This window comes from Zonotrichia leucophrys, chromosome 3 (assembly GCF_028769735.1).
Source record: "Zonotrichia leucophrys gambelii isolate GWCS_2022_RI chromosome 3, RI_Zleu_2.0, whole genome shotgun sequence".
NCBI lineage: Eukaryota > Metazoa > Chordata > Aves > Passeriformes > Passerellidae > Zonotrichia > Zonotrichia leucophrys.
The window spans coordinates 110,946,071-111,018,159 of NC_088172.1; the positions used below are offsets into that span (position 1 = coordinate 110,946,071).

Genomic DNA, 72,089 nt, shown 5'->3' on the forward strand with positions numbered 1-72,089 from the left:
TCTCTTGGGGAAGAACCTTTTCCTGATATCCAACCTAAACTTCCTCCTGACACAGCTCCAACCATTCCCTCAGGTCTTGTCCCTTGTTATTAGAGAGAAGAGAAATAGCAACTCTGTTTATCAATTTCCTGATACAAACATTCAGAACAAGTTGGACATCAAAATTTCACCTCAGAAGGAAATGCAAAGTTATTTTCCCCAATATTGCCAGAAATGTGATTAAAGGACAGTGCTGATTACTTATCACAATATTACTGGGAAATGCCTGGATCAGCGCTAGAAACACCCTCTGAAACAAAAGCTTTGTCCCTGATCCTAGAGGTATTTCTGCCGTATTGCTGGAGCTAAACAATGCGGACTCTGAAACACCCAGATGTGGCCATTGCTGCTGTTGGATCCTGTCACTGGGGCTGTGTCCCAGCCGAATGGGCTGCCCAGGGAGGTGTTGGGGTCCCAGTTCCTGGAGGTGTCCAAGGAATGACTGGATGTGGCATTCAGTGCTCTGGGCTGGTGACAAGGTGGGGATCAGTCACAGCTTGGACTTTTTGGTCTTGGAGGTCTTTTCCAATTCAACCATTCTAAGATTGAGGGTTGTTGTGTCAATAGACCCAGCTGGGTGTTGAACAGCAAGTGGCAGAACTGGCCTGTCTGCCTCTAGTTTATAAAACCCTTATTTTCATTTTAGGAAAGACAAATCCTACATTTCTTTAGGAAAAGAAAACAGTTCTCTTTGAGTTAGGTCTTGCTTGGTTGGAGAGTGTTTTAATCTCACAGTGGACTGTGCTTATCAGTATCCTTCCACCAGTATCCTCTTGTGATTGAATAGATGGGGACTACAGGATGTGTAGGGAAGGGGTAACAAACAGAAATCATGGTGTCCCTGTCCTTGCTCACCAAAAATTGCAGAGTTTTTGAGGCTGGAAAAGCTCTATAAAGACCACCAAGTCCAAGCTTTAACCCAGCACTGTCACTAACCCATGGGCCCACACATCTTTGTGTCTCCTGAACATTTTGAGGGATGGTTGTAGCAGATAGGGCCTGGCGTTCAGAAGATCTCGTGATGTTACGAGAAGACAGGGCCCCTGCCCCCTTAGATAAGAAAATTAACATAAGAATGTAGCCCCCTAAAAACCAGATTCCAGTAACTTTCCACTTGCCCAAGTAACTTTCCATCCCCTACTAACCATAGATGGTAAAGACAGACCCCCACCTGACGTAGAAGCCCCCTAGACTATAAAACCCCATGAGAAGAGAGAATAAAAGCCTTTGATCCTCCACCATATTGGTGTCCGCGTGTTTCTTAGGCCCGAGTGACCCTAGAGAATAAGTCACCGTGCTGTCTCCTGAAACCAAGCCGCCTGCCTTGTATCAGAAGGCAACAGATGGTTACTCCATTATTCCCACAGGCAGCCTAAGCAGGAAGCAAAACTCACCACTGAGGAGTTTGAACCAAGTCTTGGTTTAGAGCCAGTCCTGGTAAGGTCTGTTCTGAGATCCTGATCCTGGAACCAGACCTTTAAGGCTCAGTCCCTACACCCTCAACTGATACCAGGAGTTTGGTCTTTAGCTTCATGAATTCAACTTTTATTTGCATAGTGAAGGCTCCTCTTGCCAAAGGAATAACCACAGAATGGTTGGGGTTGGAAGGGAAACACCAGCTATTTCCAAAACTCAACCTCCAAAGTTTCTCAACTCATGTATTTTATTGCATGTAGAAGGCACTCAGTTTCATGATTTAAACCCATGGAAAATCATCTATCAGCTGTAGAGACCTTCTAACAGAATAAATGCTTTAAAAATAAGGAATATTGGGAAAAAATACCCTGATTTTTCAGCAATTTCAGTAGATTTTCTTTCTTTGCACCTGTTCCTGATGGCTGTAAAATGAACTAGGTAATACATCTAGAACAGCAGGGAGATTTTCTGTAGATGAATCTGATCCCTGAGACTAATTCTTATCCTCCAGAAGGCTGGGCTTCTTTATTACCTGGGTTAAGTGCATTGTAATCCTTTGCTTTGGAGGTTGCACTTGGAAATGCAACTTGGGTTGCTGTGCTTTGAGATTTGACTTGTTTCAAAATCATATGGACCCAAGTAAAGAAAAATAAGTACATTCTTTTAAAAAAACCCCAAACTAATAAAAACCCCTATCTACCCTGTTAAAAAATTACACCAATTCCCCCCCGCCCCCCACCAAAACCCAGAACAACAAAAAAGTCACATGTGTAAATGAATATTTGAATTTTTAGAAGGAAATCCAGTGATCACAAAAGGGAAGAGTTAATAAGAGTTAAAGAAATTTGAGGTGGAATATTCCATCAGATCCCAGAAAACATCTCTGATGACAGAACAGTTCAGGTGGCAGTAAAGGATGGATCACATTAAATTGGCATTTAGGTGGATCCCAATTGCCACAGGAGCCTGACCCAGTGCAGGCAACCTTTGTAGAAGCTGCCTTGCCTTTGCTAAATCACAGGATAAATTAGGCTGGAAGAGATTTCGGAGGTTCTACACTCCCAGTCTCAGTAGATCAGAGGAGTTTTGAGTATCCTCAGACTTGGCTCTACCTCTGATGCCCCAGCCTCTGATCATCATCACAAATTATTTCTTTCTGCTATCAAAATGACATTTTTCCTGCTGCCACTTGTGTCTGCCATGTCTTAATGCTTTCGTCTTCTGAGAAGAGTCTCTATCCCAAACCTACACCATGCCCAAGGCAGTTATAGACAAGGATGGGGATGTTTCCAAGTCCTCCAGGTTCAACAATTCCAGTGCTCTTATCATTTCTACGCACATCATGCACTCCTAGAATCATGGATGGGACCTTAAAGATCACTTAATCCTACCCCTCTGCCATGGGCAGGGAACCTTCCACAAGACTAGGCTGCTCAGAGCTCCATCCAACCTGCCCATGAATGTTTCCAGAGATGGAGCCTTTACCCATCCATCTACCCTGCGAATTCCTAACAAAATCCCAGAAGAGAAGGAAAATAAATTAATTATATATTCCAAACCCTCCTAGGAAATAGTTGAAAATGTTCTAAGCTGTAGGTGCTGTCAAATTGAGAAGATGTTTTTGGCGCAGAAGGTAGAGTTTGCATCTCCAGCTTCCTTTCTGATCCAGCAGTGAGGTTCAAGGAATGGTGTCAATCCCTGAAATCTCCAGCACTGTTCCTACCTGGAGGTGATTTTCCACGGGTTTAAGTCCAGCTCTGACAAGGACCTGGGTGAGGAAAAGTGAGGAATGCTTTAGGCTCATCCATCCATGGAATAGAATGACATGCTAGCTATCAGAAATCTCCTTCCCAAATAATGAAAAACTTAAAGCCCTTTTGATAACCATTTCCAAGTAATTTAGGTAACAAATTATTTGAGAAGAAAACATACATTCTATCCATTTTGGTCTCCTTTTTTTTCAGATAATTGTTAAATATTCATAGGTAAATGGGTAAACTGCTTTCCAATTCAATGCTTTTATCTTTTTATGAATCAAATTTCTCAAAGTTTGTCATTTTCCTTACATTACTTTGTCTTGGTCAGACCATAAATACTCCTTGTTAATTAAGATCACTTTGATATATAAAAAATATTTTTCTTCATCAAAAGGAGCATGGAGCAAATTGAAATGAGCTTTTTTTAGAAAAAAACATGGTTAAATCTTCAAACTGATTCATCTTCCTAGCTAGAAACTCTCACCTGCTCTGGGAAAAATTCCACATGAAATCATTTTGTTTATGATTTCTCTGGAAGACAAACCTGGAGTTTTCAACAGCTGCATTCCCAGTGTTTTGGTGATCTGTAAATTTTTCTTCTGTCTGAAAGAAATGACTTTGCAGAAGTAGAAGCTGCAATAGCTTGTATGGATAGGGAAATTTCCAGCAAAATTCTGCACCCTGATAAATCAAAAGAAGTCATAAAAAATTAACACTGGGACTGTTCAGGTGAGAGGAAAGACACAGATTTTAGTATTAAGTGAGATTAATGAGCTGTCACTGTGGGATGGAGTGGATTCTTGATAATTTAAAGTATTTAAGTCAAGTCTGGAATCTCCTCATAAAGGTCTTGAACAGTGGTGCTCAATTCATGGAGTCACATTCCCTGACAGCTCTCCTGCCTTGGCTCAAGCACCTTCTGGGTGACTCCTGGATTCTTCTACTTCTTCTACATCCCCAGCAGAGAGAAGGAAGGAAAAAACTTTCCAAGATAAGAGCAGTGCAAGGGACAGAAGGTGAAGGCTGATGTGAGCAGATGTTAATGCTCCAAGTGAAGGGGCCCTCCAGGAGAGCTGGAGAGGGACTTTGGACAAGGAACAGGAGGGACAGGACACAGGGAATGGCTTCCCACTGTCCGAGGGCAGGGTTAGATGGAATATTAGACAGGAATTTTTGACTGTGAGGGTGGTGAGGCCGTGGCACAGGGTACCCAGAGAAGCTGTGGCTGCCCCTGGATCCCTGGAAGTGTCCAAAGCCAGGTTGGAGCAACCTGGGATAGTGGAAGATGTCTCTGTCCATGGCAGGGGGTGAAATGAGAGGATCTTTAACGCCCCTTCCAACCCAACCCATTCCATTAGGTTTTGGCTAAGAGGTCACACAGCTCTGTGTAAATTCCAACAACAGAGGTTTGAAGTTTTGAGAAGTCCAGGACTTCCCTGACTGTTATACTTTAGTCTTCTCAAGATTTCATTTCAAACTGTGATGGGAAATTGAAAAACAGGGACCAGCTCCATGGCACAGCCCTGAGTGTGTAGAAAGGCCTCCATGAGGGGTTCAGTCCTTCCCATGGGTGGACTCCTACAAATTTTCCTGTAGAACTGTGACCTCTTATACCCAATGCAAGACTACAAAAAGATGACCTTGGTCCTCCGGGTGAAGGATCCCACAGGAATGGTCTCTGGACCCTCAAAGATGTGTCCACAGCTGGAAAATGCAGTACAAAGAGGACTGTAACAGCTCCTACACTGACATTACATTTAGAAGATTCCTGTTAAGGATCTGAGATGTAAACCTTGCTGGATTTATTCCTGCAGGATCCCCAAATCCCTGTCCTTGCAATAGAAGCCCTTTATGACCCAGATCTCCCTGCATGTGATTTGTTTCTACAAAAGAATGTGCTCAGTGCTGGGAGTGAGAGAGGTGCGCGGGCTGTGTAAGCAGTGGAATCACAGAATCACAGTCACTAAGGGTGGAAAAGACCTCCAAGATCATCAGGTCCAATCTTCAAGAATTCCAGTCCATGCAGGAGTGAGATTTCTCACTGATTTTGCACCTAAGTCCATCTGATTTTTTGTTGTTTTTTCCATATGTGTACTTTTTTTTGCAAGTAGGAACTGAGAGACAAAACAGGAAGGTTCTCACAGGAGAATTATGACAAAACAAGTAATTTCCAATTACTTGTCATTCATGTTCTTGTCTGTCTGTATTTCATGCTCAAATCTCAGTGATCCAGCTGCTGAGCATCATTCTGAGAATGTGACTTTGCCATCTGCCATAAACTTGAAATTTTGGGGTTAGGGAACCTCTAGATTTTCCTGTTAATATTTTCCTGAAAAAGTTTTTATGGATCTCATCCATCCCTGTCCTGAGTAAGGGATTATCATCCAGGTGAGAAGTGACAGATCCATACAAACCCTTCAGAGCCATCATCCTTACTCCAGTCCCGCTGATTTCCCTAGAGTCCAAAAGAGAAATAAGATTCCAAAGCATTTTAATGAGTGGGTTGGATCAGGAAAGTCTTCCAGGTCCCTGCAGGCCTTTATTTAAGAGATGAATTGCATTTCCAGTTGTACTGGTGTGATTTCACAACAGAGTCAGATTTATGCTGGAGTTACATGGCCACAAGGAAAAGAGGGATTGGACAAATTGTGGCTAAAGCCCCAGTGGATTTGAGAGCCTTCTCCAGCAGCTTAGGTAGCTTTTCTTTCTATCCTTAGCAACACAGCCCTGCTTAACCCTCCAAGCTGTGGTCAGTCATTTTGAGGCCAGTTTGATTGACAGCAGGTAACCTGTTAACATTTTTCCCTGCCTTTTCCAGTGTGTTTGATCCTGCAGGTGGCTGGTTGGATGTGTTGCTTTCCTAAATTATTATTATTATTTGGTTGGTTTTATTTTTAATCCCTTGGATATTCCGTAAGGAAAAGTCATCTTGAGCCAGAGGGATGAAGTATTTCAATGTAAGTACAAAAAAAATGGATTGAGACTTCTCTCTTTTCTCTAAAAAGGTGTATTTGTGTATTTGGGTGAGATGAACATTTTTATTTGTAGATAAACAGTAGCATTCTTTTCCAACTCTGTCCCTTCAAATGAATAGTATTAAACTCCTCTGTATGGGAACTCGGGTTTTTTGTTTGTTTGTTTGATTGGTTGGTTTTTTGGGGTTTTTTTGGGTTTTTTGTGGATATATGGCTTTGTAAGAGCAGATCTGACAGACCCTCTAGGCTGGCGTGGGTAATCAGCTCTATTACCCAAAATTCAGGGAATAATATTCCTTTAAATTAGTCATCCCATAACAATCCTATGAAATTATTCCCCACACAAAGTAGTACTGGGAAAGCGTGTTATGGTTTGTCCTCTATTTAATTTTTTTTTTGTACTTCTTACAATATGATTTAAAAACTTGAAAAATGTACAATAAATCCTTGGGAAGCAGTTTAGATTTCTGGGAATGCAGTCAGCATATTGTGGATCACCATTTGTCCAGTGACTACAATTTGGATAATGGCTTTGTTTGGAAACGATGCTGTCACTGTTTGAAAGCTCCAATGTAGGGCTTGTGGAGAAAATTTGAACACACCTTTCTGGAAGCTGTTGGAAAATAGAGAAATGAGATATTTTTTTCCCTGGAAATGATGAGTTGGAGTAATGGATTGACCTTTAACTGGGAAATAAATAAGTGAATAATTGCTTGGTGAAATGTGTACATGGAAAGAATAAACCATACTGAAATCTTTGGGGTGTGCCTGGATGTAAAAAAAGCAGGGATTTTTCACAATAATGGTTTTTCAAATGACGCCTAATGTCTTTTCTCACCTTGCTGAGCTCAAACTTCCATTTATTGCAGCATTTGCCATAGTACAACATGCACAAATATTTTACTTGAGGGCACTGTGGTAAGCATATAATGGTTTTGTTCTAAAATGCAGAGAAATTCAGCATTTACAGCTTTTTGAGTGCTTCAACAGTGAATTCCCATTAATGGCAGTGGGCACCGAATTGATTCTCCAAAGGATAAATTGTGATTACCACAGTTATTCAAACTAGAACTTCATTCAGCTGCTGCAAGAGAGGTACCCAGGAGCAAAGTGAATGAACCATTCAACTATAAATACATTTACTGTTTTCTAATTAATTTGTGAGCACTAAAAATATTTCCTTTCCTATTTTTTGAAAGTTACCATAGAAAACTGGTACCAACAAGGAGCAGAATTTGGAAAATAAATTTAATGTAGATGTTTGTGGCCAGAACCCCCTTCTGCAAGTTGCAATTCTACTGATTCCTTATTAACAGTTCAAATTACTTCCTATCTGTGAGCAGATAAATGACCTGAAGATGACATATCTAAGTGCCATTTTAAGACTCTCCATTGAAGTCTGAGTAATTAACTCTGAGTAAACTGGGGAATCACTGCTTGTTTCATGAAATAAATGTATTGTGCTCTTTGCAGTCAATATTTTACCAGTTGTAAAAATGGTGTTATTTCTTTTATTTTTTTTTTTCATGTCAAAATCAAGTTGTCTTCTTTTTTGGGCATAATAATTTCCATCCATGTGAGAAATGAACTTTTTAGCAACTGGCTTCCAAGGCAATGGATTTAATAAGGGCAAGTAATAAGGAGTCAGGACAGTGACATTAAAACCACTTGTGTTCAAAATGTGGCATGCAACCACCAGACTGAAACACCAAAATCAGTTTATGTTTTAAAGTGAAGGACAACAAAAATTGGGCAGACTATCCCAACCAATCTCTAATTTTTCCATCCTTTAGCAGAACCAAGTTTTCTAGTTCTATTTGGTGTGTTGTGCTATTTGTTATTTGTTTGCATAGACTGCCAGAAATTTTTCATCCAGAACTCAGCACATTATGGCATGTGGCACCAGACTGCTCCTCAGTGAGCTCAGGACTGATTGTGTGCTACAAAAATATAATCACAGCATGAAGAAATTCAGCTTTGTTTTGGTTTTTGTTATGCTCCAGTCCACAGGGTTAAAGGGTTACATGAGAATCTCAGTGCTGCTCTTGTAAAAATAAATTTGAAGTAATCACTGGCTCTGATAATTTCAGAGAAAACCTCAAAAATATAAGCAAGGAAGACACAAAACTCCAAAGGACAACAGTGCACTTTTTGTGGGTTTTGCTTGGGGTCTGACTCATGCTTTTTGTGCCTCAGGGGTGACTGACAGTGACTGGATTCCCACTGGAATCTGCAGGACCAGGAGGGTTTTACTGTGAGGAGCAGGGTTATGGATGCTCTCCCTGCTGTGCTTCCCTGTACCTGCCTGATCCATGAATTCCTAAGAGCCCTTGGTACAATCTGCTCATGAAGGAGCTGTTGTGAGGAACACAGACTTTGCTTCTAGAGCAGTCAGGCCTTGATCCTTCCTAACTCAAAAAACCCCCACTCTGTTTTTTCCTTCTCTTTGTAGTTACCTTTAAGCAAGCGGGATGACTCAGGTGCCTGCTGACTACCTGTCAACCACCAGCTCCTACAACTATGAGCCACCCCTCCCCTCCGTGGCTCGGGCCAGCACCCTCACCAAGGTCCCTCCGGCCAAAAAAATAACCTTCTTCAAGAGTGGAGACCCTCAGTTCGCCGGAGTCAAGATGGCCATCAACCAGCGGAGCTTCAAGAGCTTCAACGCGCTCATGGACGACCTCTCCCATCGGGTCCCGCTGCCCTTCGGGGTCAGGACCATCACCACCCCACGAGGAATACACTGCATCAGTGAGCTGGACCAGCTGGAGGATGGAGGGTGCTACCTGTGCTCTGACAAGAAGTACGTGAAGCCCATCAGCATCACCTCCGGGGGACACAGGCCGGCCCCGCCGCGGAACAGTCGCCCCTCCAGCACCATGAGGAGAGCGGCTCAGGAGGGCAAGATGGAAGATTATTCCGCACCTTTCACTCACCATGGTCCCAGAATACCCAAGAAAATCACTCTGGTTAAGAATGGGGAAAGTGGATTTCGGCGTTCCATCATCCTGAACCGTAGAAATGCCCGGAGTTTCAAAACGCTCCTGGATGAGATCACGGAGATCCTGCAGTTCCCGGTGAAGAAGCTCTACACTACTGATGGGAAGAAGGTAAATATCTCTGGAGCTGGTTGATTGCTCAAACAGGAGTCATCACGTTCCTCGTGATGTAAATCCTTTAGCTCATGGGTCCAAAAGTTTATCCACCTTACCTTAATCCTTTGGGCTTTGTCACATTAATCACTTGCCTATTAATTACACAATAGTTTGATGTAGAAGAATCTTGTTGAGCCACTCAAGAACTTCATGACAAATATTGGTTGGGGTCAACAGGAGGTTTAATGTTTTGCAGTCAAACATAAACCCCCTTCTAGTAACAGAGTTTCTCACCTTTTTTTGGGAGGCTTGTCCCAGCCCAGGTTCAGCTTTTCCATATCTGACTGCTGGGAATTCAACAGAATAAGGTGGCCCTTAGGTAGCACCTTGTGGTTGCACAGCTCCCCGCTGAACAGGGTCCTGCTCATGATGTTGGATCCTCAACAGAGACAAGAAAAGATAACCAATGATGATAAGATAAAAGAAGATAAGATGATGTGGCGGTTTCAGTTCAAAACCAGGCAGAACATAACCATGACAGACGATAAGATACCAACTAATGCATTAAAAAATAATGTTTGAGTGGGATCAAGGGACACTTTTCTATTGATGAATTAGTGAATCTGCTGTGGGGGAAGTTCTTAAGATAAATTCAAGGCATGGCAGTCCCTTCATTCTTCTGTTCCCAAAGGAATTTCTGGACAAATCTGAGATTCTCTTGACTTCTTCTCCATCTCTTTCTAGCTAATTAACCTTTACCTCCATTTTTTTGAGAGGACTCTCATGAGTTATCCTGACTTGTCCCTGTCCCTGCAGTGAATGGAGATTCAAAGCTCCTTTGCCACTTTTCCCACCTTTACAGGGCTGAGTGCCAGCTCCTCAGTGGTAAAAACACAACCACTTGTGGTGTCACTTTCTGAGCCAGGTTACTGAAATGGCCTGGGTTCAAATGGCCGATTATCCAAGAGGGGAAAAATGCAGGAATATTTTGCAATAAACGAATTTTTACCTGGCACATGGAGAGGAATGTGCAGTAGGAAGGAGAGAGGGAGGGGATAATTTAAGCCATGCTTCCTGGTGGAAGCCCTGTGTATTATCACAGAGCCTTCTGCTATTCTCACCAGTCTGGAAAGAGCTTCCAACCAGACCAAATCCTGCTGCCCGGATATTTTATAATCTATGGAAAACTAACTTATTTTGCCACTGATTTCTCCAGTTTTCAAGACTTGGACTCCTTCTCAGTCCAAGATGAACATCATAATCTTGTGAATGGCTAACAACTTCCTCTTCTTGACTTTTTGAAAAATTTCACTGATTTCTCTAAAGAAATGTTCTGCTTTCTACTTCTTAGTACAGTCTTAATGTTCCCCTTGTAATTTCTAAATGAATTCCCCACAATTTTCCTTCTAGTTATTATAAACACCAATATTTTAAGTGAGATATGTGTTAAATATGCAGTGTCTTGACACAATATCCTCAGCTCGATGATCTTGGAGGTGTTTTCTATCCTTCCTCTGTTTTGCATCAGCAGAAATATGGATGTGGGTCAAACACCATCACTTTGTCTCTCCAAGGACCCTTCAGATTCTATTTTTTTAGTATGAAAATTTTCATTATTGTTTTGTCAATAAGGAATTGATTTTTATACCTTAATAATTCTATTTTCACACCTTTAATTCCTGTGCAGAATATCACAGTGATAGGTGACGAGGGGTCCAACTTCAGCAACATCATCATCTTCCACATAATTAGGAGATGTGTGATTATTAATACCTTTCCTGGGAATCTTTTACAGTGAGTTTTTTGGCCATTATTAATTTTAGTAATTTACCACCAGCTTTCAAAGTGTTCACTACTGTTCACTTAACAACCATTTCTATTGGTGCTTCCTGTTACTCTAGGCTTGGGTGCAAAGCATTTAAACCACAAAAAATTCACTCTGTCTTGGATTTTCCAATCTTTTTGCTTTCACATGGATTCTCTGTTCTTCTTCTAATTTTTTTTGACCATAGCTCAGCTTCAAGACCTTCTGTTTCTGATATACAGTTGGTTGTGTCTGAGTTTTCAACAGATACAACTGTCTCATTGAAGAATCAAAACTGGGAGTTCAACTGACAGTTTTGAGTTTTCCTGAAATAACCTCCTTCCACTGGTGCTGGAATTTAAATTTTTTTTATACTTAAATTTGCATTTTCTATTAAAGACAATTGAAAGAAGCTTCCATTCTTCCATGATCATTCAAAGGTATCTGGATGTTTCATATTTCTTGGATGTTTCCTTTTTTCTTGCATTATTCTCTTTGAAGAATAAATCAAATTCTCTATAAATAATTTTGTAAACTTCTTTTATCCCAATTATCTATGTAATTTTTTCGCATGACTTAGCACAGAGATCTTTCTGAGAAAGAGGGCTGGGACTGAGTGGAACAGTAACATTTAATGTTTATTCCCATATTTTGACAGATTAGCAGAATAATTCCTAAGCAATGCGTCTGGACAACTGATGGATTGACTTCATATTTGACTGGCTCAGAATAACAAAATTCACACCATTTAATAGCAGGTTCATAATGTCTCTTTTTCAGCCAGTTTTTCCTTGAATTCTTGAAAACCCAACACAAAAAAAAAAAAAAGGAAAAAATTTCCTGTCCTATATGTTAATCAGTCTTTCATCAGTGGAAGAGATGTTCATAGACCTCAGAGTGTTTGCTCTTCAATCTCCTTTTGTTTCTTCTACTCTGTAATTCCAGATCTGAACTTAAATCCTAAAATGAGTTAAATCACCTCTATCCCAGTGGCTCTCTTTTCATCTGCTCCATTTTAATAGTTTCACCATTTTATAGAGTAAATTCAGGATGCTTCAAGATTACAAATCTTTATGTGGGTACAAGCTTGGACACACATGGAACAGGCTTGTTTTGTGTTCCTTTCACAGATTATTGATTTGAGAAAGTAGAGAAAAGGGATTTGTTCCTTTTGTAGTCCACAAATTTTTCCAGTACACCTCTAAGTTTAATTCAATCATAACTCAAAGTTAAATCATAGAATCTGAGAATTTTAAAGCCCTGATTCCCACAGAAGTACATCCAGTTTGGTTCTATTGGTATTTGCATATTTGTGTTTTCATTCTAACTCCTGAAGGCTTGAGTGAGGGTAAACCAGTATTTTGAATTCCTAAATTTCAAAAAGTTGGGACTAGGAAATCCCAGTCCCACTGAAGAAAGTAGATGTGAAGTGTTTGAACACTCATTTATAATGGGCAAATAGCCCATTTTCCCAAATTAACCAAGATTTTTCTTGCCTAGAAATTTGATGACTATGGGACTGGAGAAAAAATTAGTTCTATTTTAGGTAAGCAAAATCAGTTAAATTTTCAGCATGAAAAGAAGTGTAAATCATAAAGTTTTTTTCAGGTCAAGCCACTCTTTGGTGTTTTCCAGGTGATTAACTGGAAATAATTGGATTAACTGCCCAAATAGAGAAATTTGTTATTTAGGTTAACATTGACACGCAATCAACTGTCCAGTGAAACTCTGTGCACATTTTCCCACTAAAATACAGACAATCCTGGATTTAATTCATTAATTAATCTAAATCTGATTGTCTTACAAGGCATTTGGGATGGGGGGACCCTTTTGGACCCTCTTTATTAATTATAGAACAAAGGAAGAATGACTGAGACTAGTAATTTAAGCTAGACCCAAGTTTTCATACCCTAGTTGCAAGTATTACAGATATTTAGATATTGGCAAACACAAGTATGGGACTTTACATCCATTAGCTGATGAGATGGTTGGAAATCACATATTTCCTAGTTTATACTGAGAACATCAGTTCTACACTAAAAAAAGAACCAGGTGTGCAGATATCTCACTAAAAAGAATAATTGTAGGTTATCTTCTCCATCAAATGACCTTTTGACTCCATTCTGGGAAGTTTTTTTACCACATAGTGTCTTTTCTTCCTCATGGTCTAAACCACAGGAATGCACCTCTCTTCAGATCCCCACCACCCGCCTCTGGAGAGGGAAGGATGTCTCTGGGGGCAAAGAGACAGAGATCACAGAAAGGGCAGAAATCCTCCCAGGCTGTAAGAAATGACGTGTAGGATAATGAGGCAGCGACAGAGGATTTCCCTTACAAATGGCAATTATCCAGGGCCCACCAGCTGAACAGTCATTAAGACGTTGTTAAGTCACAGGAACCCAGCACCATGACTGTGTCCAGGCACAGATGTCCTGATTCCTGAATCACTAGGCCTTCCTTTTACTGGCTGTCCTGAATTAAAACAAAAACCAAACCAAACTCTTCCTTAAAAGCCAACATTCCTCCTCACATGGCGTTTGAAACCACACTGTGAGATGGCAAATACTCTACATAGTTTATGGCTGCTGGTGGCAGTTACCAAGAGCAGCTCAAATGGGATTTATCAGCCCTCAGAAGACTTTTCCAGGGGATGTGGCCAGTTTTATGTTTGTTGGAGTGAGGCCAAGGCTGAGATGTTTTTATGTTTGGGCGCACTCAAGGCTGACCGTAAGTTGTTACATTAAATGAGTGATTCTGATCCGGTTTTGTTGTGTGGAAAGGTCGAGTGGAAGACCAGAAAGACTCGATTTTGCCTCAGATTCTGCGAGTGAGAACGTTGCAGAAGGAGCACTGTGTGCCACTGAGTTTCCTTGAGGGATCAGAGAATTGCTGTATGGGTTAATCAGGGGAGCAATCACTGGGGAGGAGTTAAGGCATGTTTTTTCAGGCACCACAAAATGGGGACTGTAAAAAATTAGTTATTAGAAACTCCTTGGGGTAAGAACCCCCAGTTTTCTATTGTGTTTTTGTTAAATTTGGCATGGGCTGCACTTCAGCAAGACTAACCATTCTGGGACCATCTTTGTCAAATCAAGCCATCTTTGACCACATCCCAGTCTTGGAGAAAGACAAAATGGTCCAAATGAAGTGACTCCTTCCCTGGTGTATCTTCCCAGTCTCTAGCAACCTGTGGGATAAGATCTTCAGTCCAAAGCAGCACAATGAGCCCTCACTGAGGTATTTCAGTAGCCAGGAGAGTACCAGAGCACAGAATCTGGCACCAAATGGCACCATCTGTGGATAATCACACTTTGTAGCACACAAAATAGGGTCTAATTCCCACAAGGATGGCCACATTCAAGCCACTTCTTAGAAAAGCTCCCTGGCGTGTGTTAACTCCCAGATCTGCCCAGGAATTGTTTGGGAGAATGCCAGTTGATCCAGGCTTTAAATGCTCTAAAAACCACTCTAAAAAGAGTGGTAGAGGCAACTCTGTTCCAGTGCCCTGGATCCAGAACTGATTTCATTTAGCAGTAAAGACAGAACTTTTATTTTTAGATTTTACTAGCCAAGCTGGTGTCCTAACTATTATTGCTGAGTAGTTCTTGATAATGACTGTATTTACAGCGACCTAGGGGTGCAAGGCCAGGAAACAGGCTTGTCTGACATATTTCCTGACTCAGATTTACACATCCATAGAGCCATTCCTGGGACATCTGTAGGCTGCCCGCAGGCATCCTCTCGGCCACTCATGTGGCTTTCTACCAAGATCATCTGTCTTAATGACAGGTGTCATCAAGAAGCTGATGGAAGTGCAGGAGGAAAACGGGATACATGGAGGCAGATAAGCTGGTTTAAAATGTGGTGTGTGTATATAAACAGTGGGAGAAGAGAGGTGATAATTTGCCCCCATGGGATCATTAATTTTCTGGTTGCCCGTTGACATATTCACTGTGACATTCAGTTTCTGTGCTCAGGTATGAAGGATTGCAATGAATTCCAGCCCCTGATCTGGAGCAAACTGTTGTTATCGAGTGAGCTGTGCCACTTTTCCACCCACCACGTGTGTGACTCACGGTCTAAAAACAAACCACAGGTTTCAGGTTCGATATTCTCTGATTCCATGCCAAAACCACAATGACTCCAACGAGATTTACACAAGCGATCTGTAAACCTCAGCAAAACTTTCCATGAACCTCATCCACAAGAAGATTCATATCCAGGTGTGTTCTGTGAACCTTTGAGATGCCCTGAGATCATCTGGCCAGGTGCCTTACAAGGCAGAGTTAAAGGGACCCCGTGTTTAGCGACTTTCTTATCTAACATCCAGCAAATCTGATACTTTCTTATCTACCATACACCAAATGCAGATGATTCCTTTAGCCTGAGGAGGTTTTGTTCTTTCAGTAATAATGGAGTGAAGTGTAATTGCTTTCTAATCCTTTTGAATTTAATCCAGGGCAAATACATTTCAAATAATGTTATTGACTCATGGAATCATGGAATATCCTGAGCTGGGAGCGACTCCCAAGGATCATGCAGTCCAACTCCTGACCCTGCACAGGATCCCAAAAACCTCACTGTGTTCCTGAGAGTGTTGTCCAAACCCTCCTGGAGCCCTGGCAGCCTTGGTGGTATGGCCACTAATATTCCTAATTTTTCCTAATAGCAATCTAGGAAATCCTACCACTCATTTATCTTGTCCTTATGGACTTCAATTATCCAGCCAAAAGTTTCTGCCATGCTATGGGTGCCTCCTACAACTATTTTTGGCATTTCTGGGTTTTCCCCAGTACAAATGATTTTCTTTTGAAATGCAAGTAGTTTCAAAAAAAAAAGGGAATTGAATTTTTTGTAGGTATAATTTTATCAAATTTAGATTTTTTTCCATCTTAAACAAATTTTAGAAAGTACTTAGAGGAAAATTACTTCTATAGTTACCAATATATCGAAGCTTAGAACTGTGGAGAGATTACAGAGAGTTAATGAAGAAACAAAACACCCCAGACTTAAAAAAATGCAGATTTGTCAATGCAACAAATGGCACAGAAGTGCATAACAGTAATTTAAACTTGATATAAAAATCCTGTATAGGGGTTTTATTTATGAAAAAAAATGTATTGAGCCAATAAAAACAGCTCTGTGTCAGTAACAGGTAAACTGCTGGGAAAAACCAACGTTCATCAGAAAAAGTTGTGTTACAAAATATGTCAAGAGGAATGTGAAGCTTTTCCTGTTGATGGTTCTCTTTATAGTCCAGAAAAGGAGCACTAAATAAAAGAGGACTTCAGGAGAGTTAGGATTTGTCAGCATGATCTCTCTATTTATTCATTTGCTGAGAGTACAAAAAATAGCAGAATTCCACCCTCTCCTGGAAAAACTGTGAATTTTCTGTAAGTACTTCCAGTAGAAATCACTGTTTCTTCAAAGAATTTTCACAGGGAAGACTGTGGGTTTTTTTCTTAGGGAAATTAGGTTTTACAAATACAGACTTGGGAGTCTTTAGCCAGTAAAAGGAGAGGAAAAGATAGAATTTTTACATTTGCATCAATTTTCTTCTTTCTTTTGGGCCTTGAACATGAAATTCAAAGGATTCTGCTGCAACTCTTAGCAAGGTCTGGAAGTAAAAGTAAAAAACCTTCCCACTTTTCCCATTTGTATCCTGGACTTTGCAAAATGAGAGTGAAACCTGGACTCAATAACAAAAAAATACTGAATTAAACCAAAATTTTCAGCTGAATGTGTCTCTCTTCATGCCCAGAGCTTCTGGAGATTTTACCCACAGTGTTTGTGCTAAGAGACACCCAGGATGGCAAGACCATGGATCAATTCCCTATGGATCTGTGAGCTTGATCCAGGAGGGCTTTTATCCTCAATCTCATCTCCTAGAGATAATTGGAGCACAACTGTGTTGTCCTTCCCTCCTTTCCCCCACAATTTCCTACTGGAATAGCTGCTCATCCACAATGCAAATATTCTCCATATGCAAGGAGTGAGTTTTGACAACTTCTGGTCATGGGGAAAAGCTTGAACTCTCAAACTGGAACCTTCCCACTGACTCAGCCACCACAAGGCTGAGCACAAGAACCAAATGTTTCACATTTTTCAACGCACGTCAATTTTTAAGCTAATCCTGCCCCAGGAGAGGATCAGGGCAGGCTCTTGGGGTGGAGTGGATGTTACTCTGAATCATCATTTTCAAAGGCTGGTGTTGGATGGACCAGATTTAATGAACCCAATGCCAAAGGGGCAGGTGGGGACTCTGATTTCAGTCAGAAGGTGAAAAACATCAGCAGTGAAACTTTTCTAGAAAGGCTGTCCTCTCTTCTCAGTTGGAATTTGCACCTTTAACAGCAGTTTGCTCTTTCTCTGGCTGCTTCACAGCTTGAACACTGTCAGACCTAATTTTGAGCTGGCAGGGTGGGTGAGGACAGAAAAGGCCATCAAAACTCGCCTATAAGGCCAGGGCAATGTGGACAGAGGCAGGACTGGTGGCATCCTCACACAATAAAAACTTCCAAACTGAACCAGGCTAGAAATCACTTTTCTTCCCATTTATATCCTCTTCACATGTTCCTTAAAAACAAGCTTTCTCCATGCCTTTAATTTCCCCATCAATCCTCTTCCCTTCCCCTTTTCCCTTTTCCCATGAGATGTTTCTCTTCTGCTGCTACCCAAGTGATTTCCAACAGTCACTGATTTTCTGATTGCAGTATTTCTCTTGGAATGATGAAAGAGTTGCTCATCCAAAGTATTTTCAGGGCAAAACCCAGAATGTTTATTTGATACGTGTGCAGAGCGTCACACAGAGGGAAAAAGCATCCATGAGTACTCCAGGAAAAGCTGCCAGCAGAGCAATAGCTACACATGATCTTTGCCTGTGCTTGACTGAGAAAGCAGATCAGGGAATTATTGCATTTTCCCTCTCTCATTCATGTATTTTACTTGGCTCATTGAGTGCTTCATGGCCTTCCAAAACTCTCATTTTTTCATGGATCTTTACACTGTTGGCAAACCTGAAATCTGAACAGGTCATGTCTGTAAAAATCTAGAAGATGCAGATGTTTGGAAAAATGTTCGAATGGCAAATTATCTTACATTGATGCATTTCAGCACATGGAGCACTGGACTTACCATACTCTCATTAAATAAGTGTCAAACAAAGGTGGCAGTTTGTAATTACAAGAGCCTTGGACACTGGAATCTGTCCTGATTTATGCATCTTTCTTTGGTACCAAAGAAGGTTTTGGGATGAGTCTTCCAGTACCTGAAGGGAGCCTGCAAGAAAGATGGAGAGAGAGACAAGGACATGGAGTGACAGGACAAGGGGGAATGGCTTCAGACTGACAGAGGGCAGGGTTAAATGGGATATTGGGAAGAAAATCTTCCCTGTGAGGGTGAGAAGGCCCTGGCACAGGGTGCCCAGAGAGGCTGTGGCTGTCCCTGGATCCTTGGAAGTGTCCAAGGCCATGTTGGATGGAGCTTGGAGAAACCTGGGATGATGGAAGGTGTCCCTGCCCATGGCAGGGGTAGAACTGGATGATCTGTGAAGCCCCTTCCCACCCAAACCATTTCATGATTCTGTGTGGATCTGGGGATCTGATATTTAATTAAGTTTAAGAAATCATGTGAGTTTTGATCTGGGAGATGCAAGGGATGCCGTGTGCTCTTTTCTGGACTATAATTTGGATGCTACTATTTCCAGAGGATTAGATCCATTTCCATGCAGCATTTCCTCTCTCCAAGTTCAGGATTGCCTCTTGTTCTGTGCTCCTCCTGATGACAGGGAAGAGCCTTCTGACCCCTGCTAAAGTTAGAGAAAGAGAGAACAAGTCATGCACCTCCTGATCTCTTCCTCCTCCTTTTCTTCCACTACTTTACTAATTTGTATGTGGGCATGGAGTGGCAACACCCCATGATTCACCTTCTGACCACAGATTAGCCAGCCACTCCCCAGAAGAACCACTCTCTAATTCCTCTGGTGCAAAGTTTGGGGAAGGGAAGGGCACATGGGTTCTTTGCATGAACAAAATGCAAAATTCATTATCATTAAACCACGATACATCAGTTCAGAGCCTGGATGCCTCCGGATTGGATGTGGCACAACCACAAAACTGGGCTGTTCACACTCCAAGGAGGTGTTAATGGGAATGGAAGACAAATGGAGCTGATGGAAGAGCTCTAGGAAAGGAGGCAGTGAGACAGCACAGGGCATGGACTCAGCCCATTAGCCTGTTCCTGTTTCCAGCTTTTCCTGTTTCTCCCATGCATCTTTGCACTCCTTATAGATTTGTCCTCTGAACCATGTCCTGCATTATTTCCACATTCTAAGTCTCAGATGTCTTTGGCTGGCTGGCAACCAGCAGAGGCAGAGCAGAGGTGTCTCCTTCACTCTGCCTTCATCAGAAGCTGACATCTGTGCTCAGCTTCTGAGGTGAGCAAAGCTGAATGGTTCTTCTTTCTCTGGGAAGAGCCAGAGGGTGGCAGGTTCTCCACAACAACCAGCTGCTTCTGTATTTTAGAGGTGTTATGTTTGCCTTGCTTCTGTATAGGTATTGATAACATTTTGTTATTAATTGTGTTGCTGTAGGGCCTAGTGGAGAGGTCCTTGCTGAGATCACAGCAGCTGGTGGATCCTGTACAGCAGAATTCATGGAGATAATCCATCCTCAGTGGATAGCAGCCAGACTGCAAAAAAAAGGAGTATTTCAGAAGAGAGGATGTGTTTTCATTTATACCTCACTTGTTATGACCTACCCAGTGTAGCTAAATGTCTGTAAATCATTTTTATCAAAAGAACATTGAGATTTTTGAACCAATCTATAAATGCCATGTCCCACTGGGGCAGGGAATTCCTCTGGTGGGGGATAATGAATCATAAACCATAGGATGGTTTGACTTGGAAGTGATCTTAAAGATCATCTTGTTCCAAACCCCTGCCATGGGCAGGGACACCTTCCACTAGACCAGGCTGCTCTAAGACTCATCCAGGCTGGGCTCTTGTCCAGACCTTCACTCACAGCATCCATAATCCTCTTGGATCCTGATCCAGAGTCTGTGAAGGTAACCAAAGTTCTCTCCATCTATTACAGTGGGACTTGGATCAGGTTTTACAGTCAGATTGAGAAATTTTATTTAATTTTCAGGTATTACACTATAAAACTTTTATTGGAGTCTATTCCAGCCCAGCAAGTGCCAACTTATAGAGGCTGATCCCATGAATTTTTGTGGATTTTTGTCTCTGATAATCCACAGCCTCAACTGTGACTGAGTTACATCAAGGGAACTCCAGAAAGGCCCTGAATGGATCCTGAGTGATCCAAAGCAACTCTTTGCTAACCCATCAAACACCTTTATCATAAGCCATTATTTCTCTTCCATTTTATTCCTAATTGTTCACTTCTAATTAAAATATTCTTGAGGTTCCCATGTTTTGGGACTCAGCTTGCAAATGAAGATACCTTATTTTCTAACTTTGTGAATGTGGTTGATGACTCCTGTTGAGCTTTCTGGTCTCATATTTATCTTTTATCCTGTCAGCCATCCTCAGGCACATATTGGATACTCGAGAACATCTCAAATTGTTCTGTGAATCTACATTTAGACAACTGAGACGATTGACTATGTCATCAGTGAGAATCAGGCATGTCCAAGCGGAAATGTTGACCTGCATCAGGTGAAATTACCCGTCTCCTAAAAATATTGGCTGCTCTCCACCAAGTAGCCTTGATTGTAGATGACGAGTTACAGTCCTGTGGGATGAATTAATGCAGAAATATTAGAGCAGGGCATTCTCTTCTCCATCACATCTCCTTCAGGTGACCACCAGATTTTAAGGATTTACAATCCATTGCCTCTGGGTGTATTTTCGCTAAATTGTGGTGGGATTTAATACTGTTTTCTCTGAATATCCTAGCATAGCTGCTCAGAAGTTGTGCTGTGGCAGCCTGAGGGAAGTGGGGAATCTGTTTGCCAGAAAAATCTGAGGTTTTACTATTGCTTTAAAGTCATAGAATTACATGGGCCTCACCCAGGACACACTGAGTGAGCTGCAAGTTGTTAAACACGCAAGAGGGGATGTGCTGTTCAGTGACAATTCAGCTCTAGTAAAGGATTTCATATTGATGGCTCTGAAAACAGATGCTCTCTGGAAATCCCAGGCAGTGTGTTGTGAGGATGGAACTCCTGCAGCAGCGTGGGAAGGCTCTGTATGGAGCAGATGGAATTAACTGCTATCCCAACCCTGCACTGCCCTGAAACAGTGGATGCTGCATTAAATCAATGTGAGAAATGGCATTTATTTAACCCTCAGAAAACATTCAGTTGTATTTCAAACTACCAAAATGTTTTTAGCAATGAGCATGACAAAGATGAATCTCTGGAATTATTAATTTAAAGAGATTAATCTTGCAAGACATTAGGAAGAAAATTGGCATTATAGATACAAACACAGCTAAAGTGCTGCTGATGTCAGAAACACCCTGTACTACAAATACAGACTATTTAAAGTGACATAACACAAGTGTATTCCATATAAAAGAATGTATAAATTCCCCTAACTCAGCTGATTGAGCTCCATGGATCCCTGACTCTCTGTCATTGGCACCATCTATTTTCTGCATACAGCACAGCAGTGATGAGTGTGATTGAAATACCTACACCCAGACATGGAACCACGTGAGAAAATGTGGACAAAAATCGCTTTCACTGAAAAAAATGTCCTTTACAAATAGAACAGTTCCTAAACTTAGTGGGGCTTGAAAGACAAGATTCTTTTACTTTAGGGACAGAACACGTTTCCTGTCTATTTTTCTTTTTTTTTTTTTTCTCGTCCTATTTTTCCTTTTCTCTTTCTTTTTTTTTTATCCTCACTTATTTTTCCTACTTGTATAAGATCAGGGGGAAACAGAACACAAACGTAAAGAAAGAAATTAACAGAATTTCCTTTAAATTAATAAAGAAATGAACAGAATTTCCATTAACAGATGGCAAAAACCTACTCAAAATATTTGATTTATTAAATTCTAGGCTTTCTATAAACTTTTAAAGTGAGCTACAAAGCTATTTTCATTTGGACTATATAAAGGTTTTTTTTAGTAATAGATGGACCAGAAATGGAATGAACAGAAGCAAACTGAGATTTGTGGGATATTTTTCTGTGTCATGGTACCCATCACATGAATTTGGTAGTTTTGTTGCTTTACAGAATTTAATGTACGTTTCAGTGAGGAAAACTCTCTTATTTTAGGTTTCATAGCAAACTGGATGGGCCTAAAACACAAACATTGTTATAATACAAGCACAAAATATAAATTAATGGGAAGACAAAGGGTTTTTTTACTGTATTCCCATGAAAAAGTTGGTGCCATATGTTTTATTGCAAGAAATGCTTTCAGAAGTGATTAACTGGATCTAGAATGTTCTTCCATTTATCTCTGTCTTGCTCTTCCACCATCCATACATTTATTTGCACCAGATCCAACACCAATCCCTTAGTGCGTCTCACAGTCCTGGTGGGACATCTTGGAAGACCCCAGGAGCATCTCAAGACTGAGGGCTCCAAAGGGGCCCTGGTTCTTCATTCCTTGGCTGTAACAATATTTAGAGGCCGAGGTCTTTCCTTTACACACTGTTATTTCAGGCACACGTGACAACTACAGAACTGTCATCGCTGCTCCTCTGAGATTCCTTATCTCGGTTCTCATTAAGAGGATGATGATTTAGTGACAGGGTGAGGTCGGGGTGCATCTTGATAAGCCCAACACCAGTGCTGGCTTGGTAACCCATGGCATGGTCACCTCTTGAAGGCTTCCCTATGCTTTAGAGATGTTCTCCTGAAGTAGCAGGCTGAGGAGGAAGGGACATCCCACGTTGTGGAGATGCACAAAGCTGCCAGAAATTGGCCACTCTAAAGTCCTCTCAAGTGGTGGTGTTCACAGGGGTCCCAGGATGAGAGAAGAGACGAGGATCTGACTCCATGTTTCAGAAGGCCTGATTTATTATTTTATGATATATACTATATTAAAACTGTACTAAAAGAATAGAAGAAAGGGTTTCATCAGAAGGCTTGCAAAGGAAAGGAAAAAGAATAGAATGATAACAAAAGCTCGTGACTCTCAGACAGTCCAAGACAGCTGGACTGTAATTGGCCATTAATTACAAACAACCAACACGGACCAATCAAAGATCCACCTGTTGCATTCCACAGCAGCAGATAATCATTGTTTACATTTTGTTTCTGAGGCCTCCCAGCTTCTCAGGAGAAAAAAATCCTAAGGAAAGAATTTTTCATAAAATGTGTCTGTGACACTCTCAGAGAGAAAGAGAGTCTTCTCTTTCTTTTGAAAGACATCAGGTATTTCACCTGAGAACTCAACTTCTGCCTTTCAAAGGAGAGGTTGCAGAAACAAGATGGAAGATAGGTTCAGGATCTGTCTGCCCAGTGCTTCCCACAGGACTGATTCCTGCTCTTTGAGAGAGACAAATGTATTTGGGTAAAACCTGGATGGGGATCTGAGAAAATTCAGCTGAAGATGTCTCTGCTCATTGCAGGGTGTTGGACTGGATGGCATTTAAAAAGTCCCTTCCAACTGAAACTTTTCTGGGATTATACAGTTCCATGAGAAGTGACACATGAAGGACTTGGTTTGTGATCCAGGACCAGGCTGTGTGGTGAGGACCAAGGGTGCAAACCTGAGTTCTTGTAGAGGAACAAAGATTCCTTCACAGGCACTTCCCAGGCTGGGGACAACACCCCTCATTGTCCAGCTCTGAGGCAATACTTGGGGTTATAACTGAAGCATTATTTGAGGGAATATTAAGGGAAGTCACAATTCTTGTCCCTCTTCCTGAAAAGGATCAACTAAGGGACAAGAATCGTGACTTCCCTTAATATTCCCTCAAACACTGAGGGAATTTTTCAGGTAATAAAAGCTGCCCCGTACAGAAATTAGAAGAATTTAAAGAGATTTTTGCAATTCTCTGTAAAACAAACTGAAACACCTCCAGTTTCACCCTCTTCCTCACTACCACATGAAATATGCCAAATTTTTTTCCAGAATATGTGAAATTTTGTATAACACATAATAAATGAGATGTATCCTCCATTAGGCAATCTCTCCCAGACCTTCCCTATATTAGGAAATCTGATCGAAAACATAGCAGAGCTTCTCTTTCAGTGGAGGAATTCATCAACAGGCTTGGTAGATCCCAAAGTTCTCCAGAACCACGTTTATTGTCATTGAATCACAGAATATCCTAAGTTGGAAAGGACCTACAAGGGCCATCAAGTCCAGCTCCTGGCCCTGCACAGGAAAGCCCCAAAAACAACATTGCATGCTTGAGACCATCATCCAAATACACTTTTATTTAGGTGGCAACACATTGTCAGTTGATTGCAGGTCAAAGAACCAAATTCTTGTGCCGGGGCTCATGGTGCTCCCCTTGCTGCTCCCTTTGCAGATTGACAGCATGCAGGCCCTGCTCCACTGCCCCAACGTGCTGGTGTGCGTAGGCCGGGAGCCCTTCAAACCTGTATCCATGGAGAATCTGAGGAAACACTCGGTGGAGAAGCTGCCCAACCTGCCTCCCCGCTCCAACAATGGCAACAATGTCAACGAGAACAATGACAGTAAGAAAAACCTCGGGGCCTTGTCGGGCAGTCCTACCCACAGCCTGGGGATTGCAGGTCCCCATTGTGCTGCCCCAATGTATGGATTTCATGTGGAAAATGCACTTCCCTCTCCCTGCCTCCCAGGCCTTTCCATCCTCCCCTTCTTTTTCTCTGGTTTCCTTCTAGGATTTCCTCCCTACACCCCCTAGTCTTTCTTTTACATGCTCCCCATGTCTGGCTGACTTCCCTTCCTCTTTCATATCTCTGGGTCTCCTTTTCCTTCCAGAACTCCCTCCTTTCCTGTGTCTGTCCACCCAGACTCTGGAGATTTCCCACGAATCCTCTATCCCATCGTTGTCTGTCCTATCATGCCTTCCCTCCTGCACTTTCCTGCACCAGTACCAGAAGATGCCCAGGTTCTGCCAGCAGGAGACTCAGTTTCTCCTGCAAGTTACAGCTGGCCTTTTGCAAACAAAGTGTGTTTTTATGGGAAAGATTATATTCAGGAAGATGTATGTTATGGATTATTCAGGATTATATTTTTTTGGCACCCCATCATGAGTTATCTAAGGTCACAGGTAATTAAACCAGCCACCCTCAGTAGCCTGGGAAAAGAAACTTCCCAATTCCAAAGGGCAATTAATCTCACCTGTATTAAGGATTTATTGTGGGATGAAATTAAGTGTGCCCTGGAGGTGTGTTTGTTTCTCTTCATTGTCAATACCAGAATCTTGGAAAGATTCATTTGTGTCTTGCCAACAAGTTGTAGAAACTTGAGGACAGAGGCATCCTATGCTCACTATCCAAGACATAAAAAAATTGGAGAAAAACATGGGAATAATCTGGAGCTTTGCCTGTCAAGAGACTGAGCAAATCCATCAGTTCAATCATTAGGATGGTCAGGGAAGAGCTATTTAATGTAATTTGGATGTGCTCCTCTTCAGCACTTCCTTCATAAAATGCCCTCCAGTCAGCTGCATCTCCATATGCCCATGGAGGCACAGAATTGTCTGGATAAATGTACAAGGAAATTTTGGACAAACATATACTCAAAATAAGACAGATGAATGTCCTGCAAGAGAGTCTGATAGCAACATATCCTGCTTGAAATGAAGGGACCTACACAAACCTATGCAGATCACTGCACGGGCCATAAAGATGTTCTTCCAATTGCAATTCCTAAATTCCCTTATTCTAACTCATTTATTCTACAACTCCCACAATTTCTCTTTGTAATTATCACCAGTTTACAATTCCTTTTTAAATTGTTGTTTATGTTTCAATAAGAATTATAATTACTCTTAGTGGCACACCCCTGCAGGGACTGAGTGTTGCTTTGGTCTACATGGCCACACATTTCCTGGAATATGAGTGGAGAAATGAATGCTATGCAATAAATGTGTGACCAGCTAAGGAAGAGGGTCACTTCTCCACATATTTTTCCCTGGTTAAATAAGAAAAATGAAAACTTTCACAGTTAAATAAAGGAATATTTGTAACATGAAAAAATGCCCGAACTCAGAGACTAAATTGCTCCATATGTATATATATTTTTGATTTTTCTTAATTTTACTTCCTGACATGCACTAAATAAAACAAAGTGTTTGTGTTTCAATTTATTTTTTTAAATAAATTTATGGTGTAGAAGATTTTATTACAGATTATTAATTCAAAACTTAAAATGTAACAAGGAAGTTGGACTAGATTATCTCCAGGGGTCCCTTCCAACATTAACTATTCTATGATTAGTGGGCATCACTCAGTCAAAGACAAATTTTCAAACTATGTAAATTGGCATAGGCTTGGCTTTTGAATGGATGAATGGAATAATGGATGAATGGAATAACATCAGGATTCACTAGTTTGAGGGTTTGGCTTACATATCTTCTGTCATCTTTATGTGAGTTAACATCTTTCTCCATCTTTCTCTTCTTCACTCCTTTAGTGAACTTTGGACTGAAAGCCAAAAAAAGCGTTATCCATCCACGGTCAGCATCCAGCAACAGGTCCATGAGATTTTCCTTGTCATCAGAGAAGTCATACCCCAATGGCCTTGCTGCCTCTCCAGACAACGGGGGCCCCTTCTCCAATGGCTGCTCTCACCCAAAAGCTGGGGACCTGGTCCAGTCCCTGGTCAACGATGACATCGAGAAGCGGGTCCATGTGAACAAGGATGGGAGCTTGTCTGTGGAGATGAAGGTTCGCTTCCGTTTGCTCAATGATGAGACTTTGCAGTGGTCCACCCAGATCAAAAAGTCCAACCTGATGAACCAGCTGCCTTGTGAAGAGTCAGGAGTGGAGGAGGACAGTGGAGCAGATCCCCTACAGAAAATGAACCCAGAAGCCAGCTCGGAGGCAGATGACTCCTTATATCCCTGTGATATTGATTCCTACATGTCCAAACTTGAGGAATCAGAATATGACGAGGCCCACTGTCACAGCTGTGGAAAGAAACACCAGGACTATGACATTTGGAAGAATCCCATGCACATGTCCCAGAGGGAGGAGCCCGGCGTGCGAAGCACCTGGCACACGCACTCTTCGTGCTCCAGCACATCTTCCCGCAGGAGAGTAGTCCACAAAAAAATGACATCTGTGGATAGCATCCACACCACATCCAGTGAGGAATTCTCTGAGCACATTGTGAGAGAGTCCTCATCCTACTCAGAGACTATAAAGAACAGAGTGGCGTATCGATCTGTTAAAAAGTGTGTGTGCCGAAGTGATTTATCCACCGGTGCTTCCAATGGAGAAGAACAGCAGGAACACACCAGGACAAGCACAGGAAACAGCCAGAGGCCTTCATCCTTGGGCTTGATGTCACATTCAAGCTGTGAAAACAACCTGGATACTCAAGACAGCCCTGAAGACCAGGAGATCACCAAAATCATTTCACAGAATGAGGATGCAAATTGTTTTGAAGCTTCCTCTGTGAAGTGCTTGAAGGATGACCCAGAAGAGGTTGAAAGCAGCAGAGTTGGGAGTGTCATGTCCAGGTCATCCCTGCAGTCCAGGCAGAGCAAGAAGAACGTGTGTGAGGAAGTGAGCAGCGTGGGCAGGAGCATGTCCTCCTCAAGCCTTCAGAAGGCAAACCAGGGAGAGAACAGCCAGTGCTCCACCCCTGCCAACAGTGTGCACAGCAAGTCCAGTAACTGCACCACACCAAAGGAAAAGGCTGAGCAGGGTGACACCTCTGATGACAACCCAGTGGTGTCCTCTTTCTCCAGCGAGTCCTGCCCCAAGAAGGAGGCTGAAGAGGTGGAAGCAGACCAGGAAGAAAGCGAAGTCAATGAAGTCAGCTCAGTGTCAGCAAAAACAAAGCCCAGCCAATCAATCAGGGGTGAGAGCAGTGAAGGGGAACGATGCTCTACACAGGGAACCCACCGTTCCAAGGCTAGTGACAGGAGCAGCAAGAAAAGTGGCAGTGAAGAGAATGTTCCATGCAGTGTCTCTTGCTCTTCCAGAGGGTCCAAAAAGAGCAAACGCTCCCACGCTCATTTGGACGCACGGTCTGAAATATCAGTGTCTTCACTTGAATCAACTCTGAATAAAAAGAATTCCCTACGTACAGATGATGCAAGATCAGGCAGCAGGGCATCAATTTACTCCAAAAGCTCATGTGAAATCAAGAAAAAATCTGCTGGAGACACCATGTCTCATAAGTCAGGATCTCTTCACTCAAACATTTCATCTAACAGTGAAGCAGAGGCAACTGCGGGTCCTGCTGAGGAGGAGACCTCAAAAAGTACTGCCAATGGCTACAGTGAAAGTTCAAAAAGCTCAAAGAAAAGAAGCCATAAAGAAGAAAACAGCAAGCCATCATCCCTCTGCTCAAGTCTTTCAAGTCCTAATGAAAAATCTGGAAAGGGTCATGCCAAGATTAGTTCTGAACCCTCTTCTTCAAAACAGGGAAGCATGAGTGGGAGTGTATGTTCAAAAGTTGACCACCCAAATGAGGATGGGGTTAGGAATGGAAAACCCACAAGTAGCTCCTCAAGAGTCTCTTCAAAGTCAGAAATAAAAGATAAATGCGTGTTGACCCAGATATCCCAGGAAACTGATGATAGGTGTTCACAATCAAACATGTCTCTGTCTTCAAAATCAAGACAGACAAACAGGAAAAATCTTCGTGTGAAGGTGTCAAATTCCAGCCGGGCATCGGTGTCAGAGACTATGTCAGTGTGCAGTCTGCAATGCCCTGCCCCACCAAAAGGGAAGCCAAAGAGAAAAAATATCCGTGCGACCATTTTGAAGAATTCCTCCATCAGCAGCATCGGCACCGAGTCCGTGCTGACCGCAGGGAGAGAGCAGAAAGAAATTGTGGATTCCTCCAAAGCAACTTCCTACGGCTCTAAATCCGCTGCAACTGAAGGAAATGGTCAGAATAATAAAGAGATTGATGATTCTTGCAACAAAAAAACAGAGGAAGAGGTAGAAGATGCAGGTGTTCAGGAGGAAGGAGGTGATTTAATGCCATCAGCTCTACCAAATGCATCTCCAGAAGAAGTTGTGCAAGAGTGGCTCAGGAAAATCCCTTCAGAAACATTGCTCATGAAATATGAAATGGAGGATGATGGAGAAGAGGAACATGCAGAGTCAACCACTGAGGTGTCTCACTGTACAAATGCTGAGGAAGCCCCAGAGGAGGAAAAAGCTGAGGAGAAGAATGAAGAAGAGGAGGCTGAAAAGGATGAAGCAAAGGATGAAGAAAAGGATGAAGCAAAGGATGAAGCAAAGGATGAGGTGGAAGAAGAGAAAGCAGAAGACACAGCTGTTGTTGAAGAGGCTGAAGAATGTGTGAACCAGGAAAAAATCTCTGAGGTTCCACCTGAAGCTGCTGAGGCTGAGCAGGCAGAATGCAACAAGTCAGTTACATCCAGCCAAAACAACAACAAGAGAGACCTTCCAACCTCTGTCCAAACGTCTGTCCAGATCATGAAGGCCTTGCTCAGTTCAAAGCATGAGACCAAATTTGATCGATCAAATAGTCTGCCTGAAGTATCCCCCACAATGGGGAGGAAACTGAGTAACTCTGCCAACATTTTGATTACTTGTCTTGCCAGCCTCCAACTCCTTGATGAAGAGTCAGAGGATCCATCAGAAAACTCAAAACATTTGAATAAGTCAAGGTATACAGAGCTGCTAAATATTTTTCAAGCCCTGTGGTTTGGGTGCACTGCTGAAAGGAGCGGCCCAAGCTCAGATCAAGAGGCAAGCAAGGTGGCAATGCCAGTGTCTGGGTCTAAAGCCCCAAAATCCATGGATCACGCCTTCACTCCCATGTCCTCCTCTGGGGTTGATGTTTGCAGTTGCTCTGGTGGCTCAGGAGAAGAGTGCACAGCTGGTGCCACGTTGGTGGCACAGAAAACCATGGAATGCAAAACAGCCGAGCAAATGGAAAATGCAGAGACTGGCACAGAAGTGACTGAGGTCGAGGAGCAAAGTAAAGAGGAAGAGCAGCCATCCCGCCCTTCCACGGCCTGCTCAGAGGCAAAAGGTGAGGAAAAAGCAGAGTCTGCTAGAGAGGAGTCTGTAATCCAGGCGGAAGAAGAGAATAAGGAGGATCAGGGCAGTAACTGTGAGCATGATCAGGGGGAAGGAGGAGAAAATGAAAACGAAGAAGAAAACAAATTAGCTGAAACTGGAGAACAAGAGGAAGCTGAAGCTGTGACTGATGAAGTCCCACAAGAAAACCCTGAAGAAGAGGCTGACCAGCCAGAGGCCACTGGTGATGAAGAAAACCCTGAAGAAGAAGCTGACCAGCCAGAGGCCACTGGTGATGCAAATGTTGGTGATGCCGATGTTGGGACGGAGCTGAAAGAGGAGGTGCAGGAGCAGCCCCAAGAAGAGTCACCAAATGACCCCGAGCCCAAAATCGATACATCCACCAGTGTGGGCACATCCCTTGTCCAGCAAAACTCCATGGATCCAGACCCAACCTGGGTCCTGAGACTGCTCAAGAAAATCGAGAGGGAGTTCATGGCTCACTATGTCAATGCCATGAATGAATTTAAAGTCAGGTGGAACCTGCAGGACAATCAGCAGATGGATGCAATGATACTGGAGCTGAAGGAGGAAGTGAGTAAAAGGATACAAAAGAGCATAGAGAAGGAGTTGAGGAAGATCAGAAGCAGAGCAGGAAGGAGGATGCCGAGACCTCCAGAGGGGCCACCCACACGTGAGTCCAAACTCCAAACCGAGCAGAGGAGATGGAGACTGCAAACTATGCATAAAAAGTCCCTCTTTGGGGACAAGAATGGTGCCCAGATGAGGCTGGAGGAGACATCAGACTTATCATTTGATGTAGATAATGACTTTAACCTCAGTGCAGCTTTGGAGGACAGCATGAGCAAACAATCCAGTGAGGAGGAATATTGTCCTTGTGACTCTTGTGTGAGGAAAAAACTGGCTTCCAGGCCTGCCAGAGCCCCTGTGGTGGCCACCAATGCCCCAGTGATGAAAGCCTTTGATTTGCAGAAAATCCTGAGGCTGAAGAAGGATGGCAATGAGGAAGCTGTTGTTGCAGAAGCAGCCCAGGACACCAAAACTCTTCCCAATGGTTCTGTGGAAGAAGGGGCAGAAAACGAGGAGAAGGATGAGGAGCAACCTCAGGCTGGTGAAACAGAAGCAGAGGAAGAAGAAGGAAAAGAGCCAGAATTAAATGAAGATGATGGCACAACATTGAATGGAGATGGAGAAGAAACTGAAATAGCAGAGAGTCAAAACACTGAGATGGAAGATGAGGCCAAAACTGAAGAAACCAAAGAAGAAGAAGCAGAAGAAGAAGGGGAAGAAACAAAAGAAGGAGAAGAAGAGGAAGCAAAAGAGGAGGAGGAAGAGAAAGAGGAAGAAGAAATAGCTAAGGCTGAAGAGGAGGGGGAGGAAATAAAAGAGGAGGAGGGTGAAACTAAAGAAGAAGATGAGGAAGTAAAAGAGGAAGAAGCAGAGGAAAGTAAGGAGGAAGAGGAACTAAATGAGGAGGAAGAGAAGGAAGTGGAAGAGGGAGTGAAGGAGGAGGAAGAAACAAAGGAGGAGGAAGGGAAGGAGGAAGATGAAGAAGGAAAGGAAGAAGAAGAAGGGAAAGAGGAAGAGGAAGGGAAGGAAGGAGAGGAAGAAGCAAAAGAGGAGGAGGAGGAAGAAACCAAAGAGGATGAAGAAGAAACCAAAGAGGAGGAGGAAGAAGAAGCAAAAGAGGAGGATGAAGAAGACAAAGAGGAGGAGGAAGAGGCCAAAGAGGAGGAGGAAGAAGCAAAAGAAGAGGAGGAAGCCAAAGAGGAGGAGGAGGAAGAAGGGAAGGAGGAAGAGGAGGAAGCAAAAGAAGAGGAAGAAGAAGCAAAAGAGGAGGAAGAAGAAGCAAAAGAGGAGGAGGAGGAAGGAAAGGAGGAAGAGGAAGAAGCAGAACAGGAGGAGGAGGAAGGGAAGGAAGAAGAGGAAGAAGCAGAAGAGGAGGAGGAGGAAGCAAAAGAAAAAGAGGAGGAAGTCAAAGAGGAGGAGGAGGAAGAAGGGAAGGAGGAAGAGGAGGAAGCAAAAGAAGAGGAAGGGAAGGAGGAAGAGGTAGAAGAAGCAAAAGAAAAGGCAGAAGGGGAGGAGGAAGAAGTAGAGGAGGGAGATGAAGAAGCAGAAGAAGAGGAAGAAGCCAAAGAGGGAGAGGAAGAAGCTAAAGAGGAGGAGGAGGAAGGGAAGGAGGAAGAGGAAGAAGCCAAAGAAGAGGAGGAAGAAGTAAAGGAGGAAGACAAAGAAGCCAAAGAAGAGGAGGAAGAAGAAGAGGAAGAAGAAGAAGCAAAAGAGGATGAGGAAGAAGCCAAAGAGGGGGTGGAAGAAGAAGAGGAGGAGGAGGAAGAAGCAAAAGAAGAGGAGGAGGAAGGAAAGGAGGAAGAGGAAGAAGCCAAGGATGATGAGGAAGAGGAAGAAGCAAAAGAAGAGGAGGAAGAAGGAAAGGAGGAAGAGGAAGAAGTCAAAGAGGAGGAGGAAGGAAAGGAAGAAGAAGAAGAAGGGAAGGAGGAGGAGGAGGAGGAAGAAGCAAAAGAAGAGGAGGAGGAGGAAGGAAAGGAGGAAGAAGCCAAAGAGGAGGAGGAAGAAGTAAAGGAGGGAGAGGAAGAAGCAAAAGAAGAGGAGGAGGAAGGAAAGGAGGAAGAAGTGAAAGAGGAGGAAGAAGTGAAAGAGGAAGAAGATGTGAAAGAGGAGGAAGCAGAAGAGGAAGAAGAGCAAAAAGAGGAAGAAGAAACAAAAGAGGAGGAAGGGAAGGAGGAAGAGGAAGAAGGAACAAAGGAAGATGAGGAAGAAAAGGAAGATGAGGGTCAAACAAAAGAGGAGCAGGAAGTTGAAGAGGAAGAAGCAAAAGAGGAAGAAGAGGGAGAAAAAGAGGAGGAAGAAACAAAGGAGGAAGAAAAAGAGGAAGAACAAGAAGAAGAAGCAGCTCAAAATGAAGAGCAAGAAGCTGAAGAAAATTCTGAAGGTGAACAGGAAGGTGAAAATGAAGCTGAAGAAACAGAGGAGCCAGGGGATGAGGAAGTTGTGGCTGATGATGAGGCAGAGACATCAGAATGCAGAGGAGATGCTGAGGGCTCTGGAACTGACAACAATCCTGAGGGAGATGCTGTGGAAGGAAATGAAGAAGCTGAGCAAGATGAAGCTGAGGCAGAAGAAGATGCAAAACCAGAGTCAGGAGATGAGGCTGAGGAGAAAAGCAGTGAAAAGGGTGAGAATCCTGATGAGAATGAGGAACCCACTGGGGATGACCCTGAGAATGCACATGAAAAACACGAAGACCAAGGCAACAACAAAGTTTCTGAGAAAGCCTCAAAGACCAAAGGTAAGAGAACCAACAAAAGGTTAGAGACTCTGAAAAAATCCACGGCCTTTTCTTGTTATTCTTCTGTCGGAAACTTCTCACAGCAATCCCAGAAGGGGTCTGATGATGAAGAGGAAAGAGTAGATGAAGAGGAAGGAGGAGTCAAAGAGGAAGGAATAGCTGAAGAGGAGGCAGTTGAAGAGGAATGCAAAGGTGATGATAACCCCACCAATGACCACCCAAATGGAGAAGTTCGAAGTGATGAGAGCTCCAAACCCTCTCAGATGTATCCTGACAGTGACGAAGAAGAAGAGGACAAAGAATCTTCAGGTTCTGATCCCGTGGGAGATGAGGAGCACCCAGATGAAGGTGCAGATCCAAAGGAGGCTGAAAACACTGAGGAAGTTCAGGCTGCTAAAAAGAAAGAAAACTCTGATGAGATTGACCAGGATGACCTGGACTTCTAGAACTGCTGACTAAAAACTGACTTTTTCTTTCTTCCTTCCTTTCTTTCTTTCTTTTTTAAAAGTATATTTTCATTACATATCTCAGCATCTCTGGTGAATTGAGCCCTCATAATCGGCTTTTCTTCTGAGCTAAATGTGTTAAACTCAATCTTGAATCCTGTGAGTAATGTTGCAATTACCTGCCCTCATTTCTAGAGGGCTAGTAGCTCATTAATATCCTGTGGTCTCAATAGATAGGTGGTTTGGGGAAAGGGAAGGCTGTTTTGTTTGGGATACCTTCTAGCTCCCACCCTTTAAGCCATGCTGTTTGCTGCTGGAGTGATCTGTGGCTCTGCTGGGCATCGTCTCTGGGTGACCTTGGGATGCCTTTCACCTGCTGCACGCCATTTTCCTGGAGAGATTGCCAATCCACAGAAACACGACAAAATCAGGATTCATTGCCAAAGTCTGGTCAGAGCCCACAGAGATGTACATTGATGTACATTCATCTTCCTCCCTACCCCACCTCCCCTATACCCTATATATTTATCTTGTCCTCACCTACCCCACCTCCTCTGTACCCAGAAAAAAGTGTCTGAGATAGCAAAGATTTACCCCATTTCGCCCTTTTTTTTCCCCTTTAGTTGATGTTGAGCTCATTGCTCATTTCACTGGAAGCCTCAACGTGGAGAAAGGTCTTTCCAGTAGATCCTCTTCCAGACCCCATCTCTTTGTACTGTGCTCATCACTGTAGTGGTAGATAAAAAAGATGAGTTAATTCACCCTGTCAAGTCTCTCAACTCAATAATGACCAAATTAGGGATAGATCCAATCCCTTGTGATGTCCTTTTCTATGCCAATGATGGTATTGAAGCACTTTACAACCAGCTGGGATCCCTCGCACAATTTTGCACGAGGCCCTGTTCTGGAGCTGATGGGATTTGCAATGGCTTGATGCCCCATCCTTGCACACAAAATTTAAACTAATTTCCCCTTTAACATGGAAAAGCTTTGGGCATTTGTGCTGCAGCAAACAGCTGGAAGAGGCTGAAGCATTTATTGAAGAGCTTGGACTTTACAAACCACAATAGAACTGCAAACTTCATTTAGCAAATGTTTTTTACCAGATTGTAACTTTTTTCTTTTTCTTTTTCCCTTCCTCTGGGAAAATATAAACATTTCTGGATGAATGCCCAACTAATGCCAGGAGAAGTTTGACCATACCTCAGCTGCATACTTGTGTAAAACTCTTAGGGACACAGTTCATTTTATCAAAAATTTGCAGGGAGAATGAAAGAGAGGGGTTGAAAACAAAATGCCTTAAATTGTATGGAGAAAAAGTATGTGTGTAGTGTTGTGTTGGGTTTGTGAAGATGTATGCTAACGTGCTTAAATAATCAGTATTCCAAATTAAATAATTCCTGTGGTTTTCATTTCTAGAATCCATTTTTCAAACTTACAGCCAGAGATAAGATTCATTTCAGTCAAATGAAGAACTGGGTTCAGCTCCAGAGGCAAACACCTAATTTTGGGTCTCTGAGGAGGAGGGGAGTTTGGGAGAAGGCAGTGGAGAGCTGGATCTCAGCTGAGTTTTTCCCACAAGGGCTGACAATGCCTTCAGGAAGATCATCCAGGGACAACAGCACCATCCTCTAGATGGAGAAGTTAAAATAGCCTTCCTCAAAAGAAGGACAATCCTATCTGTGAGCCTCATGGAGTTGCAGAATGGTTTGGGTTGGAAGGACCTCGAACATCATCCATTTCCAACCTCCTGCCATGGACAGGGACAACTTCCACTATACCAGATTGCTCCAAGCCCTGTCCAGCCCTGGATACTTCCAGGGATCCAGGGGCAGCCACAGCTTCTCTGGGCACCCTGTGCCAGGCCTCCCCACCCTCACAGGGAAGGATTGCTTCCCAATGCCTAACTTAAATCTCGTCTCTTTCAATTTTTATGCATAAAGTAATCAAGTCCAGAGCATCAGGTCCAGCTGTTAACCCAGCACTGCCAAACCCACCACTAAACCATGTCCCCAGATTCTACATCATGTACAGAACACTTTTGGTTTCATAATCAGATTTGTGACACATCAGTCCATGCAGGATTCCAAAAAGAGCTGCGCCTGGTAGTCACAGCTCTGATCCTGACATGAGGAACAGACTGGAAGTGGTACATGTTGAGTGAACTCTAACATTCCTGGTGAAATGTGTCCCCCCTGAAACACCCAGACTCCCACCATAACCAGCAGAGAGAGAGGGGCAAACCCTGTGATTCATCTGCAGCTCCCTTAGGAGGAGAGGGACTGCACTGCCAGCAGGCACATTTCTACCTGCAGAGTGCACAGGGAGCCTAGACAACCTCCTCAGATAAAAATCACACAAACACAGAATAATTAGGTTCTAAAAGACCTCCAAGACAATCAAGTCCAACCTGTGACTGACCTCCACCTTGCCACCCAGACCAGAGCACTGAGTGCCTCATCCTGTCATACCTTGGACATCTCCAGGAGTGGGGACCCCACCACTCTCCTGGGCACCCCTTCCAAAATGTCCCAATGGGAAGAGCTGATCTTACTGTAGTTATTCTAAAGCATCTTATCTTCATGACTTTCAGGCTATCAGGCAACAGCTCAAGCCAGTCATTCCATGGAGGTTTTAAAAGTTGGGGTTTTTTTGGCTCCAAGATAACAAGGGGAATGGCTTCAAACTGAAAGAGTTTAGGTTGGATATTAGGAAAAAATTCTTCCTGTGAGGGTGATGAGGTCCTGGCACAGGGTGCCCAGAGAAGCTGTGGCTGCCCCTGGATCCCTGGAAGTGTCCAAGGCCAGGTTGGATGGGGCTTGGAGCAACCTGGGATAGTGGAAGGAGTCCCTGCCCATGGCAGGGGTGGGAACTGGGTGATCTTTAATTTCCCTTCCAACCCAAACCATTCTGGGATTCTATGCCTGCCTTTCTGTGCTATTGCTTAAAGTCACTGTTGGAACTTAACAGGTTAGGGAAAGGACAAACATTTCCCAGGATTTCTCCTGCAGCTGCTGACTTTGATCACTTTAAAGCTGCTTACACAGTCAACGCCACGCCCTGCTCATGTTGAATCAGTCAGTTCCTCACCTTGCAGCACGGGCAAGGAGAAAGAAACATAAAGGAACACAAAAATGCAGCTGTCAAATGATGAAAACTGAAATCACCCAAGGTCCTGCCCAGGAGACCTGTCCCACTCACATCTGTGTTTGTCACCATGTCTGGGCAGTGACTCACACATGCGCCAGTCACAGCCAGGACAGAGTGAGTTCTGCTCACCAAAATCCCCACTCAGAGGGGCCAGGGAGCAGCCAGTGGGGATCCAAGACAGATGTTGCTGAAGGAGGTGCCTCCTTCCTCCCCTAGCCTCATCCAGGATGGCCCAGAGAAGGAAGCAAGCAGCTGGAAAGGATCCCTCACAGCCACATCCCTGCTGCTTGCTCGGCTCCCGGCGTTTGCATTTCCCCTTGGCTGCGGTGACTCAGGCGCCTGTTGGGTCTTGCAGCTTCCCCTCTCCCTCTGACAGCACAGGAACACGTGTTCCCAGCCAGCTCCAGGGCTGTCACGTTCAGAGGGGCTGGGGAGATCACTCCTGTCACCACCTGGGAGGGATTACAGCTGCTGTCTTTCAGCAGGGCTGAGGAGGAGGAGGAGGAGGGAGCAGAGGCGACGTGAGGCTTGCACGGCCGCACTTCGTGTTTTCCTGTGATCCTCTGCCTGGCTTTGGGGTGGTTGTTTTTGTTCCTTTACCAGCCAGACAAATTGCTTCTTGATCTGCCTCAGTTTTGTTTTACCTCTGCTTGGTTTTGAAATGGGAAATATCCAGTGAAAGATGAGGAGGAGCATGGTGAAAATTCAAGTGCAAACCACAGAAATGAAGGAAATGTGCTTCCCAAAGCTGAGGTCTTTGCAGATGTGTGTGAGCAGACTCCTCTCACTAATGGAGAGCAATAATCCCCCTTTCCTGGTGGCTCCTTGTTGACACAGTGCCATATTTAGCTCCAGCCACTTGAAATCCCAGCTGCCTGACAGGAAAGGGTGGTTTGTTGTTATTTCTGGACCTCAGGCTCCTCCAGTAGGTTTTGCTCTGAAGGGCAGGGAGAGTTTCCAAGCTGATTGTGGATGTGCCCTGCAAGCTCCCTCTTTTTTTTTAATTGGAAGGTGGAGAACTTTGCACTGCAGGGCTTGATGGCTCCTTGGCAAAGTGCAGGAATCAGTGCTCCTCCTGGATTGGATGGGATGGGAGCACTCAAATCCGTGCACGCATCAAGCTCCAGGCGTTTGGGAGGTGCAGTGTTTTGCTCCAAAAGTGTGACACTCCTTTCCTAGGGGTAAATCCATCAGTCCCACTGCTCCTCCAGAGAGGCACTTCCTCAAGGCTGCAAGAAGAGTGATGAGGACACGGGATAAAAAATACACAAAACTGCTTTAAACTCTGACCGTGCATTAAATCCTTGGTCACACTCAGTCCCTTCAGCTTGCCCTGCTCCAGCTGGGATTCCTTGAACCAAACACTTGGGAAAGGGTGTCTAAAGAAGGCTTTAAGCAAACACAGGCTGCCTGGGGCTGTGGGATCTCTCACCATCTCTGCTGATGGAGCTGCCCTGCTTTTGGTGAAAAATCTTCCCAGAGCTGCAGGATAAACTCAGCACAGAGAGGGGCTCATTCTGCACCTCTGAATGGTGAATGACCCAGTCTTTTACATCCCAGAAAAAATGCCAAGACATCTCCTGAGCTGTGTCCATCCAACACAGCTTTCTAGGAGGTGACTCAACTGGGAATTCCCTAATTATTCCAGTCCTTTCTTTTCTGGTGTGCTCAGCTAGGTGTGTGCACATCCTCTACATGCCAGGGAAAGGGAGGGATTATTTAGGGATGAATTCCTGATATTCCAAACCTCTTGCTAAAGGCAGAAGAAGAGGTATTTTATGTGATTCTTTAGAAAATATGAAGCCTGGAGATGTTTATTTTCTCATGCCCCTCAGCCACAGCCCCCATGACCTTGTCAGGCTCAAGGAGCAACCTCCTTAACCCCGTGGCCACTTCTAATTTTAACTCCCTGCCCTCTGATCCGAGCACCAGGGTTAGTGCAGCTCCAACAGGAAACATCCCTTGCTGACCTTTCTAATTCCAGGAGCTTGATGCTTGCTTATCCCTGCAACCCACAGGAAAACCCCTACCTAAGAGCCACAAGGAATCCCATTTTGCGGCAGCTGAGAGGATCCAGCTCCCCTGCTTGGAAAAGGATGTGTTTATTCTCAGCCCTGTGGTGTGAAAGTGGGGCTGGAGTGTGAGGGTGGAAAGGTCAGGCTGTGACAGGCTGGTGGGTTTTTTATTTTCCCCTCAGTAAAAAGGGCTCTGTCTATTGCAGAGTGCTGGCCGGCAGACGTGACATGCATTAACCTTTCAGCTCTTGCATAAAGGATGGTGCTGGGGCTCATTTTCCAGTTCTAAAAGAGCTGAGCCAGGCTCTTTCAGGCCCGTGACAGAGAGGGAGTGGGCGTAGCAGCAAGGTCAGGACAGTGCCTCCTAAGCGGATGGAAACGCTTCCCTGTGGTGCCTAATTAGTTTATTCCAGCACAGAAATCCTCCCCCTGCACAGGGCCTGACCTGGGGGCTCTCCCTCATCCCAAGGGCAGTCCAGCCTTGGAGCAGTGCTTACTTTGGCTCCTGTTCTGGTTCTCCTGATCCCCTTGCAGAGAAGGCTGTAGGACTCAGGCTCATCCAACACCATCCTTCCCACTGCTATCCCAAAGCACCCTCTCCATCACAGCAACCTCAGCCCCTCAAGGCTAATTCCATGTTAAGTTTCATGAGTGGCACGGGTAAGTCTCTGCAAAAAAAAAATCTCTTTGTTGTGCACTAAAACATTTGAAGAATGATTTGTGGATTGCTAAATATTCAAATTTCTGTATTTCTTTTTCAAGTGTCAGTTTCTTTCCACGTTGTGATGGTGTTCACAGGGGTTCTTAGATGAGGGAAGAGACGAGAATGTTGACTCCATGTTTCAGAAGGCTTGATTTATTATTTTATCATATATATTACATTAAAACTATACTAAAAGAATAGAAGGAAAAGTTTCATCAGAAGGCTGGCTAAGAATAGAATAGGAAAGAATGATAACAAAGGTTTGTGGCTCGGCTCTCTGTCCAAGCCAGCTGGGCTGTGATTGACCATTAATTACAAACATCCAACATGGGCTAATCACAGATCCACCTATTGCATTCCACAGCAGCAGATAATCATTGTTTACATTTTGTTCCTGAGGCCTCTCAGCTTCTCAGGAGGAAAAATCCTAAGGAAAAGATTTTTCATAAAAAGATGTCTGTGACACCACGTTATCCAGAGCAGGAACTCTACTGAAGTACAAGGAAACAACTCCTGCTCCTGAGCAGCAGGACTCACCCTCCTCAAGGAGTCAGGAGCAGGCAAGGAATGCAGCCAGGTTTGGCTCTCCCTCAGTCTGTCCTGGACTGCAGTCCCTCCCTGGCTGTCCCTCCTTGCATCAGACACCTGATTCATCAAACCCCAGGGAGGGCAGGCACAGCCCAGTGCTGCAATCCCTGCAGGAATTCACCGAGTCACAGAACGCTTTGTATTGGGAGGAACATTAAAGCTCATCCAGTGCCACCCCTGCCATGGGCAGGGACACTTTCCACTATGCCAGGTTGCTCCAAATCCCATCCAACCTGACCTTGGACACTTCCAGGAATGGGGCAGGATAATGCTCTACTCTGGGCAGGATAATGCACCAAGTTGTCCTTGAGGAAGGACAAAACCCTTTTGCTCTCTCTCATCTTGTGGACTGCACAAACCTTGCTGACCACATGCACCAGCTAAGGTGTATTTGGGGAGTTTTAATCTTGCCTTGATCTTTATGGTGACATCAGACATGTTGGCTGGTTTGGGCCACTAAACCCAGTCATGTGATGGAGCAGAAAGGGAGCAGGGACTTCACATTAAAATCTGCAATGATTTAAAGAATGGAGGGTTTGCTGTTAATAAAAATATGCCTATTTTTCTGAGAATCCAATTCATATTTTATGGCAGAAGTCTTGATCTCTTCCCAGTCTCCCACCTTGTCTCAAACCTAACCTTGAAGGCAAACATCCATGCTTTATTTCACTTGGCTTCCCAAGGAGCCTGAAGAGTTAAAATAGATCCACGGGATCATAGAATGGTTGGAAGTGACCTTAAAGATCATCCAGTTCTGACCTCTTGCCATGGGGAGGGAATAGAAGGACACAAAGGAGTAACCTGGGGACAGAGCCATAGTGCTTGTCCCAGAGGTTAGAAATATTTCATTAGACCTGTCACCATATTGAAAATTCCACCCTAAGAACACAAATTCACATCAAGAGTAAAATTTTGGAAGTTGCTAGTGTAGTAATTTAGCTTTCTGAGCAGTAATGTAGTAACTTTTGTTTTCAGCCCTGAGGAGGCACTTCATAAATAAGAAAACTTACGGAATGAGACCAAGCTGGTGAGGGCTCTGGCAATATCAGCCCACCACAGCAACATGTGCTGGGAGGGAGGGAGAGCTGAGGAGCCAATTGCACCTCTCACATGTGAGAGATGTTTCTTATCTCACCCCTGCCCACGCTGCAAGGATTTGGTTACATCAGAAGTCTTCTGGAGCTGTCAGCCTGTCCCAGCAAGGGACCACATCTAATCTCATCAGGTTTCACCTTCCTGTGACACCCCCGAGCAAGGAAAGAGGATTGTGCATCTCTGGCCACACCCTGGGTTCACATCACATGTGGGAGGGCTCTGCTGGAGAGGGAGGACAGAAAATGGGGAGAAAAATGAGCCCCCTGTCCCTGTCCCTTCTGTCACTTTCCTGTCACTCCTCCCTATCTCTTCCTGTCTGGTGATCCTGGCAGACACTGACCTTTTCCCAGCAATGTGACAGGAATCCAATGTCCCTCTTGGAGCTGTTCCCTGCCAGGGAGACAGGGAAGGCACCAAGGAGAGCTGGGAGAACCCAGAACCCACCGCCATGGAAGAAAAGGAGAGGAACAGAGCATCCATCCTCAAACAGGGAAACATGAGCAAGCACAGGAGTCTGAGTCTCTTTTCAACATTCAGAGGGGCTGGGGAGATCATTCCTGTCACCACCTGGGAGTAGTTTGAGCAATCCTGCTTTTGCTTTTTGCCACCATTTTTGGAGCAGACTACCTCATGGAGAATGAAAGGGTGGATTTGTATTAGTTTCATTAACAATCATTCATTAGAATTCATATCTATACTAATTACTTCGGCATTTGGTGCTAAGATGGGAAGTCTTTTACAGTTTCCTGACCCTCAGGATCACAAGAGACAACTCCATGAGCTGGGTGCCCTAAAAGAGTTTTATTGATTTGTGGGGATGATCCATAGAGAGAGGAAGGTCCATTTTGCTCTGACATGGATATACAAACCTGGAGAGGAATTTGAGACAACACCACTGCCTACATGTTATCAGGAACACCTACAGGCTGGTATTTCTGCAGTTAACATATCCATAGGCCTTGAGCATCACAGAATCATGGAATGGTTTGGGTGTGAAGGAACCTTAAAGCTCATCTTGTTCCATTAGAAGGAACACCTTCCACTATCCCAGGTTTCTCACATGTCCAACCTGGCCTTGGACACTTCCAGGGATGGAGCAGCCACAGCTTCTCTGGGCACCCCAAGCTTCTCACCACCTTCAGAAGGAAGAATTTTTCCCCAATATCCCCTCTGGTCGGTGTTTTCAGAGCAGGCTATGCCATGCACAGCCAGCAGAAACAGACACAGAAATGTTTTCTCAAGTCACACCAGTGTTTTTCAGCCAGGGGTATAAGCAGGGAACTGAACTCTTGAGTGGTCTCAATATGTCCCATCTGGAAGGTGTTTTTCCTGCCATAACTTATCCATGGGAAGAACATGATCTTCCATGGCAATGCCCTAACTTCTGGAATATCCAATCCTTGCCATGCACCATTGGAAAATTTGACAGCAAAGAACCAGTGCAGAGAACCTATGGATTAGTGCCCTTTGCTGTAACACAGAAAATACAGGTGCAAGCTCCATATGGAGCTATTTTAACAAGGGCACCCTGGCAGTGAGGAGAGAGAGTCTAACTGCTCAAAAGGCAAGAGGTTCCTTCCTCCTGCTGCATAAATCTGTGCAAGGAACAAGCTGGCACCCTCTGTGTGCACCCTCTGGATCAATCCCCAAAGCCAAGCAGGCAGGGACACGCTCAGCTGGTGAATCCCAGCAGGGTTTAGGGGTGAGTAAGCTCCTCACTGATCATCACTGCTGAGAATCAGGCAGCTCCAAACACGTCCTGAAATGGAGAAATTTGTATGTGGTGAGGACTGGACTGATGGGAATAAAGAGCCACCGGTGCATCTCAGGGTAGGTGGTGGCAAAAAGTTATTCCTTTTGGGAATTAACTATTCTAAAGTTTTGCAGCACTGAAATCCCAGGGGATATGAATAGCACAGGGCCTTGGTTAAGCTCAGGGAACCCAGAACACCAATTTTTTGAGGAGTCAGACCCACTAATTTTCTTAATCTCTGATGAAGCAGAAGCAGAACTGGGCCTTGTCCTCTGCTCTTTGGTGACCAGGGACAGGACACAGGGAATGGCTGGAGCTGTGCCAAGGAGGGTTAAATCGGATATTAGGGAAAGATTCTTCCCCCAGAAGGTGTTGGGCACTGAAGAGGCTCCCCAGGGAATGGTGACATTCCCAAAGCTGCCAGAGCTCCAGGAGCATTTGGACAATGCTCTCAGGGATGCACAGGATGGCATTGTTGGGGTGTCTGTGCTGGGCCAGGATTTGGCTGGATGATCCTTGTGGGTCCCTTCCAGCTCAGGATATTCTTTGATTGCACAATTTCCTGTGGCAATGAAGAGGAGGGGAGAAAGGCCACTACAAGGACAATGGAAGTCTCATCTAAAGACTAAGGAATTGCCTCCCAGTTTGGGGAAGGCTGGGTGAATGTTGATGTGTGATGAACTAAAGCTTCACCATGCCTTCCTGGAGACCCTGTCACCCTGCTGGAGTCACCCAGTCACAGGTGGACACAGCAGGGAAGGAGCAAAGCAATCCTCATCCTTAACAGATGCAAGGGCGTGTGTAACCTCGGGTCTGCACCAATCCCTGCAGCCCTTGGACATCCGTGCCAACATTCCATCACTTCCATTCCCACTTCTTCCTGGTCAAACCACCACACATCCATAAACACGTGCAGCCCTCTCACTCCCTTCCATTTTGATTCCCCTCAGCAGCAAAAGCTGAAATTCAATTTACCAGGGATGAATGAATTTGGGTTAAATTGGTGCCACGTGTACGAGTGGCAGCTGCTTTGTCACGCACAGCAGACTCTGCTGAATATTTGCTCAAACTCCACTGACAGGAGGGGTTTGCCCTCTGCATGTGGGAACCAGAGAGCGCCTCAAGTGGCACTTGCTACCTGTGTAGGGACAGGTGAGTCACCCCAGCTCCCTGTAACTGGAATTTAGCAGGAAGTTCACCTGGGGACACCTGCAGGTGCCTTGGCTGCCCATGCCCATAAACTGGAGATCTCTGTAAGGTGAGGTGAAGCCTGCCCTGAGCATCAAGGAGAGAAAGGATAAAGTAATAAAATCCTTTAATGGTTTGGGTGGGAAGGGACATTAAAGATTATCCAGTTCCACCCATTGCCATGGGCAGGGACATCTTCCACTACCCCTGATTGCTCCAAGTTTCATCCAGCCTGGTCTTGGACTCTTCCAGGGATGGGGCAGCCACAATTTCTCTGAGCAGGTACTCACAAAGTGAGTCAGAGACTCAGTGAGGGAGAAATTTCACCTTTACTGAGTAGTACATCCCATTAGTGCATCCCAGTAGTTCATCCCAGCTGGCAGAGAGTTATAATTTTCAGGAATGGTATTACAGCTGCAGTAATTCCCAAACCTGAGGGGGAAAAAAATGTAATCCAAGCATGAAATATGAAGTTCAGCCACTGGAGTAAGTTCCCTGCTGTTTTTACTTTTTCTAGGAAAAAGGTGTTGCATTTGGATCTGCATCTTCCAGGTGGGAGAACCTAGCAAAAGACCACCCTGTCTCCATGTTTGCAGTCCCTTCCTCCTCTGTGAGATCTCTGTGGAGTCTTCCCTCAATGCCTAAAGAGAGAAAAGATAAAACCCTGCATCATAGGACAGAGGAGAAATCAGGCAACTGTACTGAGACACCACTGGAACAATCCCTGTGATTATATTTAGTGGTCATATGAAGATATATTAATGATGAAAATCCCAAGAAGCCCAGCAATTTAAGAAGGTTGGAATGGGGCTTTTTACAAGATCATGCAGTGACAGGACAGGGGAGAATGATTTTAAGCTGACAGAGGGCAGGGTTAGATGGGATATTGGGAACAAATTGTTCCCTGTGAGGGTGGTGAGGCCCTGGCACAGGGTGCCCAGAGAAGCTGTGGCTGCCCCTGGATCCATGGAAGTGTCCAAGGCCAGGCTGGACAGGGCTTGGAGCAACCTGGGATGGTGGAAGGTCTCCCTATCCATGGCAGGGGGTAGGAACTGGATGGTCTTGAAGGTTCTTTCAAACCAAACCAATCCATGGTTCTGTGATTTTGGAAGAAGTGAGCGTGAACAAGAAATGACAGATTGTGTCCCAACCCTTTAGAAATGGAATCACAGAGAGACAGACTGAGACAGGGAAATGGGTTAAGTCAAAGAAAAATAGAAAAATGGGTTATAGAAAAATGTAAAAAGATCAAAAAAAGAGAGGGTGACAAGACAGCAAAACTGACATGGAGGGAAGAGCTCCACCACTACAGACAGCAGTATGAATAGATCAGGTGTAGTAGTAAGTGAAACTTACTACTACAGAAGTAAGTGAAACTACCACATCATCATCCAGTTCCTCTCTCTACCCTGAAAAAGAGTTTCTTCTTGTCTCTTCTTGTCCAGGCAAGTTTTAAAATCTCCTGAGGTTGGGTTTAAGGAGTGTGAGGTGTGTTTTCTTGCCTTATCCATAGCTGCAGCTCTCCAGTGAACTGCAGAAATAAACACAGGTGGACAAAGCATGGGAATACTGCAGCAGGAAAGATGGGAAGAAGGAGCAGGGCAAAGGGAGGGAGCAGCAATGCAAAAAGGCAGCTAGGAATAGCTAGGGATCAGCTGTAAGAGGAAGGCTTCAGTTTGATATATGGTGCCAGAGACATTATTAATGATTTGCTGGGTTTTACCTTTAAAAACCTGGGGGGGATTATTTATTATGTCACCACAGAGCTCGTATGATCTATGAAAGGGGCCATAATATGTACCTGTTCCTGGCCTCTCAGATTCACTGTGTTTTTACAGTCTTTAATTAGGATTTAATTCTGCACTCCTGGCACAGAGGAAGAGTTTGTGGTGTATTTAAAGAAAAGAAAAACACTTTCCCCACCCTTGCTTAAAATATCCCATTTGACCATGAATGAACAGCTCTGCTGAGAGATATCACAGCATTTTCACAGGCCAAAGGATTGATTTTCCTCTGAAAATAATGAATAAACCAGGGAAACAGAACTGGACTAGAAATATTGCTAAAGCCCTTCCTTCAGTGAAGTTAACCAGGAAAGCAGTGGGCATTAGCTGCATTCTGGGTGGGAATCTCTGCAGCAGGTATTCTGCATTTGGGAGAAAATGCCTGTGATTTGGGTCCAGAATCATCATTTTAGGCTGGGGAAAGGCAGGAGCTGCATATCCAACTCATCCAACATCCTCACTTGCCATGCACAGGCAGAACTGCAGATAAACCACAGTTTTCTGTGTCCTCAGCCCCATCTTAGTGTTTTCCCCTGGAAATCCTTCTTTTCTTTTCTTTTCTTTTCTTTTCTTTTCTTTTCTTTTCTTTTCTTTTCTTTTCTTTTCTTTTCTTTTCTTTTCTTTTCTTTTCTTTTCTTTTCTTTTCTTTTCTTTTCTTTTCTTTTTCTTTTCTTTTTTCTTTTCTTTTTTCTTTTCTTTTCTTTTTCTCTCTTCTCTTCTCTTCTCTTTCTCTTCTCTTCTCTTCTCTTCTCTTCTCTTCTCTTCTCTTCTCTTCTCTCTCTTTCTTTCTTCTCTTCTCCTCTCTCTTCTCCTCTCTCTTCTCCTCTCTCTTCTCCTCTCTCTTCTCCTCTCTCTTCTCCTCTCTCTTCTCCTCTCTCTTCTCCTCTCCTCTCTCTCCTCTCCTCTCCTCTCCTCTCTCTCCTCTCTCTTCTCTTCTCTCCTGCAGCCCTGAGCTGGTCCCAGATGGGTGACAATGGTCTTTCAGAAGCCTAAATCCCTCTTGGCCTCTGTCTCCTGTCCTCAAAGCTCACACTGCAGACTGTGGGCATCCTCTCTGAGGATCCAAAGGGATTGTTCTGGGCATGGCACAAGCTGGCAGTGAGTCAGCCCAAAATTGCAAGGGCAGAGAGGAAAGGTGATGGGTGGCAAGGAATGGGGTGAGTGAACTGTCAGAGAAGAGCAGCTCAGTGCAGGCACACCCAAGGGTGAAGGTCAGTGCAGAGGAGGTGGATGTGAAGGGCTCCTCCCAAAGCTCCAGCATGGAGAGTGCCTGGATCACTCCAGCTCTGCCTGGCACTGAGATCTGGGGTGAATTCTGGGGTGAATTTTGAAGCTGTGTGATTGAGAAAAACAGATTTTTCTGGCTCCCTTGGTTCTCTACATACACTAAGAAATCCCATGAGCACTGCAGCAGGCTGAACTTGCTTTTGGGCAGGAGAAGGCTCCAAATTTGTAGGTGGGATGTAGCCATGGCATTGAGGAGAAGGAGACATCAAAAGCCGGTTTATTACATTCCTGTTCTCCTCCATGAGCAGGGCACCTATTCCTGGAGGTTTGGAGAAGAAAAATAATAAAACAATCAGAATAACTATTCTGAATTGTGGGAAAGTGCACTTTTATCCTGCTCCTGGCCTGATTCTTCCCTTCCTCAATGCCTCACTGAGTGCTTTTGTTGGTTGATGGTTTCAACATGGGTGTTCATTCAATAAATACCAAGGGCACTTGTAATGGGCATTTTCCTGCTCAGGGGCACCCACGCTCCTTAATTCCACCTGCCTGGGATTTGGGTCGGTGGGAATTTGGTGTTGGGGAGGTCAAGAGGGGATTTATCTGTGGTTGTCTCATGGTGGTGATGGCAAGTTTCTAACAGAGGTAGAATAAAAAAATTCTGAAAATGTTAGGGTTGGAAAGGACCTTAAAGCTCATCTCATTCCATCCCCATGGGCAGGGACACCTCCCACTATCCCAGGTTGCTCCAAGCTGGCCTTGGACACTTCCAAGCATGGAAGATCACTGTTTCTTGTGTGATTTTATAGATTTAGTGCTCATCACTCCTGCACCAGTGGGATATAACCTACAAATCCTCACCCTGGGCTGTCCCAGGATGAGGCTATGAGAAAGAGGAACAGGGATGGCCCAGGTGTCCCGGACTCACTCATAGTGATCTTTTAGCAGGAAAGTGAGGTACAAACTGCTAAATGTGAGGAATAAAGCCCAGGACAGAACTGACATGGGGTGAGAAGAACCACCAATAATTCAAGAATTTCATTATTATTTTCATTAAACTGCAAGGAGGCATTAAGGGATCATGGATGTGAAGTGACATTCCCAAAACCACCCCAGGCACAAACCAATTCTTGTCCTCCAATCTGCATTCCCACCATTTCCCATCCTATCTGCAAGCAGAGCCTCATATCAGCCCCAAAACCCAGCTGCTGCCAGTCAGGAAAAAAAAAAAAAGAATTAAGAAAGGACAATCTGAAAAATCCAGTGGTCCTTGAACAAAGCAAGAGGTCTCCATATACCCTGGTGGTAAGACTAACCTAAATCAATATTAAAACCGAAATAATACATGATCCCTGTTTAATTTAAAGCAAACATTTGCCATTAAAACATGCTTCAGTTATTAAAATTAATTATATAAATGAAATTTATGCAATTAAAATAATATTTTAAAAATAAATTTAAAATTATATAAATTACTACATAAATGAGTAGCAGCCTGAATTAACTTTTGGTTGAACCATTTACCCAAGCTGAGAGACTCTGAGGCTCATTTTTCAGTTTCAGTCTTGCTGGGGATGATCTAAAGCTCCCCATAACCTCTGCGGCCTGGAAGAAGCCCCGCTCACTCAATACCCTCTCAGAATGACAGGTCCCAAATCCCACTGCAAGCCATGATGGATTTTCCTGGGGTGAGATTTCATACATCTCCTGCTTTCAGAAGGGAGCTGACACGAATAATTGGTGTCACTTTTGTTGGAACCGTGCCAAATGCTGACAAAACAGTTCCTAATCAGAAGTTCTGGGATTTGTGACAACAGGGAGGTGTCATTGTGGCAGTGAGCCCGAGGGGGCTCAGCTGGCTGGGACAGAGTGGCCTCTTGGCTGCTGTAAAAGCTCAATGTTGTGACAAAGCTTGGTGGCACCAGCTTGGCAAGAGCTCTGCAAATATGGAAACTCAGCTAAAGTGTCACCCTGAGTCCTGGAGAGCTCAAGATTTCAGGAGAAAGGGTATCAGCCCCTTTTTCTGCAAGTCAGCCCTTAATCCTCTCTTGGGAGACCCACAGGATGCTGCCATGCAGGATGGGGAAACACTCTCTGCTGCCATGAGGTGCTGTATCGCTGTATATGGTTTCAACCCTAAAAATCTGATTATTTCTGCAGTTGTTCAGGAGTGACAAGAATTAGTGACTTTCTCAACATCCAAAGGGAGTCTGGATCCAGGGCCTCATCCTGTTTTCCCACAAAACTCCTCCTGCACCACTTTGCTGCAGCCACTGTCTCCCACCTGCTTTTCACCAAGAACAGGCATGACTCAGCCCCCAGCACCAGGAAAACATAGCAGGGATGGGGAGCTGTTCCCTGGGAAATTGATCCATCCTTAGACTCCTGGGATAAATCAAAGTTATCCCCACTAATTCAGGGGGGTGACTGATACCACAGCACAAGGCTCACTGAGGAGTTCCAGGCTGTAAGAGGGATTCACCCACTAAAACAACCCCCATTTCCATCCTTAAGAACTTGGATTTGGAGACACATGAATAGGGGAGGGTTTTTTTTTTCATCTCCCCAGGGCTTTCAAACCCTGCTGAATTGTCCTGCTCCTCTCCCACTTTTCCTTTGCCGCATTGTTAGCGTTATCAACAATTCCCATGCTCCAGCACCACGCAGGAAAATAATTCCACACCTGGCACTGGGCTCGCATCCTGTCTGCGGGGGCCACGGGGCGAACAATCGGCTCTGCAGCTCCCGCATGGCACCGAGCACGGAGCGGGGAAGGAAACCCGGGCCAGCGGCACAATTGGCGGGGAAGCATCGGCCGCGCTCCGAGAAATTTTGGCCGCTGTCGGATTTTGCTGCTGGAGCTCGGGATTTAGGGACACGTGTGCGTTGGACGCCCTCTGCTGATAAATGTGAGGTTGCGGTGTTTCTCTTCTCAGGGATGGAGTTCCAGGCCAGACTCGAGGTCCTGGAATGGCAGAATCGCAGAGTCGTAGAAATATGGCATCATAGAATCAAAGAAACGTGGGATCATGGAGTCATAGGACAGCAGGATCAGAGAAAGAAACGTGTAATCATGGAAGCATAGAGCCAGGACATCAGAGAATTATAGAACCATGATATCATGGATTCATGGAATCATAAAAATAATAAAATCATAAAATCACAGAGCCGTGACATCACAGAATCATAGAACCATGATATGGAATCATGGAATCATAGAGCCAGGACATCATAGAATCACAGAGCCATGACTTCACAGAATCATAGAACCATGATATCTTGAAATCATAGAGCCATGGAATCATGAAATCATAAAATCACAGAGCCATGACATCACAGAATCATAGAACCATGATATCATGGAATAATGGAATCATAGAGCCATGACATCACAGAATCATAGAACCATGATATCATGGAATAATGGAATCATGGAACCATATAGCCATGACATCATAGAACCACAGAGCCATGACATCACAGAATCAGAGAACCATGATATCATGCACTCATGGAATTATAAAATCATGGGATCATAAAAATAATAAAATCATAAAATGACAGAGCTATGACATCACAGAATCACAGAACCACAATATAATGGAATCATGGAATCATAGGGCCAGGCCATTACAGAATCATGGAACCATTGTAGCATGGAATCTTGGAACCATACAGCCATGACATCATAGCATCACAGAGCCAGGACATCACAGAATCATAGAACCATGATGTCATGGAATCATGGAATCATAAAAGAACAACAGAATCATAGAAATCATAAAATTATAAAATAATAGAACCATTACATCACAGAATCATATAACCATATAATGGAATCATAAAATCATAAAATCATAGAGCCATGTCATCACAGAATCATGGAATCTTAGAACCATGGAATCACAGAATCATGGAATCATAGAATCAGAGCCATGACATCATAGAATCATAGAGTAATGACATCATAGAATCACAGAATCATAGAATCATGGAATTATGAAATCATAGAATCATAGAGTCACGGAATCATGGAATAGAAGAATGACAGAATGGTTTGGGTTCAAAGGGACCTTAAAAATCATCTCATTCCAAGCCCTTGCAATGGACAGCTCTGTTTTCACATGAGCATAAAATAATAACAAGAATATGGAATGAAAGGGCCCTGTAGGCCATGCCCTACTCCCCCCAAAAAATAATTTTTGCTTGAATTCTGATTGTTGCAGCTTTTCCCATCTTCTTCTTAAACCTGCTCAGGACATCTTCTCACTCAAATTTCAATACCTTGAGCCCACCCTGCCCAGCTGTGTCCCCCCTGGCAAGGATGACCTCAGTTTTACACCCCCAGCCAGCTCACACAGGTGACTTACAGCTCCCGGACCCCACCCTTGTGGGTTTGATTTTCAGGAAAGCCAGGGTACTTTGGCATCACAGACATGTTTTATGAAAAATCCTTTCTTTAGGATTTTTTTCTCCTGAGAAGCTGGGAAGCCTCAGGAATAAAATGTAAACATTGATTATCTGCTGCTGTAGAATGCAACAAGTAGGTCTGTGATTGGTCTCATAGAGTTGTTTCTAATTAATGGCCAGCCATAATCAGCTAGCTCAGACTCTTTGTCCCAGCTACAAGCTTTAGTTATTATTCTTTCTTTTTCTATTCTTAGCCAGCCTTCTGATGAAATCCTTTCTTCTATTCTTTTAGTATAGTTTTAATGTGATATATATCACAAAATAATAAATCAAGCCTTCTGAAACATTGAGTCAGATCCTCGTCTCTTCCCTCAACCTGAGACCCCTGTGAACACGGTCACACTTTGGATCACTGGGGGTTTTTTCCCAGTGAGAGGAAGCACAGTAAGTTTTCCAGTAAGGAATCTGAATGAGCTCCCCACTCCCAGGGGTAGCTGGATGCCTCCTTCATCTCCCAGGGATGGAGGCACTTCCAAGCTGTGTCCCACGATGTTCCATGGTGGTGCCAGACCCACTCCCATGCCTCTCTCCCACCTGCACCCAGATATGGCAGCACTCCAGGCTCCCAAGCCCTGATGAAAATGTGGGGATTTACTTCTGGCATTGGGAAATATTTCATCTTGACAAAACAACAGCCATGTTTCCTGTATCTGTACACAAAAGAAATAACAGGCAAATGTGTATAGAGTGGATTTATCTACACAGGATTTTGCCTTACAAGGAACAATGGAAACTCAAATCCGTGTGGTTGCCCAACCACAGCAGAGTGTTTGGAGGGTTTTTTTCTTTTTTTTTTTTTTTTTTTGGAAAATATTGTGCATAGGGGAGTTCCTTAACACAGCAAGACAGCAGGCAGCTTCCTGTTATGAAAACAGTCAACAACCTGACATTCAGCAATCTGACATTCCCCGCACCCAACGTGATAAACAGGGCTGATAAAGATCTGCCACAATAGGTACAATAGCACCCCCCATAAAGGAATAGGACGTGGACAGAGCCTCAATACACAAATATCCCAAGCCATCTCTTCCAGCTTCTTTTATACAGTAGATAATCTCATCCTGCTTTCCATATTTTCCCAACATTGATTCATTTCCCCTCAGGCAGGGGTCAGAGTGGGAGCTGGGTGTTTGACACCACTTTCTCGCGCGTCTTTGTAGTTCAGAGGCAATGGGCTGAGATCTGAAAACTGTTTACTGGGTTTCCCTTCCTCTGCTGCAATTCATGATCCCTACATTTCAATGCCGCAGCTGCTGGAGTCCTCTGGCTTGTCCCCAGAGTCACCTCCTCGATCTGAATTAAATCCCAGAAGCAAAACAAAAAATAGTGGGAACCTCTTCCCCCTTCAGTGACCCTGGAAATGGATGCTGGAGCTGCCTTTTTTTCCCTCCCTGATTCCCTATGGCCTCCACCACAGTGATGCTCTGAGTTTCTCTGCTAAGGCTGCAGAAGAAATACCAGATAATATTAATTTCCCATCAAGTAAGTGTTGGATGAACTTTTCCTCCATCTGAAAGTGACTGCAAAATAAAAGAAGAGGATCTGCTTTACAGCTACTCAGCTCCTAGGCTGTCCAGAGAAGCTGTGGCTGCCCCTGGATCCCTTGAAATATCCAAGACCAGGCTGGATAGGGCTTGGAGCAACCTGGGATAGTGGGAGTTGTCCCTGCCCTTTGCAGGGGTGCGAACTGAATGAGCTTTCAGATCCTTTCCAACCCTAAACATTCTGGAATTCTATGATTCCTATATTTATTTTAAAAGGTCTTTGGCCATTTTCCAGCCCTTCCACAAACTCCAGTAAGGTTTAGTGGAGCATCTCCCAGCTCTCCCCCGTGGACTGCAATTCATTTTCTACATCCTATAGGAAAATAATAAAGACTCAGCTGCTGTGTACTAAGAGCCTTTGGGTCCCTCCCAGGCTGCAGAAACAGGAGGGACACAGCCCAATCCTCACATTTTGCTCTCACAGAAAGGACAATCTCTCCCTAGCTGGCAGGAGCCTTTGTGGAGGGGAGGATATGATCTGTGACATGGAAAATTTTGAAGCACTCCTTGGAGGCACAAATCAGTCCCATTGGCCCCTGATTCCGCTGCTCTCTCACAAAGAACCTTCCTTTGAAGCTTCCTTTGAAGGCAGCATTCCCACCCAGCAGGAGATGGGAATGGGGCTGGGCATCACCCCATGCAAACTGGGCACAGGAAGATTGTGTCCCACATGCAACAGCTGGCCAGAGGTGTGGTGGTGTTCACAGGGGTCCCAGGACGAGGGAAGAGATGAGAATGTTGACTCCATGTTTCAGAAAGCTATTATTTTATGGCATATATTATATTAAAACAATATTAAAAGAATAGAAGAAAGGATTTCATCAGAAGGCTGGCTAAGAATAGAAAAAGAATTAATAACAAAGGCTTGTGACTGACTGAGACAGTCCAGACAGTTGGACTGTGATTGGCTATTAATTAGAAACAACCACATGAGACCAATCACAGATGCACCTGTTGCATTCCACAGCAGCAGATAATCAATGTTTACATTTTGTTCCTGAGGCCTCTCAGATTCTCAGGAGAAAAAATCCTAAGGAAAGGATTTTTTATAAAACATGTCTGTGACACAGAGACGGCATTTATGCTTTAGTACAGAATTTATTGCTTTTAAAGGTATTTGAGTTCTTTCTGCCATTAAAAAAAGCTGTCTCAGGCTGGTCTTGCTGGTGACTGGGGGACAAGGCCAAGAGCTTGTCCTGCTGATCCCAGACACCTGAGGAATCCCTCTGAGATGGAGGTGCACAAACTTCACCTCTCTTGAGCTCTGGAGATTGTGCCTGCTTCCCAAGGGAAGCAAGGACCTTGGCTCCCTTTGAAAGCACAGCTGGAGGAGGCACTTGCTCAGCAGGTTGTTGTTTCCATGAGGATGCTGAAGCACCTTTGTCACTTCACCACGAGGCCAGTGCCTGGAGAGGTGGGCCCTGACATCAGGGAATGATCCTTTGCAGCCAGGAGTGTCCTGGGTTATCTTTCTGCCACTCTGACATATCTGACTGCTGGGAACAGGCTCCAGTTTTTCCCTCTATCACATGGCTGTAATTCCTTTGTGCACCACCCCATCCATGAAAAAAGGACAGGTGGTGGTCAAACCACCAGTCCTGGGGAGGTTTATGATGGGTATCAGGAAAAGATTCTTCCCCCAGAGGGTGGTGAGCCACAGAACAGGATCCTCAGGGAATGGTCACATTCCCAAGGCTGCCAGAGCTCAAGGAGTGTTTGGACAATGCACTCAAGCACAGGGTGGGATTATTGGGGTGTCCTGTGCAGGGCTAGGAGTTGGATTTGGTGATTCTGGTGGGTTTCTTGCAACTTAGGATGTTGTAGTCTAGCCCAGTCTAGAAAATATCTGCGAATCCAACCCAAATTACAAAGCATTAGCTGACATCTGGAAGTATTTGTGTCACCTATCAAGATCAGTCAAGAACACTCAGAAAAACCATTCTGAAAGCCAAAGAGAGAAAGAGAAAAATCAAACCCATCTGCTCAGAGAAGCTCCTGTTGTGCAGCAAAGTCTCCTTGTGTGGCTGAAAGTGTGAGGAAAGGAGCTGTGCTACCTCAGGTCGTGGTGACACCATGTCTGGCACCACTTGGAAATCACAAGGACCAACATCTTGACCCTGGGGCAGCACTTGAGAGCAGCCTTGGCTCAAACCTTGCAGGGGAAGAAATGTGAAGAGCATCGAGGGCAGTGAGAGCTGTGCTGGGGATCTGGGAACCAGAGCACGTTTTCCTCCTGGGGAAATGTCACTGCCATGCAAACACTCTCATTAAAATGGGCTCATGCTCATTAAAAATGGGCTGTATCTCTACCAACCAGTGCCAGGACTTGCTCCTAGCCGTGGCCCTGTGGAATTTGCCCTCTAATCCATAGGACAGGGTTCCCACACAAAATTCCCAGCTGGTCACTGCTCAGTGCTGATGCCTGAGCTGTTCCTGGGCTGGGACAAACCCATGTCAAGGAATGCTCAAACCATCCAGTGGTGGGGATGAAGGAATTCCTGTCTGGGGTAATTTATTGGTGTGATGCAGCACTTGAGCCCTCCCTGACCTCATTTGGTCACGGTATCTGATTTATGCCACTGTTAATTGCCATAATTCGCTGCAGTAACAGCCAGGAGCCTCAGGCTGCGGGGGAAAGGCTTGTGCTGGGTGCTGCTCAAGAGCAGAGCAGGCCATGTCTGCTCTTCAAAGAGATATATAAAATATATCTCAATATACAAAATATAACCTGTGAGAAGGAGAACCAGCACCCACAGGGGCAGGGGAAGGTGGCTGAGGTGGAAACTCACACCCCTGTGATGTCCTGAGGGAGTGGGAAAGTGCATTTAAAGCCAGAAATGAGACTTTTAAGGACAGATGAGAAGGATAATCCTGTGTGCATGCACAGGAAGGTCCTTGCTCTCACAGGGTACAGTGCAATTGTTAGAGAGCACCCAGTGTTACACCCACCCTGGAGCAGGAGGGTGCAAAACCTTCCCAGGGCACTCGGGGATTGGGTCATATCCTCATTTCACAGGTGCAAAATGACCCTAAAGCAAACACTCTGGTGCACAAGTGGCTCATGTGCTGCACTTGGGTTGTTTGCAAACCCTTCAGCTTTTATGTGCTCTGTGCCTGGCGGGTGTTGAGCTGAGCAGCTGTGTTTGACCAGCAAACTCCCCAGTGCCTCCTGGTCCCTCATCACTGCCTCAAATGGTCTCAGCATCAACCCCAAAAGTTGTTCTTCCACCAACCAGAGGGACTTTCCCTCTCCCTTTCCATTAGAAATGGAAAAAACTTCCCTCAGCTTCTGTGCGCACCAAAGTGGAAACTGCATCATTTATAGGTGGGTAATACAGATTTAAGAGGAATTACAGCAATTTTTTACATCTTTTTTCTTCATAGTTGAGCTCCATGGAGAGCCTCACTCACCTCCTTTGCTCCTCGTTCCTTGAGAGGCATTTTTTGTTAGCACAGAGCAGGCAGGATTTGCCCTTGTGCCCCGTCCAAGAAAAAGAGAGAAAAATAACCCCAAACAATTGCAAAGCTTTCATTTGAGAAATTAATCCTCAAGGGAGCAAGGTTAAAAATAAAGTTCTTTGGCCAGGGCCTTTATAAGCTGTAGCCATATTCTCTGGAATATAATTCATAAGCACAATATGTTTTTTTGTTGTGAATGAGTGTGAAGTACCAGAAAAGGAAAGAGGAAACCCCTAATGTAGTCCTGAATAGACCTGTGAAAAAGGATAATAAAACTTGTCCTGGATTTCCTTTAGCAGCAGGTGCTTCCTTTGGAGCTTCTATTCATTCAGACTTTGGGCAGACACAGCCTGCCAATTTTTTTTTTTTTTAACTTTTTGTAAACACAGCACTCAGTTGATCTGAATGAAGGTGAATTTGTCTTCTTGGCCACTGTCAAGCTCATGGGCTCACAAGGTCAGTGGCAAAGCTTCTCCAAGATTTTGAGGTGGGTTCCCCTCCAGACCTGCCAGGTAGAAAGGTGCTGCCTCAGGTCAGGAGGTTTTCTCAAGAATCCAAGGCTGGAAGGCCCCAAATTTCCATTTTAAATGGAGCATCCCATCATTCCTGGTGAGACATCCACACTTGCCCATCCACAGCAAAACACCAACAGGGTGAATGCAGCTCCTCAGCCTCCCAAGGCTCATTTCTGTGGAAAAAACCCAGAGATATTGAGCACTGATTGATGTCTACAAAACCTTTAACCAGAGGATTAAATTGCGCAGCATGTGAAGGCCAACATTGTGCAGACCCTTCAGCTTTCAACATCTCCAGCACCAGAAAAACCCAACTTTCCCTGTCAAACACAGCCTGGCTTCCCTTCCAAGCAGACACAGCACCACAAACTCCATTCATGGCATCCTAGAGTGGTTTGGGCTGGGAAGGGACCTTACAGCTCATGTTGTTATGTACACAGACAGAAAAAGGCAGTTTGCTCCAAGGAGCTGAAAATCTGAATTCACCTTTCCAGAAACTGCTGAAACAGCTGACACTTCCATGAGGAAAATACTGAATATATTACAATATATCACAATATATTAGAAACCTTCTTGTCTGCCTAAAGGAAGGAGGGATTGGAAGAAGAGGATCTTTAGGGCTGCTTTCTACCCAAACTATTCTGCACAAACTGTCAGAACTGCTGGGTTTTAGGTACATAAAACAAATATGTATTATTTTAACTATATATTTAAAGTATATATTTAAAATATTATATTTAAATATATTATGTATTATATAATATGTAATATATTATATATTATATATTATATATTATATATTATATATTATATATTATATATTATATATTATATATTATATATTATATATTACTATGTACTATATATATTACATTTAAATATATTATATATATTATGTTTAAATATATGTTATATTTAAATACTATATTTAAAAAATATATATATTATTTTCTGTAGTTGCTTTGTCTTGTCAAACATCCTCACTGCCTGCTCCAGCTCACTCCTACTGAGGAAAACACAAACAGTTCATCCCATTCCCTATATTTAACACTCCAAACCTGGCACAGATTTGTACCAGCCCTGGTAACAATGGCATGCAACACCTGTCAGTGACTGCATTTGCCCAGGGATTCACTCTGTTCCATGCTCTGTGTGTTTAATAATTCCTGTGAACAATGGGACAAATAAACTTTGTTTTGGTTTGGTTTGGTTTTTTTTGCTCAGCTCTCACTCAAGCCAACACCAACTGTCCAAATTGTACATGAGGGGCCTGCAGAGGCTGGTGGTTGTTTCCTAGACTTGAGGCCTCTTTCCCTCAAAAGAGATGTTGTCAGCAGCTCTGAGCTCAGAGAGGGCATTTTCCACTTGTATGGAAGGAAGGAAGAGGAAGAATGAGCAGGAAAGGGGCAGTGTCCTGCAGGGCTCTGAAGGCAAAGGATGATGAATTTGAACTTCAGGCAGGGGATGACAGACAGATCTTCTGAGGAAGATCTGAGCACAAGGATGAGGGATGTGTGGAGGGCATGGCCAAGGCTGGAATAACAAGGGATTGCAGGAGCTGGGAGTTGCTGAACAGAGAGACTGAAAAAATCTGCAGCTCTGTCCTAGAAGTGTGTAGGGATGGGGATCGGGAGAATGTGGAGCTGCTGGAGAGAGTCCAGAGGAGGCCACAGAGATGCTCCAAGGGCTGGAGCCCCTCTGCTCTGGAGCCGGGCTGGGAGAGCTGGGGGTGCTCACCTGGAGAAGAGAAGGATCCAGGGAGAGCTCAGAGCCCCTTCCAGGGCCTAAAGGGGCTCCAGGAGAGCTGGAGAGGGACTGGGGACAAGGGATGGAGGGACAGGACACAGGGAATGGCTTCCCACTGTCAGAGGGCAGGGATGGATGGGATATTGGGAAGGAATTCCTGGCTGTGAGGGTGCTGAGGCGCTGGCACAGGGTGCCCAGAGAAGCTGTGGCTGCCCCTGGATCCCTGGAATTGTCCGAGGTCAGGCTGGAAAGGGCTTGGATCAACCTGGGATAATGGAAGATGTCCCTGCCCACGGCAGGGAGTGGAACTGGATGATTTTATTTTTCTATGGCTCAATTCAGCCTCTTCATCCCAGCATAAAATTCACCCCTCCAGATCTTATGTCTCCTTCCAAACATCATTTCCCATCTCTGCACCAGCCCCTATCCCCAGACCTGGACCCCAAACTCACAACTCTCCCATGTCCCCTTGTCCCCATCATTGCCCCAGGGGTGCCAGTCTGAGCACATCTGCCCTGAGTCTCAGCAAACACCACCAGAACACACCCCAGGCAGAACTTATCACATAAGAGCTGTCATTTTAGGTATCTCAGCCCTCTTTAAACAGCAGAAAATCCACCCCAGAGCTGTACTTGAGCACCTAGTGCAGCTCAGCTGGGGACAGGTGATGCTGGGGGACATCCCAGCCTTGATGGACCTCCAAAAACAGGAGCCTTCCCTTAAAATGGGCTGCTAAAGACCGTTCCTGCATGGAAAACAAAGTCTTTTTAGGTCATTTAACCTATTCCCAGGGTTCAGCAAAGCTTCTTGCAACCTTGTTACAGATATGATTCACACAATGATATTTCAATCACTTCCTCTGGGAGACTCTTTCCAACAATGCAGGTTTCTTGGCAGGAGAAGAATTCCCAGGGACTGAGCTGAAGTTTTCCTTCATCCTTCCAGTGCATGCTCTCAAACAGCTTCAAAATGAGAATTTCCCTCCCTTTTCATTGCCCTCCTGAGGAGCCATGTCATTCCCCAGGGGCATGTGCCAAGCCCAAGGAAAAACTGGTATGAAAATCCAAAAAGTCAGAACTAGAGTGATCCTAATCCAGTTCAGAGAAACCCACTGGAGGAAAAATATGGCAGGTTCTCCACAACTCCATGACAGGAGGGTGGAGCTAGGTGAGGTGTCCCAAGGAACAAGTGATATGATAAGAAAAAACAGCTTGGAGTTGCACCAGGGGAAGCATGGATTGGGTATTAGGAATAATCCAGGGGAGTGTTGGAATCACCATACATGGAGGGATTTAAATCCTGTGGATCTGGCACTTGGGGACAGTGACCTTGGCTCTGCTGGAGAACAGTTGGACTCAATGCTCTTAAATGACTTTTACAACCTAGAGGATTTAATTTTTTTTCCTTTTCATCATTTTCCAGCTCAATTTTTTTTTTTTTTTGACCAGGAAAATCCTGGTGACACACCCCATTTCAAAGGTTGTTTTTTATTTTGGACCAGCAAAATCCCAGTGACACACCCCAGGTCTATCCCCTGACTTTTCTGCAGGTGAACCTCAGATGTCTGTACAAGGATAATAATCCAAGAGTCTGCTAATCCATGATTCTCCTGATGTCTGACAGGATGAAACTTTGCCATGTCAGACTTAAAAAATTGGTGATTTCTGAAGCTTAAATATGCCTGAATGTCGTGTAGAACAAACTCAGAATCCTGGAATCACTAAGGCTGGAAAATCCCACCAAGATCATCAAGCCCAACCATTCCTCCAGCAGTGCCAAGGCCACCTCTGACCCATGTCCCCAAGTGCCACATCCATAATTTAACCTCTCCAGGGATGAGGATCCACCACTTCCCTGCCAGACAAGCCACCTCTATTTTACCAGAAATGAGCACCCAGGCCTGGATCTGCTCCTGGAAAGAGGGGACAGAGCAATGCAGGATGCAGATGAAATTAGGAATTTTTAAATTGTCTTTGAGGAGGGGTGTGGGAGAGGGAGGAATTTTGCCTTAAAGACACCTCTGTGCTCTGCAGGCGAAAATTGAAATAGAAAAGTTCATTAACGTGGGTTGGGTTTTCTTGCTGTACCAAATGATGATTTGGCCATGATTTTCCTCCCTCTTGCAGCTCAGTCTCTCACTGTTTTTTATTTTGAAGAATTCTCTCCCCAGAAGTACAGGAAAATAAACTTCTTATCCCTGCAAGTAATTGTGGAAGGGATCCAGTAGACATTGCAAAAAGCACAAATACAGCCAGATTTGTGGTTTTGCAAAATATTAAATTGCAAAGAAATGGGCTTTGTATTAGACTTGTTTGTTATTATCCATCTCTTGAGCATCTCTGAAAATAAACCTTCTCCCCTGAGAAGGAATAACTCATCCCTTTTTATTATTTTTATTATTATTACGGTGCTCAAAACACCATTGTGGAAGCACCGTGGTATCAGATCAGTTATCAAAGATGAGCAGTTTTCTCTTGTATTAAGTGATGTGGAAACATCATGAGACAACCCCTGATGCTGCAAATTTGCAATTTAAATGACTGAGCATTGGGGAAAAACAAGGAGGAAACTGAGGCACAGAAAGGTGTTTTGCCTGCCCCCAGTGTTATTTCAGCGCTTCTGAGCAGGAAACTGAAGAGATTCTGAGGATTTGGGCTGTTTGAGGTCACACTGAGAAAGTTTAGGGTGAACTCAAGAGGTGAAAGCTGAGCCAGATTCCCCAGTGCTTAAATCCATCAGTGAATCCATGTTTGCTGGAACAATGGGAGCAAAACTGTTAGAAGAATTATTGCTCATGTCCATCTGTCTTGACCAAAGCATGAAAACATGGAAACAGGGAATGGCTTGGCTTGGAAGGGGCCTTAAAGTTCAGCCCAACCCTTGCCATGGGCAGGGACACCTTCCACCATCCCAGGTAGCTCCAAGCCCCATCCAGCCTGCATAGGCTCCCCTGTGTGGGCACACTGAGATCTTCCTTCCTGCATCCCACCAGACCCCAGAGCCATTGCAAGGCCCTGGAAGGAATCCCAAAGTTTAGAGAAGATTCTGGTGAACCCTGTGACACAAAATTCCTCCCTATTTGGACAGCAACCCTCAGGCAGGACCCACAAGTGTCATCCCAGCCTGTGCAGGTGGCAGGGTGGACATTCCAGGTGGGATAAATCCCCAGGTGGGTGGGTCATTGGCACCCGCTGAATGCTCCATAAGAATTATTTTAAGCAAGGGATGAGGTGGAAGAAGTCTCAGAACTTCCCAAGCCTGGAGTGCTGGTGATTGTCCCACCTCTGGAAGCATTCAAGGACAGCTTGGACAAGAAGGCTTTGAGCAACCAGATCTGGTGGGTGACATCCCTGCCCATGGCAGGGGGTGGGACTGGGTGACTTTTAAATGTCCCTTCCCACCCAGACCATTCCATGATTCTCCCATCACATTCCCTGCTGGCTGTAGAGCCCCATGTCACCCCCCTGGACCCCATCCCAGGCTCTATCCCACCACAGGACACCTTGCACAACCCATCCTCTTCCCACTGCTTGTGCACACACAGAGATCTACTTTTCCATCACCCACAGGCATCCCAGCAAAGCCTCTGAAAAAAGGAATCTGCCCACCAACTTTCGGGATCTGCTCCCTACGGATCTGGGAAGGGGATGTGAATCCCATTAGCGTTGGGTCGCGTTTGGTTTGTTATGAACACATTTTTTTCCCTCTTTTCTCTGTGTCTCCCTGGATCAGGATCCCGGGATGAGGCCAGCATGAGAAAGTGGGGGCTGTCCGTGCAGATGTTGCCCGGGGAAGCCGAGGTTCCCACAGCGGGTAGGAAGCGGGGCCTCACGGAGCCGGGATGGGGCTGCGGAAGTGGCAGCAGGGCTGGTCCAGGGATGATGGGAGAGAGGAGAAGCCAAGCAAGGGGGGGCCCCGGCCTGGAGGGGGGGACATCTATTCTTGGAGAAAAAGGGGGGCCCTGCTTGGGGGGGGTTTATTGTAAGGCTTTGTTTACACCCCGAGCTGAATGAATCAAATGACCTTGTTTATTGTCGGTCGCCTGAATGGACGGCACAGGGAGAGGGGGGAGGGATGGGGACGGGGAGAGGGGGGTTGTATTATTGTTAATTCTGCCGTTTACTTCTTCTTCTTCTTCTATTTTTTTATTTTTTTTTCCTTACCACGCATTGTTGCCGTGATAAAAGAATAAAAGGTGAAACTCTATTCCTTCCTTTCCCATCTCCGCAGTATTCTCCAAATCCCCAGGCAGGAGCCTGTTGGGATGAAAGTGCCAAACCACAGAGCCGTGGATGAGATGCAGGGCCTGATCCTGCTGCTCCTGACCTCTTTCCTTCCCAAAATCCTTTCCCATCGGGGGACACCTGTCCTCACAGGGCTCACTGTGTCCCTTCCCACAGCAAACCTTTTGCCACCACCATTGGATGGATCCCATTTTGCCCCTGGATAGATGCAGCAGCATGCCCACTGGTCCCACATGCAGGGACATTATTCCCAGGGAATAGCAATATCCAGGCATGGTTCCTTACACCTCTGCAGTTTTTGGGAGCTGAACTGAAGCCTTCATTGAAGGACCCAGCTTTGCAGCAAACCACCTGCTCTTGGTGCCAGCTGCACAGAGATATTTTAGTGCAAGTCCTGATTATGGTTTATTTTACCTTTTAATTGGCCCCTGGCGATCCTCACTGCTGCTTGATAACTCCCCAGGCAAGAACTCAGCAGTTTTTTGGGGTATTTGACTTTGCAGAGCTGTGGAGATCCAGGTTTGAGGATTAACAGGATTGCTGAGGGCATGAAATGGTCCTTATTGGTTTGAGCATCACAAAAACCCTCAGGAAGAAAGGCAGAGGATTATGTTGGTCTTGAAATGACAGTTTTCCCTCCTTGTCACAATTTATAAAGATTTTTACATCTCCTAGGATGAAGAGAAAGAGTGAAATATTTCCCAAATTCTGGCCCCTCCAGGGGCATCCCTTGGCTCCACATGAAATTCAGCTCCTGCAGTGGGATTTGCCATATTCATGGATGTTTCCTCTATCCCTTCATCTCTTTCAGTTTAAGACATTTTGATTCCTTCAGGATCATATTTTAATTTCTGAATGACCTCTGGATTTTATTAGCACAATGTCAGAGATTCTCACTGGGGACAAGTTGAAACCTCATCCCAAAAACCTCATCGTGTCTTCTTCCCCTCTCTACCAGCAATTTGCAGGTGGTGATGGAGCTTTCCTGGCTGAGAAACATCAGTGCAACAAGGAAAGCATCCTGAGTAGCTTGTACAACCAATCTGCTGGGAATTCAGCCCTGGAAAGCTGATTTTTCAGGGGGTACAGGTGTCTCAGGTACTTCAGGACAGCTCAAATGTCACCGAGTGCCCACATCCTGTGTGGGCAGCTGAATCACACACCCGTGGCACAGACATCCACGTCCCAGGAGGGTGTTTATCCCACAGAAACCCAACCAGACAGTCCATGAAGTGATTCAGCAGACCACAGGGAGGTCTCTGATTTATGGGGAGGTGAATCACTGCCTGGGAATATTTGCCAGAGATCCATAGTTAGTGTAAGAGGCTAAAAACATGAGCTGATAAAAAGACATAAACACTTAGAGGCAAGTGAGATGGGTTGTGGCATTTAGGGCATCCACCTTGGGAAATGCACTTTCCCAGGACAGAACCCAGAGAATTCCTGGGATGGAGCTGGGGTTGTGCTGAAATGAGCCTGGTCCTGTTTCTCTGAACTGGCTTACAGAGAAGGAGAGAGATGGGCACGAAATTCCAGACGTGGACCTACAGAGGAACTCAGACACACAATTTTAGGTCCTTTCTGGCCACCAAAGCTATGGATTTATTGTTATTTCAAGGAATAACAAATAATCCAGCCTTTACAAAGACACCCTGGCCACACTCACCATTGGAAGAGACTGGATGGACTCATCACTAAAGTCATTCAGTCATGACCTTATATTGCTTTATATTCTGCTTTATGAGCTTTTTCCATTATTTATTTACCTCTTCAATCCTTGCTTGATCACAGACTTCTCATTAATTAATATCAAGGATTAACCTAGGTTCTTTGGTCAGTGATGAGCCATAATCAAGGTTTTGGTCCTTGGCTTCCCTCATTCATGTGCTCCATTTTACTGGCAGACTCCTTTTTTTTTTTTTTGCCTTATGTCCTTCAGATTTCCCCATGGCTGGAGGCAGGTGGATGGATTTAATGAATTTAATGCAACCTGTGGGTGTAGGACATGCTGTCAGAGGGTACAGGATGGCCATAAATCTTGAAAATATACATCAGCTTTAGAACAGCACATTTTGGGCCAAGGTCATGAAACCTTTGGCTGAGAACAGAGGTGGGAAAAGAGAATTAAAAACACAAAGAGGTAGAAATGAGCAAAGAAAAGCCCTGTCTGTTACCCAGAGCCAGAAGAGGGGATGGACAAGGTATATTTTGGCTGTGACACCATGGACAGGTGGATAAATAAAAGCCCTTTTTCCCTCTCAGTGGCCCAAGCCTTTTTCAGTACCATGTGAACACCCTGTTTGCCATCTATGCCATCACTTCCCAGCCTGTGCAGCCCCAGATGGAGCTGGGAATCCATAAATTTCACCAAAGGAAGGCATGAGGCTACAGGATTGCAGCAGCAGTAGTCCTTGAACAAAGTGGGTGTCCCAAGTAGGGGGAATTAATCACTTGTCTCACTCCATGGACAGCAAAAACCAACCATGAGACCTCCTCAGCCTGGATTCTGAACTTTTAGGGACCAGTTTTTACCCCTTAACCAGATAATTGTATCAACAGGACTTTGCCAGCAATTCTGTAATGCCCCCATCTCCCCTCCATCTCTGCACCAATGTATCCAAATAATCCAATATTTCTATTCTGAGCTCATTCATTCTATTCAGCTCATTTACACTGAAGGACTGTGCACCAAAAAGCCCTGGGATCTGTCTGATAAGAGGACAGGGAGATGCATTTTGGCATAAGATTTGTAGTTTGATCAGCAAAAGCAATCTTGGTGAGGTTTAAAATCCACTAATGCCACATCATGGAATGAGATCTTGGATGAGGCTGAGTATCATAAATACTGACACTTGAGATTATCCTATGCAGGGATTAAAAGAAACCAAAACACCCCAAAAGAGGGACTTTCTGCCATCTAGGGGTTGTGGTTTTCCATTACAATCAGGACTGAAAAAGCAAAACTGTAATTTCACCCCTCCTGAATCTATGCACGTTAATATGTCAGTATATAAAAAATAAATAGATATTCTTTCCAAAAACAAGTTTAAAAGGGAAGAAGTTGAGAAACTCCCTTTTTTTCTGTGAATATCCATAAAGAAACCTCATTTAATTTCTCTTCTACTGCAACATCTCAGCATTGTTTATGTTAGAAATATGCTGGATAAGGCACGTGAGAAAACACAGTTTATTTTCCACTTCTCAACTGGGAGGAAAGTTTTTAGAAAAATCCACAAAAGGGGAGGGAGAAAATCAAGAGATCTTTTCTTTTTTCCTGCTTTAAAACCTCAATTTTTCTAAGTTATCCAGTAGCATCATTAGAATCACATATTTTTACATTTAACACCCACAGCTAAACTCTGCCGATAAAATAATTACATTTTTGCTTAAAAAAGTAAAAAAGTGATTTGATATTTAAAGTGTGCCCCACTCTTCACTGCTTAGACATTTTGCTGAAGGATTTAAAATCTTTAAAAACTAATAACAGAATAATATTTTAATATTTAATATTTCATTTCTGTGCTACATGATGGCAGAATTATGTGATGAGTTTCTTTTTTTTTTTTTTTTGACAAGGGTCTGGAGTGCCAGGACACAGGGAATGGCTTCCTACTGCCAGAGGAATAGATGGGATATTGAGAAGGAATTCTTCCCTGTGAGGGTGGGCAGGCCCTGGCTCAGGGTGCCCAGAGAAGCTGTGGCTGCCCCTGGATCCCTGGAAGTGTCCAAGGCCAGGTTGGAGGAGGCTTGAATCACCCTGGGACAAAGAAGGTGTCGTGTCCCATGGAATTTCAGAATTCCATGAAAATCCAACATGCCCAGTTTATGACTGGTCACAGTTTCCTCATTTCCATCTCACGTTGCCCAAACTTTGCCATCTTACCTGGCTGATAAAGATCCAAATTTTAGAAACCATGATCCAAACTGCAGCTGTTTGGCCCAGTTTTGTGTCTCCAGACTTTGTAAGTGGACAATGCCCAGGGGAAAATTTTAAGAGATTATAAAGTTAAAATAATATTTTCCTGGTAGCCATTGGAGCATCCCCAGCCAGACTCAGCTGATGAAATCTTTGGGTTTAGCACTGTAGGACACCACACTACCCACCAATCCAGGATTTTCCAAGATGCAGCTGGATTGAGGGCACCCGTATGGGGAAGGGAGAGTTTTTGAAAGCCTGGAGATGGCCAGACTGGGTCACTTGGCTTTGTGAGGTTGCCACTATTGTTGGCACCGTTATTTATTGACATTAATGCACCTACAAGTGGCACATTTGGGATGCCTGCAGCCCTGTCTGGGCTCTGCATTAGGCTGGACCAGGAGGTGCCTTTGCTTCTCCTTCACTCCTGCATTTAACTTGGGACTTTTCAGAATTCTTCAAAAATTGTTCTAGGGTTTTATGTCCCCTCACTGCCAGAAGGACACTGAGGGGCTGGAGGGTGTCCAGAGAAGGGAACGGAGCTGGGGAAGGGGCTGGAGCACCAGGAGGGGCTGAGGGAGCTGGAAAGGGGCTCAGCCTGGAGAAAAGGAGGCTCAGGGGGGACCTTGTGGCTCTGCACAACTCCCTGACAAGGAGGGGACAGCCAGGGGGCTCAGGCTCTGCTCCCAGAGAACAGGGACAGGATGAGAGGAAATGGCCCCAAATTGTGCCAGGGGAGGTTCAGGTTGGACATCAGGAGGAATTTCTCCATGGAAAGGGCAATCAGGCATTGGAAGAAGCTGCCCAGGGAGGTTTGGAGTCCCCATCCCTGGAGGTGCCCAGGAATGATTGGATGTAGCACTCAGTGCTCCAGGCTGATGACAAGGTGGGGATCAGTCACAGGTTGGACTCAATGGTCTTGGAGGTCTTTCCCAATCTAAATTATTCTGTGATTCTTTGTCTCTTACCCTTTTATCCTTGAAAATACTCATTTACAAGATGCAGAGCAGCTCCCACAGTGACTCCCACCAACAGCCCAAGGACTTGTGCCCTGGAACACACGGGTGGATGGGGATGTTCCTCCCACCAGACTTCAGCAGGTGACAGGAAGGGGTAATCAGGTTGGGATTCTGCTTCACAGCATCATGCCTGGACGCTTCAGGATGCTTTTCTCAAAATGCAAAAGCTTCAGTTGAATCACAAAGCACAACAGGAGAAATCCTCATCCTCCCCAACGTGCTCCTGAGATGGGATGCTCCTTTTCCACCCGTGTCTAATTGGGATTTCTCCTGCTGAATTCATCTGAGGCTCATTATGCAGCGAAGCAGAAACCGATTTACCTTTATTACAGAACAGTTCTGCCTTTCTCCATGAGATCACAGTGGGATGGCACCATTCCCTTCCCTTTTTTGTATTGTTAGCCTGTAATTGTGCCGTGGATTGCTTTGAAACCCTGGCAGCCCAGCAGGGGCGTAGGTGGCATTGAGAAGTTTGGGATGCAGCCCCTTCCCAAATCAGCTGGCAGCAGGTCAGTCCAAATCCTTTTGAGCAGTGACTCAGGGTGCCCCCAAACACAGTGGGGAGAACAGAACACCAAAATGCATCTTTTAAAGCCATTGGAGGATCTCAATAATGGCTTTGTGACTCCAGCGAGCCTGCCAGGCTGTAGGAGGATGTTTGGGATGGCTGCAGAGCAGGAATCATTGGCAGAAGAGCTGGGAAAGAAGCAGGATTTGGAGGAGGGAGCTAATCCTGGGTACAGGATTTTTCTACCAGCACAGAGCAGACATGGCTGAAACCAACCCAAACACCAGCCCAAACACAGGCCAGGGGCCTTTGCCAGGAGGCAGTTTGGATCAGCCACCCTAAAACAGAGGATGTCGCCAAATGGGTCAGGCAGGACAGGGCCAGTTGGTTCTTGGGGTGGAAGAGAGGTTTTGGTACCATTTAGGTTATGGGAGGTGTGAAATACCAACATCTGTGTGCTGGCAGCAAGGAAAATAAAACAGTCACCTCAAGCTTATCTAAGGAGCAACCTGCAGAGGTGGTTTTTAAATGAGTCTTTGGAGGTGTGTGAGTTTGGGATTTAAAATACCAGGAAGATGGAAGTGCAGGGTCCAGTGTAAAGGCAAAAATCCTACAGGGCAAGCTAAAGGCAGTTTAATAAGTGAAGTAAAGCTGTGTGCCAGCAAAAAGGCACAAGAATCATGGAATTACAGAATGGATTGTGTTGGAAGGGACCTTAAAATTTAGCTCATCTCAACCCCTCCCATGGACAGGGACACCTTCCTTCACCCCAGGTTCTTCCAAGACCCATCCAACCTGACCTTGGACATTTCCAGGGATCCAGAGGCAGCCACAGCTTCTCTGGCCAACCTGTGTCAGGGCCTCACCACCCTCACAGCCAATAATTCCTTCCCAGTATTCCATCTAAATATCTCCTCTTTTAATATAAAACCTTATGGAAAGGCTGAAACACATTCCCTTTCTCCTGCTGTCTCCAAGATTTTACTGCTGAGCATGACACTATGGGATTTAGAATATCCCTGTGGTCATTTGGGGTCACCTGTGTCCCCTCTTAGTTCCTTTTGCCCTCCCAGCCTCCTCACTAGCTGGGTGGTGTTCTAGATTGCAATGCAAGATGTTTTTTGTCACCATCTGTATGGCAGATTACCTTTGTCAAGTGGGCAGTTGGCCTTATCTCTCTCTCTGAGTGACCACATTCACACCTCTCTCGGGAGGGGACATCTGCTGATAACAGCTATTGAATGTCACTGCATGACTGATAAGAACTACAGCATCCCATTGGGAGATGCTCTGCACAGAGGGAGGAGCCAAGCATTCCTACCCAGATATAATCCAGACGTTTTTGAGACACCAGCACAGCTTTCTCCACTGGATTCCCCAGAGGAACAGCAGCTGCCTCTTCTTCCACTGGATCTTCAGAGGAAGAATACATCCTTCTCTACAGGATCCCTGCTCCAACAGAACCACCCCTGACACTCCAGGAGGGCTGCAGCCACAATTCCAATGGGACTGCTACCAACACCCTGACCCACAAGGTGTCAGGTTGGGTTCTGACTCTGTCAGTGTTGTTTTAGTTTACTGCATTGTTTATTTTATCCTTTTGTTTTTCTTCCCTATTAAAGAACTGTTATTTCTTGCTCCCATATTTTTGCCTGAGAGCCCCTTAATTTAAAATTTATAGCAATCTGTAGGGGTGAAGAGAGTTTACATTCTCCATTTCAGGGGAGGCTCCTGCCTTCCTTAGCAGACTCCTGTCTTTGCAAACCAAGACAGGTGGGGTGGGAAACAGGGAAACTTTTGATGCTGTGTGTACCCTGCCCAGCAACAGCAAAATCACTGACACAGATCTGGGGACAAGTCTAAGACAGAGCACCACCTGTGTTGGCATAAAGAATGTGAATTCCATCCCAGCAGAGCCAGTGCATGGGACAGGAAAGTTCTGGCCAAGATCTGACTCCTCCTGACAAAGGAGGAACAGCCAAAAAAAGGACAGGACAAGGTCACACCCAGAGCATGGAGCATTTTGGAGACAATTAAATTTTCCTGAGGGATGGGGAGTGCCAGGATTCCCTGGGATACAGGTTCAAATGTGGGGCACTGGATCTGCAAGTGGCAGCACACCCTGAGCCCACAGCTCTGGCACCTTGAATGTGATGACCAGGATGGGAGGTCCTTCTGCACCAGAGCCTTCATCCCAGTATTCCAGCCGTGCAAACTCAGCCACAGCAGTTCAACCATCCACAATACAACTTCCTTGTCACCAGGCATCAACTGGACCAACTTGAATTAACACTTTGGGAATCTTTGGGCTCCCCTACACATCCAGCTCCAGCTTCCCACTCCTGCCCCTCCTCCCTGAGCAGAGCTGAGCAGGGACAATGGCACTCAGACAACTAGAGTTTACCAAAATGTCCCTTAAGCTCCTGCACCACTCCTAGAACCAGAATATCCTATATTGGAAGGGATCCACAGGGACCATCAAGTCCAAATCCTGACCCTGCAAAAGATAATGCCCAGAATCCCACCCTGTGCATCCCTGAGAGAATTGTCCAAACACTCCTGGAGCTCTGGCAGCCTTGGGAATGTCACCATTCCCATTCTTGGGTCCCCTTCCTTCTTAACAAAGCCCTCTGCTCTGCAGAGCATCATTTTCACCTTGAGTGTCTGGCCAAAAGTTGCCCAACAGGACAAATTATTAGTGTAGCTTGGAATGGAGGAATACATGGAGCACTGGCCCAGCAATTCTGGGTTTCAGGAGCTGTTTGTAAAATCGTGCTCACAGTTAACAGATCACTTCCTATTTTTTTTCCTTTGGCCTTTCTCATGATTCTGATCAGACCAAGGCAGATCCCAGATTTTTTTCTAGAATCTCAAAGTGCTGCTGCAGAGCTGCACTCCTGTGTCTGCACTGAGTGCCTAAATCCTCCTTTCCCCACTTTATTTTCCAAGGCAAATAATCCTTTCCACCACTTTATTTTCCAAGGCACACACAGGCAGCTCTGGAGTTGTTCACATTGCTGCCGATGCCTGCAGAGGTGGTATGAAGACACACAAGTTCAAAAGCCTTAAGGAAGAGGAAACTTTATTTTTTTTTTTTTGTGTTGAAGCCCAAACTTTGCAGCAGAGGAGCCAAATGCACTTTGGCAAATCATTTTGGTGGTTTGGTCTGTGGGAACAAAGGGAATTCCATATTGAAAAGCCCTTGGAGC

The 72,089-nt window shown here is 44.6% G+C and overlaps 1 protein-coding gene across 1 annotated transcript; it reads left to right on the forward strand.

Annotated features, from left to right (window-relative positions):
- The first annotated feature begins 8,658 nt into the window (after positions 1–8,658).
- On the forward strand, positions 8,659–33,956 carry RP1L1 (RP1 like 1). Its single transcript, XM_064707204.1, has 6 exons — positions 8,659–9,297; positions 24,548–24,649; positions 26,826–28,038; positions 28,912–32,354; positions 32,454–32,651; positions 33,015–33,956. Exons 1-6 carry the CDS (start codon positions 8,659–8,661, stop codon positions 33,954–33,956), a joined length of 6,537 nt encoding a protein of 2,178 aa, XP_064563274.1.
- Positions 33,957–72,089: the final 38,133 nt, after the last annotated feature.

Bases quoted from the DNA above. Each gene is read 5' to 3' on its own strand.
- RP1L1 (XM_064707204.1), top strand. From the start codon at position 8,659: ATGACTCAGGTGCCTGCTGACTACCTGTCAACCACCAGCTCCTACAAC. The intron at 28,039-28,911 runs GTGAGAGCAGTG...CCCCACCAAAAG, and splicing joins GCCCAGCCAATCAATCAGGG to GGAAGCCAAAGAGAAAAAAT. The intron at 32,652-33,014 runs GTCAAAGAGGAG...AAAGAGGAGCAG, and splicing joins GAAAGGAGGAAGAGGAAGAA to GAAGTTGAAGAGGAAGAAGC.